Source organism: Chiloscyllium plagiosum, unplaced genomic scaffold (genome assembly GCF_037043375.1).
Source record: "Chiloscyllium plagiosum isolate Xiang-an unplaced genomic scaffold, Cpla_swu_hap1 HiC_scaffold_9, whole genome shotgun sequence".
Taxonomy (NCBI): Eukaryota; Metazoa; Chordata; class Chondrichthyes; order Orectolobiformes; family Hemiscylliidae; genus Chiloscyllium; species Chiloscyllium plagiosum.
Window position 1 is genome coordinate 75,462,742 of NW_028270147.1, and position 72,089 is coordinate 75,534,830.

The 72,089-nt window shown below is 47.7% G+C and overlaps 1 long non-coding RNA gene across 1 annotated transcript; it reads right to left on the bottom strand.

Moving 5' to 3' along the window:
* Positions 1–33,140: 33,140 nt before the first annotated feature.
* LOC148149167 (uncharacterized) lies at positions 33,141–37,467 on the bottom strand. The gene is made up of 2 exons (XR_015758051.1): positions 37,340–37,467; positions 33,141–33,324 (listed from the first exon to the last, which is right to left on the bottom strand). It is a non-coding gene; the product is annotated as an uncharacterized LOC148149167 (long non-coding RNA).
* Between the last annotated feature and the right edge of the window lie 34,622 nt (positions 37,468–72,089).

The following is a 72,089-nucleotide window of genomic DNA, read 5'->3' on the forward strand; positions in this document are numbered from 1 at the left end:
GGGATATATTTCCCTCCCCTCCCCCATCAGCGTTCCGAAAAGACCACTCCCTCCGTGACTCCCTCGTCAGGTCCACACCCCCCACCAACCCAACCTCCACTCCCGGCACCTTCCCCTCCAACCGCAAGAAATGCAAAACTTGCGCCCACACCTCCCCCCTTACTTCCCTCCAAGGCCCCAAGGGATCCTTCCATATCTGCCACAAATTCACCTGCACCTCCACACACATCATTTACTGCATCTGCTGCATCTGATGTGGCCTCCTCTATATTGGGAAGACAGGCCGCCTACTTGTGGAACGTTTCAGAGAACACCTCTGGGACACCCGGACCAACCAACCCAACCACCCCATGGCTCAACACTTCAACTCCCCCTCCCACTCCACCAAGGACATGCAGGTCCTTGGACTCCTCCATTGCCAGACCATAGCAACACGATGGTTGGAGGAAGAGCGCCTCATCTTCCGCCTAGGAACCCTCCAACCACAAGGGATGAACTCGGATTTCACCAGTTTCCTCATTTCCCCTCCCCCCACCTTGTCTCAGTCAAATCCCTCGAACTCAGCACCGCCTTCCTAACCTGCAATCTTCTTCCTGACCTCTCCGCCCCCACCCCCACTCCGGCCCATCACCCTCACCTTGACCTCCTTCCACCTATCGCATTTCCAACGCCCCTCCCCCAAGTCCCTCCTCCCTACCTTTTATCTTAGCCTGCTGGACACACTTTCCTCATTCCTGAAGAAGGGCTCATGCCCAAAACGTCGATTCTCCTGCTCCTTGAATGCTGCCTGACCTGCTGCGCTTTTCCAGCAACACATTTTCAGCTCTGATCTCCAGCATCTGCAGTCCTCACTTTCCCCTCTTCAGCTTAGACCAGTACGTTTTCCAAAACACCTACTGCTGGGAACTTCACACCTTCATTTGTGCCATTGCATTGGGGTTTTCAGCTTTATGTTTCCCATAACATGCAGTTCATTCTCTCACGTTGCCTCAGTCTCAGTCTCAAGGGCTTTATATTCATCATGTTGTGCTACTCCTCACAAGTCTGCAAAAATCATGATGTTGCAGAAAACACTGCTGTCCTTCCACAGTCATTGCAATGTCAGTCTCAAATTATTTATCACCTATTCAAGTTGATGATGCCCAACCTGTTGCATAGTATGAAGTGATTTAGCAGATTCACTGACCAACATCTCACCAGCATCCATCTTTTTCAGATTGTTTCACTACTGTCTAGCTAAAAACTTATCTACAAGGTGACTCAGATTTGAAAAGTTATAGCACTGTTTCCCCAGTACTGGACTTGCTTTCTTTTAGTGTGTGATGTTTTAATGTCGCTAACAGCTGTAATATGGAAAAAAATAGCAGGCGGTATGCACACAGGAAATAAATAAAGGCCAAGTTAATTCTAATATAATTCTTACGTTACATTTAATGGAGGGATATTATCCAGGACAACTGTACTTTTAAACAGTACCATGGAAACCTTTGCTTGAATGTGTGAGTTTAATCAGGGCCCTGGTTGAATGCTTCATAAGAAAGTTGTAATCAACTAGGAGAAAGTGAGGGCTGCAGATGCTGGAGATCAGAGTCGAGAGTGTGGTGCTGGAAAAGCACAGCAGGCCAGGCAGCATTCAACTCATTCCTGATGAACAGCTTTTGCCCGAAACATCGATTCTCCTGCTCGTTGGATGCTGCCTGACCTGCTGTGCTTTACCAGCACCACACTCTCGACTCATAAGAAAGTCGTACGTCATACAATACAACACCTTCTCAATACTACATTAGCTCATCAGCTTGGATTTTGTATTCATATTTCAGATTCTTAAGCTGCTGCCTCAGTGGTGAGAGTGCTAAAACTGAATGATGATTGACTCAGTATGAGTGTGCTTCTAGCACCATCTGAACATACTTTCAAAACTCCAAGTGCATCATCATATCCAATGGCAGAGCAGAACAAGATCATTATTCATTCACATAACAAAGGACTCTCATCCACAGTAGCAATGCCTTGCTTTCAGCAGGCAGATGAAATGGTGCAAAATCCCCTTGGCAAAACAATGTCAAGTTTCGGAAAACAGAAACATCATCAGACATTGCTCTGATGGAGTCTCACATCAAAAATAAACAAGATAAGAAAATTGCAAAACCACACAACGACGCTATGACAACCATAACAGACTAATTCAGATAGGACTATTTCATTTTGAACAGTGCAGTGAAGACATTTCTTCTTACATCTTGTGGGTTCATCATTCCAGTGAGAGACATGAGACACTTGCAATCTATAATCCAACCATATATTTTTATGATTTCCATATCCATGTAATTTCTAATGAAACACTCCATTCTTTAATTCTATGTTTGGAGCTTCAACTGTTTAGTTGGTGATTCATAATGAGCTTAACTTTGATAATTGGAGTGTTTGTTTAGGATTACCAGAAAAGTTGCCTGTACGAAAATTACAATGGAACAATGCAAAGTGACTGATGTTGGTTGCAATTTGGGATTGCGCAGCAGGTCAGGCAGCATCCAAGGAACAGGACAATCGACGTTTCGGGCATAAGCCCTTCTTCAGGAATGAGGAAAGTGTGTCCAGCAGGCTAAGATAAAAGGTAGGGAGGAGGGACTTGGGGGGGGGGGGGGGGGGGGGGGGGTTGGGCGTTGGAAATGCGATAGGTGGAAGGAGGTCAAGGTGAGAGTGATAGGCCGGAGTGGGGTGGGGGCGGAGAGGTCAGGAAGAAGATTGCAGGTTAGGAAGGTGGTGCTGAGTTCAAGGGATTTGACTGAGACAAGATGGGGGGAGGGGAAATGAGGAAACTGGAGAAATCTGAGTTCATCCCTTGTGGTTGGAGGGTTCCTAGGCGGAAGATGAGGCGCTCTTCCTCCAACTGTCGTGTTGCTATGGTCTGGCAATGGAGGATTCCAAGGACCTGCATGTCCTTGGTGGAGTGGGAGGGGGAGTTGAAGTATTGAGCCATGGGGTGGTTGGGTTGGTTAGTCCGGGTGTCCCTGGAGGAGTCCAAGGACCTGCATGTCCTTGGTGGAGTGGGAGGGTGGAGGAGTCCAAGGATCTGCATGTCCAACCCAACCACCCCATGGCTCAACACTTCAACTCCCCCTCCCACTCCCTATTAAATGCATCGAACAGCCCCTTTGAGCTATTCAGCCACACAGTCTCTCCCAAGGTTCCACTGAGGTCCTGCACACGCCAATCAGCGTGCTGACTTGTGGACTTCTGATTTCAGACTTTGGAGGTCCTTGCAATGAGAAAATGAAATTTGAGGGAGAATGGTGAGGAGGGAGTGTGAGAATATGGCATTGAGATAGAGGACCAGCCATGATCATATTGAATGGTGAAGCAGGCTCTCAGGGCTGAATTGTCTACTTCTGCTCTTAGCTTTCACCTTTCTAAGTTTCCAATGTTATTATGTTACTAAACCTCATACATAAGGGAAATATTTACATCTTGTTTGGTCAACCTGATGTTTACGATACTTCTCAATTTCAAAAAACTTAATTCACAGGCTGAAGACGCCACCGGCCAGGAAGCATTTATTGGCCATCCCTAAATGACCAGAGGGCAGTTAAGAGTCAACCCCATTGCTTTGAGTCTGGAGTCACATGTAGACCAGATCAGCTAAGAATTGTAGCTTCCTTCCCTAAAGAACATTAGTGAACCAGATGCTTTTTTCCAACAATCCACAGTGGATTTGTGGCTATCATTAGACTCTTAATTCCAGATTTTTAAATTAAATTCAAATTCCACCATCTGCCGTGGTGGGATTTGAACCCAGGTCCCTGGAACATTACCTGGTCTCTGGGTTGACCAGGCCATTGCCTCCCATTTAACATCTCTTCGTGCTGTCCTGCTGTATTACCAGCCAGTCACTGATCTGGAATGTCACACACGGGCCCAGATTGCTTGAAAAATGGGGCTTTCTAACATAGTATTAGAAATGGAAGATCAAACAATCAGATCAAACTGAAGCCATTTTCCTTCACAATCAATGCTATGGGTGGGGTTTTCATGCTTCAAGTCAGAACTTACGTTTGGTGCCTGGGATCAATTTGTGACAATGCAAACTTGTAAGTCTCAAAAGAGGTCCAATATACACTCACTGCTGCTGCTGCACTTTGACAACAAAACTGCCAAATAAAGTGGAATAATTTGAACCAGTGAAACAGTTTCCTTTGGAAGAATTGTTAAAACACACTAAGAATACATGGAAGAGTTGATCATTGACCACATCGTGGTGCTCCCAGTTACCATGCAGAATGTATCCTGCGGTGAAAGAAAGGTCTGAACTCAGAGGATTTGAGGGACGATCAAGGAAAGATCTTCAGTTATCTTCACTTCCCATACTTATCCATCCACCTTGCCCAGCCCATACTGTGGGAACCATTGTTTATTATGGAATATATAATTTTGGACAAACAGCATGGTTTTGTGTGGAGGATATCTTCCCTCACTAACTTGATTGTGTTTTTTGAGGAGGTGACAAAGGTGATTGATGAGGAAAAAACAGTTGACATTGTCTACATGGACTTCAGTAATGACTTTGACAAGGTTCCTCATGGCAGACTGGTACAAAAGGCGAAGTCACATGGTATTGGGTGGGGGAGGTGCTGGCAAGATGGATGCAGAACTAGCATAGTCATAGGAGATAGAGCGTAGTAATGGAAGGATGCTCTTTGAAATGAAGGGCTGCCACAGATATCAGTGCTGGGACCTCTGCTGTTCGTGATCTACATAAATTATTTGGAGGAAAACATAGCTGGTCTAACTAGTAAGTTTGCAGACTATACAAAGATTGATGGAGTTGCGGATAGTGAGGAGGATCATCAAAGGATACAGCAGGAAGCAGTTGGAAGCAGTTGGAAAAATGCAGATAGAGTGGACAAATGTGAGGTGATGCATTTTTGCAGGTTAAATGCAGGTGGTAATTACACAGTGAATGGCATTACCTTTAGGAGTCTTGATATGTAGAGGGATCTGGGCGTGTAGGTCCATAGGTCACTGAAGGTGGCAGTCCAGGTAGATAAGGTAATAAAAAAAGGTCTATGGTATGCTTGCCTTCATTGGAAGGGGCATTGTGTATAAGGATAGACAAGTTATGCTGCAGCTTTATAGAACTTCAGTTAGACCACACTTGGAATATTGCGTATAGTTCTGATCACCATATTAGTAGAAGGAAGTGAATGCTTTGGCGAGAGTACCGAAAAGGTTTACCAGCATGTTGCCTAGTATGGGGGATTTTAGCTATAAGGAAAGTTTGGATAGATAGGATTTGTTTTCATTGGAATGCAGGAGGTTGAGGGGCGATCTGATAGAAGCTTCTAAGATTGTGAATGGCATGAATAGAGAGTAAAGTATGAAGCTTTTTCTCAGGGTGGAGAGTCAATTAATAGGGGGGTCAAGAAGTGTGGTGCTGGAAAAGCACAGCAGGTCAGGCAGCATCCAAGGAGCAGGAGAATTGACGTTTCTGGGGGGTTGATTCTTCTGCTATCGGATAGAGTCATATAAATATACACTACGGAAACAGACCCTTCGGTCCAACTCGTCCATGTCGACCAGATATCTCAACCCAATCTAGTCCTACCTGCCAGCACCCAGCCCATATCCCTCCAAACCCTTCCTATTCATATACCCATCTAAATGTCTTTTAAATGTTGCAATTTTACCAGCCTCCACCACTTCCTCTGGCAGCTCATTCCATACATGTACCACCCTTTGAGTGAAAAACTTGCCCCTTAGGTCTCTTTTATATCTTTCCCCTCTCACCCTAACCTATGCCCTTTAGTTCTGGACTCCCCACCCCAGGGAAAATACTTTGTCTATTTATCCTATCCATGTCCCTCATGATTTCATAAACCTCTATAAGGTCACCCCTCAGCCTCCGATGCTCCAGGGAAAACAGCCTCAGCCTATTCAACCTCTCCCTATAGCTCAAATCCTCCAATCCTGGCAACATCCTTGTAAATCTTTTCTGAACTCTTTCAGGTTTCACAACATCTTTCCGAGAGGAAGGAGACCAGAATTGCACGCAATATTCCAACAGTGGCCTAACTAATGTCCTGTACAGCCACAACATGACCTCCCAACTCCTGTACTCAATACTCTGACCAATAAAGGAAAGCATACCAAACACCTTCTTCACTATCCTATCTACCTGCGTCTTCACTTTCAAGGAACTATGAACCTGCACTCCACGGTCTCCTTGTTCACCCATACTCTCTAGGACTTTACCATTAAGTGTATAAGTCCTGCTAAGATTTGCTTTCCCAAAATGCAGCACCTCGCATTTATCTAAATTAAACTCCATCTGTCACTTCTCAGCCCATTGGCCCGTCTGATCATGATCCTGTTGTAATCTGAAGTAACCTTCTTTGCTGTCCACAATGCCACCAATTTTGGTGTCATCTGCAAACTTACTAACCATACCTCTGATGCTTGCATCCAAATCATTTATATAAATGAAGAAAAATAGTGGACCCAGCACCGATCCTTGTGGCACTCCACTGGTCACAGCCCTCCAGTCTGAAAAACAACCCTCCACCATCTTCTATCTTTGAGCCAGTTCTGTATCCAAATGGCGAGTTCTCCCTGTATTCCATGAGGTCTAACCTTGCTAATCAGTATCCCATGGGGAACCTTGTCGAACGACTTACTGAAGTCCATATAGATCACGTCTACCGATCTGCCCTCATCAATCCTCTTTGTTACTTCTTCAAAAAACTCAATCAAGTTTGTGAGACATGATTTCCCATGCACAAAGCCATGTTGACTATCCATAATCAGTCGTTGCCTTTCCAAATACATGTATATCCTAACCCTCAGGATTCCCTCCAACAACATGCCCACCACCAACATCAGGCTCACTGGTCTATAGTTCCCTAGCTTGTCCTTACCACCCTTCTTAAACAGTAGCACCATTTTAGCCAACCTCTAGTCTTCTGTCACCTCACCTGTGACTATCGATGACACAAATATCTCAGCAAGAGGCTCAACAATCACTTCCCTAGCTTCCCACAGTGTTCTAGGGTACACCTGATCAGGTCCTGGGGATTTATCCACTTTTATGTGTTTCAATGCATCCAGCACTTCCTCCTCTGTAGTAAGGACATTTTTCAAGATGTCACTATCTATTTCTCTACATTCTATATCTTCCATGTCCTTTTCCACAGTAAATACTGATGCAAAATACTCATTCAGTATCTGCCCCATCTCCTGCAGCTCCACACAAATCCACAGATGTTGCCTGACCTGCTTTGTTTTTCCAGTACTAAACGTGTTGACTCTGATCTCCAGCATCTGCAGTCCTCACTTTCTCCCAATTACTTGGAGATATGGGTTCAAGGTATAGTGGGGTGGGGGGAGGAGCAGGTTTCAAAGAGATGAGCGAGGCAGGTTTTTCACACAAAGGATGATGAGAGCCTGGAACGCGCTGCCAGAGGAGGTGTTGGAAGTGAACACGAAGGCATCATTCAAGATGCACCTGGACAAATACATGAACAGGAAGGGAATCTAGGGATATGGATCCTTTGAGTGAAGACAGTTTTACCCTGGAAGGACAAAATGTGTCAGTGCAGACCTGGAGGGCTGAAGGGCCTGTTCCTGTGCTTCATTGTTCTTTGTTCTCTGTTGGACAATGATGATGGTTAATGATTTACAAGGATCCAACGGTACCATGGCCAACTCATGGCGCTGGAGGGTAAAGGACAGTAATAGTGATGGGATTCCATAACCCGACGATCACAACAGAGGTATCTGCAACAATAAATGTGATTCCAGGATGACATGCTGTCTCCCAGTGCCATGGACCAACTGCTGGGCACTTTTCTGGGGAGGTTATGATCCACAGTGGTACCAATGATCAATGGTAGGAAGAGGGATATTACTCTGAAAACAAGTTTTTGGAAATTCGGAAGGAATTTGAAAAGTAGGACATCTGAAGAAGCACTCTCAGAATTGGACCCAATGCTGGTAAATTGGTCAATGGAACTCAAAGCTTTAGGAGTAGTGGAAGAGACGGTATCAGATTTCAGAAGCATTGAGACCAGTTCGGGGACAAGTGGGACCTGTCCAAGGTGGTTGGATTAAATTTTAATAGGACCAGGACATGGAGATTTGCTCAGGTTTTGGGGAGAGTTTAAACTAGCTTCTCAGGGGGATGGGAAGCTGAAGTGTCTTTCAAATTACAAAACAATAAAGCCAGTCACAGGAACAATGAAATCAAAAGGATGGTGAATCAAAGGTGAACATAAGCTAAACTTAGAGAGTGTGAAATAATACCAATAAGGTAAAGTTAAGGACATATGCATGTACTATCCACAACATAGCTGGTCATTTAAATACAAATCAAAGGAAATGGGTGTGATTTAATTGTCATTGTGGAAACTGGGCTGCAGGGTAACTGAGAAGTGGACCTGGATATTCAAGAACATTTAACATTGAGGAAGGAAACACAAAAATGAAAAGATGATAATAAGGCATGGGATAAATACATTGATCAGAAATACAAAATGTGAACTCTGTTTGAGTGGAACAAATGTCAAGATGACAGATCAGTACCCCCAAAATACTATGGGCATTCTTAACTTATAATTCCAAAATGAATACTTTTAAAATAAGGATGGCTACAGACAAAAATACTGGAGATGTAAATTTACTGACTGTCTGGCAATGTCCTGCATGGGACCCAATGGAAGGTTGTACCAAGAAAGGAAACTTTAATCAGAGAGAGCGAGAGAGAGAGAGAGAGAAGCAACAGGAAGAGATAATGAGGCGACAGGCTATCTTACTTCTCTCAGCAGAAAGGCCCACCTCTTACAGACATGTTTTGTATTTTGCTCATCCAGGAATATGTACAAACCAGATCCTGGTCTGTGTGCGCTAACCGAAGAATGTGTGCTGGTGGCAGAAAGAATCTGAAGCAGAGTCATATCAGACTTGAAACATTATGATTAGATTCCCTACAGTGTGGAAACAAGTCCTTCAGCCCAACAAGCCCACACCGACCTTCGAAGTGTAACCCACCCCAATTCTGACTAATGCACCTAACAACTATGGACAATTTAGCATAGCCAATTCACCTGACCTGCACATCTTTGAACTGTGGGAGGAAACCAGAGCACCCAGAGGAACCCATGCAGACACAAGGAGAACATGCAAACTCCATACGGACAGTTGCCCAAGGCTGGAATCAAACCTGGGACCCTGGCGCTGTGAGGCAGCAGTGCTAACCACTGAGCCACTGTGCCACTCTCTGTATGTCTTTCCACAACTGCTCCCAGAACTGCTAGGTTCCTCTAGCACTTTTGATTTTATTTCAGACTTGCAATTTATGCTTTTATTAAGGGAGTGACTGGGTTCAGGTAGGCAGCCACACTGATGAACACGAGGTTATTCACAAACCATTGTCACAAAAGAATGAAAATATGTTCCTGGGCTTTATTAAGAATACAAAAGGGTTTGTGCTGTGGGAGCTTAATAGCAGCGCCTCTTAAGCGTGTGGGGCAGGTAGTCGAACAGTTGACAATAGACTTCTTTTTTCTTATTGTCTTCAAATGACTTAATGTAAAATTTGTTTAACTAAGTCTTTATACATTAAACAATCAAAGACATCTACCAATTCCCCAAGATGAAGAAAAATGAATGTTCACTAGAAATAAAAATAATAGCCTCAATTAGCATGCTTTTAAAAAAAAAGAAAGAAAAGACAGCTGGTGTCTTTTCTCCTTTGGGAACATGCAGACACAAAGAAAGAACACCTCTTTGCTGTTTCTCCTTGGTGTTACCTGGGAAAGTGCGCTGACACTCAAACACCACTATTTCCCAGAGACATTCTCTGAAGCGCTCTGCGAGTAGGTGTCCGTTTTCCCAATGTAGAGGAGACCGCATCGGGATCAACGGATGCAGTAAACAATGTGTGGAAGCGTAGGTTAAACTTTGATGGATATGGAAGGATCTTTTGGGGCCTTGGATGGAGGTGAGGGTGGGGGGGTGGGCACAGGTTTTGAAATGTCTGCAGTGGCAGGGGAAGGTGCAGGGAGGGGAGGGTGGGTTGTTGGGGGAGGCGTGGACCTGACGAGGTAACCACAGAGGGAATGATCTTTACAGAAAGCGGATAAGGGTGGGGAGGGAAATATATCTCAGGTGGTGGCGTCCGTTTGTCGGTGGCGGAAATAGCAGAGGATGATGCGATATATACAGAGGTTAGTGGGGTGGAAGGTGAGAACCAGGGGAGTTCTGTCCTTGAGAGGGTGGGGTTCAAGGGCGGAGGTGGAGGAAGTGGATGAGATGCACTGGAGAGCATCATCAACTACGTGGGAGGGGAAATTGGGGTCTTTAAAAAAGGAGACCATCTGGTTTCCCTTATACCCAATTCCTCCGCCTCCACTGCATCTACTCCCAGGAGAACCAGTTCCACCACAGAACACACCAGATGGCCTCCTTCTTCAAAGACTGCAATTTCCCCTCCCACATGGCTGATGATGCCTTCCAGCACATCTCATCCATATCCACCACCTCCGCCTTCAAATCCCACCCCTCCAACAGCAACAAGGACAGAACAACCACCCCCAGTCCTCACCTTCCACCCCACCAACCTCCGAATATTTCGCATCATCCTCCGCCATTTCCACCTCCTACAAACAGACCCCACCACCAGAGATAAATTTTCCTCCCTACCCCCACCAGCTTTCCATACAGACTGTTCCCTCTGCAACTACCTTGTCAGCTCCATGCCCCCCAACAACCCACCCTCTCTACATTGGGGAGATAGGATACTTACTCGCAGAGGGTTTCAGAGAACATCTCCGGGACACCCAGATTAACCAACCCCTCTGCCCTGTGGTTGAACACTTCAACTCAACCTCCCACTCCGCTGAGGACATACAGATCCTGGGCCTCCTCCATCGCCATCCCTTATCACCCGACACCTGGAGGAAGAACGCTTCACCTTTCGCCTCAGGACTCTCCAACCCCTTGGCATCAATGTGGATTTCACCAGTTTCCTCATTTCCCTTCCCCCCACCCTTATCCCAGTTCCAACCTTTCAACTTGGCACCACTCTCATGACCTTTCCCACCTGACCATCTTCCTTCCCACCCATCCGCTCCACCCTCTCCTCTGACCTATCACGTTTATCCCCACCTCCATCTCCCTATCGCACTCTCAGCTACCTCTCCCACAGCCCCATCCCCCTTCTATTTATCTCTCCATCCCCGAGGCTCCCAGCCTCATTCCTGATGAAAGGCTTTTGTCCGAAACATTGATTTTCCTGCTCCCCGCATGCTGCCTGACCTGCTGTGCTTTTCCAGCACCACACTCTCAACTCTAATCTCCAGCATCTGCAGTCCTCACTTTCACCTAGCTGTTTCCTACCACTATTTCCTTGTTCATCACAGAATGATTTAATCAAAGTACTTTAAGTCTCCAATATACTGGTTTGATCGATTTAAGTTAACAGAAAACACCAACCAGTTTTCTAGATTTAACAAGGACTATTAGTTAATACAATTTTATTATTTCTAGCCACAGGTAAACAAAGCTATGAACTTTCAACATACAACTCAATTAGTTGAAATTGCAACACCCTTTTAAAACCCCTCTACACATATAAAAGACAGACATTGACAAACAAAAAACATTTGTGTTATGGGTGGAGGCAAAGGAAGTAAGGAAATAAAGTTCAATAGCACCAGTCCATGGGATTTGATTAAATGTTCCTTTTATTTCTCAGGACCTTTTAGAGTCATAGAGCAATAGAGATGTACAGCATGGAAACAGACCCTTTGGTCCAACCTGTCCATGCCGACCACATATCCCAACCCAATCTAGTCCCACCTGCCAGTACCCGGCCCATATCCCTCCAAACCCTTCCTATTCATATACCCATCCAGAAGCCTTTTAAATGTTACAAGTGTACCAGCCTCCACCACATCCTCTGGCAGCTCATTCCATACACATACCACCCTCTGTGTTTTTGTTCTCCAATTTCGAATACTTTGGATTTTTCCACTTGTATGCAGGAGTTAGCGGGTGATTTGTGCACTAATTTTAAAGTTACTGTTAAAGGTAACTGGTAGGAAAAGACAATTAGCTTTTTTTAATCTTCGGGTACAGGTAAAGGCCCAGAACCTGCTTCTTAAGCAATCTGGAAGCTTCTCTGCTACTATAAATCCCAAGCTGTTTACTTGCCTGGAAGCCAATCAGAGTGTTGTTGTCAAGGTGATAAAATCCAGCATCCACAATTGGTCTCATTTGCACAAACCAATCAGCAATCTGTTGCTGGATGAAACTCATTCTACATAGTCTCACACACACACACACACACACATGCGGTGGTATCTTCTCTCCTCTCCCACTGCTGGCAAGGCAGTAGTGTAAGTACAACACACAATGTGTTTCAGTAACTTGATTTTAAAACTGCACCAATTTCTTACATGGTCCCTGGTTTTAAGGTAACCATTTTCTCATTTCAGTTGACAATCAAACACAAAGAAAAATGAAACAATGCGGACTATTGTTACGATGCGGGGGTCGAACCACTCTGCTAATTAAAACTAAAACGCCCAGGGAAGCTCAATTTGCCTCACAATCTGTTAAAAACATGAGTGAGTGAAAGAGAACTCCTGATTTCCACTGTTTAAAGAAAATAAAACTGTTTTTTAACTCTAACAGTGAACACTAAACAAAACTATTAACAAATCTGAGCCACCATTTCTTCTTAGCTAATCACTATCTGACCCCAACGCTATGATGTGTTGGGTATGCTAGAGTTTATTAAGGTGAACAAATCCCCAGGACCGGATGGGATTTATCCCAGGTTGCTGAGGGAGGCGAGAGAGGAAATAGCTGGGGCCCTGACAGATATCTTTGTGGCATCCTTAAATACAGGTGAGGTGCTGGAGGACTGGAATGTTGCTCATGTTGTCCCCCTGTACAAAAAAGGTAGTAGGGATATTCCGGGTAACTACAGACCAGTGAGCCTGACAGCAGTGGTGGGGAAGTTGCTGGAGAGGGTACTGAGAGATGGGATCTATTTATATTTAGAAAGGAATGAGCTTATCAGTGATAGACAACATGGTTTGTACGGGGGAGATCATGCCTTACCAACTTAATAGAGTTCTTCAAGAAAGTGACCAAGTTGTTAGATGAAGGAAGGGCTGTTGATGTCATAAACATGGATTTTAGTAAGGAATTTGATAAGGTTCCCCATTGTAGACTAATGGAGAAAGTGAACTCACATGGTATGCAGGGTTTCTAGCTAGGTGGATAAAGAACTGGTTGAGCAACAGGAAACAGAGAGTGGTAGTTGAAGGGAGTTTCTCGAAATGGAGAAAGGTGACCAGTGGTCCACAGGGGTCAGTATTGGGGCCACTGTTGTTTGTAATATATATAAATGATCTGGAAGAGGGCACTGTTGGTATGATCAGCAAGTTTGCAGATGACACGAAGATTGGTGGAGTAGCAGAAAGCATAAAGGACTGTGAGAGAATACAGGAGGATATAGATAGACTGGAGAGTTGGGCGGAAAAGTGACAGATGTCTTTCAATCCAGACAAATGTGAGGTTATACATTTAGGCAAGCCTAATTCTAGAGTGAATTATACAGTAAACAGAAGAGCCTTGGAAAAAGTTGATGAGCAGAGAGATCTGGGAGTGCAGGTCCATTGTACCCTGAAGGTTGCTGCACAGGTGGATAGAGTGGTCAAGAAGGCATATAGTATGCTTGCCTTCATCGGACGGGGTATTGAGTATAAGAGCTGGCAAGTCATGTTAAAATTGTACAAGACATTGGTTTGGCCGCATTTAGAATATTGTGTACAGTTCTGGTCGCCACATTACCAAAAGGATGTGGATGCTTTGGAGAGGGTGCAGAGAAGGTTTACGAAGATGTTATCTGTATGGAAGGTGCTAGCTATGAAGAGAGGTTGAGCAGGTTAGGTTTGTTTTCATTAGAAAAAAGGAGATTGAGGGGGGACCTGATTGAGGTTTACAAAATCATGAAGGGTATAGACAGGGTGAAGGATAGAGACAAGCTTTTTCCTAGGGTGAAGAATTCAATAGCCAGAGGTCATGCTTTCAAGGTGAGGTGTGGAAAATTTAAGGGGGATACATGTGGCAAGTACTTCACACAGAGGGTGGTGGGCGTTTGGAACACGTTGCCAGCAGAGGTGGTAGAGGCAGGCTCGGTAGATTCATTTAAGATGCATCTCGACAGATGCATGAGTAGTTGGGGAGCAGAGGGATACAAATGCTTAGGAATTGACCGACAAGTTTAGACAGTACATTTGGATCGAATCAGGCTTGGAGGGCCGAAGGGCCTGTTCATGGGCTGTAAATTTTCTTTGTTAAAATCCTGCTCCAATAACACGATCACTCAAAGTCCATGAAGTCTGTTATGCTGTTTTCTTCCGGTCTTCCAAATCTGCTGTGTCCTTCCATCCTTCCAATTCTGCTGTCCTGTCCCTGGGCCGTCATCTATGACGTTTTTTACTGCTAGTATTTTTAGCTATCAAATGTCTTAATACCTTTTAAGTAGTTGGTGCCTTCTTAGAGATTTCTTGTGAGAGCAAGATGTTTATTTCTTTAGATGGCAGTTGGCTCTCTCTTAATTTTCATATATCCTGGGTTTATATACCCCCCTCATGACATATTAAATTTTGGTTGGTTCTTGGGTGTCAAAACAATCCATTTTAAATTCAATTGGTCCTTTGTCTCCTTGCGCCCCTTTCAAATCAATTGGCTGAATTTAAACTGTTGTCTGGGTAAAAATGCTGCTTGGGCCTGCTCAATACAAAATGTCAATTCAAGCATCTGCCTCCCCACAGACATTTATTTTTAAATGTCTAAGCACCAAAAAGAACGCTATCGCTTAAAGGGAACAACAATGCTTTCCCTGCATTTTACAATTTTACAACCTTTACCCACCAACTTCATGACACCATATGTTGGTGAAATGATAAAAAAGGAAACAAGTGATCCTTTGCTTCAAATAGTAAGCTACTTTCCAAGCCAAGAAAGCACTCCTGGTATTTGTTTATTGAATAGGCCGACCGGTTCATTCACTGGAAGTCGAGAGATGAGACGTGTGACTGGATTTTTTGCACATGGTGTGAGCTAATGTTACAGGTCAAAACGGTGCAAAGGTAGTCTAATCTTTTCTGGTAGGAAGCTCACTATTATGCATATGTCAGTTGAAAATCACACAATATCAGGTTATAGTCCAACAGGTTTATTTGAAAGTACCAGCTTTTGGAGCACTGCTCCTTCGTCAGGTAGCTACCTCCACTTCTTGAATATGTAAGGAACTCCAAACCTTGGCCCATGCCCAAAGAACAGGGCGGAGTTACATGACACTGTGCCACCGGAAGGAATGTGCAACCCATCTGATGGAATTGGAACTACTTGTCTGTACTTTTCAGTAGCTACAAAAATGAGGATTTGCATCTTCAAGTTGACCAGGTTGTTGCTCCAATTTCTGCAATGGGTTGTCTATACTGACACAACTACTTAACCCATGTAAACTAACTTATCAGGAGCCTGGGAACCTGGAGTAATTTTCCAGCGGAAACACAAGGTGCACAAAGAATGAGGAGAATGAGGAGAAACATAAGATCTTAGGTGGGGTCAGACTAAGAGGGCATACAACAAGGTCTAAATTGAGCTTATAGTGTGTGTATGTAAGAGATCAGAGCAAATAAGTTTGGAGAGTTTCAGGCAGAGATATGGGATATATTGCTGTGACAATACAGAGGTCTGGCACAAAAAGGAACAAAACTGGGTATTAAACATTTATGGATATAAGGAGGGAGGAGGGGTGGTGGATTTGATTAAGAAAAGTATTGTATTGTCGGAGCGAGAAAGGGGAGATAATGGAGGGCGTCAAGGACAGAGCCTATTTGGTTACAGCTTCAAAATGACAGAAATATCAGAAAACTACTGAATGTATTTTATATGTCACCAATGGGTGGGATAGACACAGAGAACAAATTTGCAAGGAAACTGCAGAAATTATAGACTATTTATAATTGGGAACTTGAACAATCCCAGTTCTAAGAAGAAAGTTGTGAAGTAAGGAACAAAGGCAAGAATTTCTATAAGATGTTCAGTTTAATTTTTTACTTCAATGTTTACCATTCCAAAGAAGAAGGAGGCATTGCTGGATCTGGTACAGGTATAAGTCAAGAGTCAGCCCAGAGCTTTTGGGGGACATTTATCCGAATATCACAAGGGTTTGATTAGAATTTATAGAATCCCTACAGTATGGAAACAGGTCCTTCGGCCCAACAAGTCCACACTGACCCTCCTAAGACTAACCCATCCAGACCCATTCTCCTACCCTATTATCCTACATTGACTATGGGCAATTTAGCATGACCAATTCAACTCACCTGCACATCTTTGGACTGTGGGAGGAAACCAGAGCAAATCCACGTAGACATGGGGAGAATGTGCAAACTCCACACAGACAGTCACCCAAGATTGAACCCAGGTCCCTGGCACTATGAGGCAGCAGTGTTAACCACTGAGTCACCGTGCCACCCATTAGCTAAGGAGCAGCGCAGAGCAAAAATTGGAGAAAGGCTAATTTTGATGGGATGAGACTAGATTTAGCCCATGTAAATTAGAATCAAGTAACGCCATGTAAATTTATAACAGCTAAATAGGCTGCCTTTACAGAGCAGGATACTTGCATGCAGTTGAGATACATTTCCATGTGGTCAAACGGTAAGGCAAACAAAGCCAGGGCTCCCAAAAAGACAAGAGAAACAGAGAGCAAACTGAAACAGAAAATTGGTGGATAAGCCAGATGTTAGGGTGTTAACACAATCAAGAACCTGAGTCTAGATTAGTGTGGTGCTGGAAAAGCACAGCAGGTCAGGCAGCATCCGAGGAGCAGGAAAATCGACGTTTCGGGCAAAAGCCCTTCATCAGGAATGATCTCATTCCTGATGAAGGGCTTTTGCCCGAAACGTCGATTTTCCTGCTCCTCGGATGCTGCCTGACCTGCTGTGCTTTTCCAGCACCACTCTAACCTAGACTCTGATCTCAGCATCTGCAGTCCTCACTTTCACCACAATCGAGAATTAGGCTGAACGTAGAGAATTCGGAAGAAAAGTGATAAAGAAATAAGAGCAGCAAAGAGAGCATGAGAAGAAGAGAGGGTATGAAAAGAGAATGACGGCAAACATAAAAGGGAATCCAGGAATATACCTTAGGTAAAGTAATAGTTAAAGACTGGTAAATGGAAGTATGGGACTGATTAGGGACCAAGAGATGTGCTTATGTATGCAAGCAGTGGGCATGCCTCTGGTATTAAGTGGAGACTTTGCACCTCAAGGGGAACAAGTTTGTCAAAGTCTGGCGTGTAAGAGGAATTAGGTGATAAAAAACAATTGAAAAAAGGTAGCTACTAGAAAGGCTGCCTATATTCAATGTAAGTAGTTTACATGGTCCAGATCAGATGCATCCAAGGATATTGAAGGAAGTAAGGGTCAAACTTATGCAGGCATCTGCCATAATCTCTGATTCCTCTTTAGATACAGCCACAGTGCCAAAGAACTGGAGAATTACAAAAGTTACACTTTTTCAGAAAAGGATGTAAAACTAAGCCCGACAATGGCAGGCCAGTTAGCTTAACCATGTCAATTGGAGAGAAAGCAAAGTTAACTCAAATGCTGTTGTTTATGAAACAAGGAATATAATTCTAAAAGAGGCAGGAACTGAAGAGACTGGCAGTATGAGTCTAACCAGTGAAGAGTTTTCCTCCATTTCCCATTGACTCTAGTTTTGCTAGGGCTCATTGATGCCATATTTATTTAAATATTGTCTTGATGTCAAGTCCTGGTACTCTCACCTCACCTCTGGAGTTCAGCTCGTTTGTTCCTGGTTACACCAAGGCTATATTAAAGTCAACAGCTGAGTGCCCATTGCAAAACTGATGCCAAGTATTAGAGAGTTGGTTATTCCTTTGCAAGCATTACTTCGTAGCACTACTAATGACTCCTTCCATCACTTTGCTAATAATCAAGGTAGACTCACAAAGCAGTAATGAGCTGATTTAGATGTGTCTTGCTTTTTGTGGACAGGTCATACCTGGGCAATTGTCCATGTTGCTGGGTAGATGCCAGTGTAATCCCTCTACTGCAACATCTTAGCTAGGGGGCAGCAGGTCTGGAGCACAAGTCTCCAGTATTGCTGGAATATTGTCCGGAGCTACATCCTTTGCAGCATCCAGTGCCATCAGCCATTCTTTGATATCTTGTGGAACAAATCAAATTAGCTGAACACTGGCTGGGGACATCTGGAGGATGCCATGATGTATCATACACATGCCACTTCCAACTGATGATTTTTGCAGATATGTCAGCCTTATCTTTTGCACAGATGTGCTGGGCTCCCCAATCATTGAGGATAAGGATATTTGCAACCCCTCCTCCTCTAGTGAATTGTCTTAATTGTCCACCACCATTCACGACTGGATGTGGCAGGACTGCAGAGCTCAGTTCTTATCTGATGGTTGTGGGATTGCTTAGCTCGGTCTATGATTTGCTGCCTATTCAGTTTGGCATGCTGCTTAGTAACATGACCAAATCTAATTTTTAGGTATGCTTGTTTCTACTCCTTCATTGCACTCCTGCACTCTTCATTGAACCAGAGTCGATCCCACTAGTTTGATGACAATGGTAGAGTGGGGATCTGCCAGGCAAGAGGTTGCACATTGTGGTGGATTACAATTTTGCTCCTGTTGATAGCCCACTTAGCATAATGATAGTTACATATTCTCAACATGAAGACAGGACTTTGTCTTGGTGTATGGGCATAAGTCACCAAAGGTGTCTAGACACGCTGGGAAAGCAGTTAACAAGGTTCCCAGAATCCTGGACTTTCAGAAGCAAATGCAAGGAATTGAGAAACAAACTTGCAAGCAGATCCCAGCTATCTGTAAGAATAATAGGGTAGTCATGGTAGGGGATTTTAACTTTCCAAACATTGACTGGGACTGCCATAGTGTTAAAGGTTTAGATGGAGAGGAATTTCTTAAGTGTGTACAAGACAATTTTTTGATTCAGTACGTGGATGTACCTACCGGAGAAGTGCAAAACTTGACCTACTCTTGGGAAATAAGGCAGGGCAGATGACTGAGGTGTCAGTGGGGGAGCACTTTGGGGCCAGCGACCATAATTCTATTCGTTTTAAAATGGTGATGGAAAAGGATAGATCAGATCTAAAAGTTGAAGTTCTAAATTGGAGAAAGGCCAATTTTGACAGTATCAGGCAAGAACTTTCGAAAGCTGATTGGAGGCAGATGTTCGCTGGTAAAGGGACAGCTAGAAAATGGGAAGCCTTCAGAAATGAGATAACAAGAATCCAGAGAAAGTATATTCCGGTCAGGGTGAAAGGGAAGGCTGGTAGGTATAGGGAATGCTGGATGACTAAAGAAATTGAGGAGAAAGTGAGGACTGCAGATGCTGGAGATCAGAGCTGAAAATGTGTTGCTGGAAAAGCGCAGCAGGTCAGGCAGCATCCAAGGAACAGGAGAATCGACGTTTCGGATCATTCCTGAAGAAGGGCTTATGCCCGAAACATTGATTCTCCTGTTCCTTGGATGCTGCCTGACCTGCTGCACTTTTCCAGCAACACATTTTCAGCTAAAGAAATTGAGGGTTTGGTTAAGAAAAAGAAGGAAGCATATGTCAGGGAAAGACAAGTCAGATCAAGTGAATCCTTATAAGAGTATAAAGAAAGTAGGAGTATACTTAAAAGGGAAACCAGGAGGGCAAAATGGAGACATGAGATAGCTTTGGCAAATAGAATTAAGGAGAATCCAAAGAGTTTTCACAAATATATTAAGGACAAAAGGGTAACCAGGGAGAGAATAGGGCCCCCCAAAGATCAGCAAGGCGGCCTTTGTGTGGAGCCACAGAAAATGGGGGAGATACTAAATGAATATTTTGCATCAGTATTTACTGTGGAAAAAGATATGGAAGATATCGACTGTAGGGAAATAGATGGTGACATCTTGCAAAATATCCAGATTACAGAGGAGGAAGTGTTGGATGTCTTGAAATGGGTAAAAGTGGATAAATCCCCAGGACCTGATCAGGTGTACCTGAGAACTCTGTGGGAAGTTAGAGAATGAGTGCTGGGCCTCTTGTTGAGATATTTATATCATCGATAGTCACAGGTGAGGTGCTGGAAGACTGGAGGTTGGCAAACGTGGTGCCACTGTTTAAGAAGGGCGGTAAAGACAAGCCAGGGAACTATAGACCGGTGAGCCTGACCTCAGTGGTGGGCAAATTGTTGGAGGGAATCCTGAGGGACAGGATGTACATGTATTTGGAAAGGCAAGGATTGATTCGGGATAGTCAACATGGCTTTGTGCATGGGAAATCATGTCTCACAAACTTGATTGAGTTTTTTGAACAAATAACAAAGAAGATTGATGAGGGCAGAGCAGTAGATGTGATATATATGGACTTCACTAAGGCGTTCGACAAGGTTCCCCATGGGAGACTGATTAGCAAGGTTAATCTCATGGAATACAGGGAGAACTCGCCATTTGGATACAGAACTGGCTCAAAGATAGAAGATGGTGGAGGGTTGTTTTTCAGACTGGAGGCCTGTGACCAGTGGAGTGCCACAAGGATCGGTACTGGGCCGTCTACTTTTTGTCATTTACATAAATGATTTAGATGCGAGCATAAGAGGTACAGTTAGTAAGTTTGCAGATGACACCAAAATATGAGGTGTAGTGGACAGCGAAGAGGGTAACCTCAGATTACAACAGGATCTGGCCCAGATGGGCCAATGGGCTGAGAAGTGGCAGGTGGAGTTTAATTCAGATAAATGCGAGGTGCTGCATTTTGGGAAAGCAAATCTTAGCAGGACTTATACACTTAATGGTAAGGTCCTGGGGAGTGTTGCTGAATAAAGAGACCTTGGAGTACAGGTTCACAGCTCCTTGAAAGTGGAGTCGCAGGTAGATAGGATAGTGAAGAAGATGTTTGGTATGCTTTCCTTTATTGATCAGAGTATTGAGTACAGGAGTTAGGAGGTCATGTTGCGGCTGTACAGGACATTGTTTAGGCCATTGTGGGAATATTTCGTGCAATTCTGGTCTCCTTCCTTTCGGAAAGATGTTGTGAAACTTGAAAGGGTTCAGAAAAGATTTACAAGGATGTTGCCAGGGTTGGAGAATTTGAGCTATAGGGAGAGGTTGAATAGGCTGGGGCTGTTTTCCCTGGACCGTCGGAGGCTGAGGGGTGACCTTATAGAGGTTTACAAAATTATGTGGGGCATGGATAGGATAAATAGACAAAGTCTTTTCTCTGGGGTCAGGGAGTCCAGAACTAGAGGGCATAGGTTTAGGGTGAGAGGGGAAAGATATAAAAGAGACCTAAAGGGCAACGTTTTCATGCAGAGGGTGGTACGTGTATGGAATGAGCTGCCAGAGGATGTGGTGGAGGCTGGTACAATTGCAACATTTAAAAGGCATTTGGATGGGTATATGAATTGGAAGAGTTTGGAGGGATATGGGCCATGTGCTGGCAGGGTGGGACTAGATTGGGTTGGGATATCTGGTCGGCATGGACGGGTTGGACCGAAGGGTCTGTTTCCATGCTGTACATCTCTATGACTCTATGACTCTAAGTTGTGGTGAATTGTCACAAAATATAGTTCCACCGCAATGGGATTATTGAATCCTATTTTGAATGTGAAGCCATTTAAGAAGATGAAGGGCTTATACCTGAAACATTGATTCTCCTGCTCCTCTGATGCTGCCTGACCTGCTGCGCTTTTCCAGCAACACACTCTTGACTCTGATCTCCAGCATCTGCCGTTCTCACTTTCACACATTTAAGAAAATGCACAGATTTACAAGAATGATTCTAGGGATGAAAGACTTTAGGTTTGAGGGTAGTTTGGAGAAGTTTGGTCATGCATCTTGGAGGAGAAAAGGTTGAGAAGGGATTTGAAAGAGGTTTTCAAAGTCCTGAGGTGTTTGGAGAGAGCAGCGGAAATTGCCTCAATTGGTGGAATAGATATTGATTACGTTGAAGAGCAAAATAACTAATGGTGACATGAGGGAAACCCATTTTTATTCAGCAAGTACATATAGGTTTGGAACATAAGGTAAAAACAATGACTGCAGATGCTGGAAACCAGATTCTGGATCAGTGGTGCTGGAAGAGCACAGCAATTCAGGCAGCATCCGAGGACAGGCAAGTTCTTCTTTTGGAGGAAAACTTTTTCAAGGCAGGCATCCTTGCAAGAGGATTCGCAGTAGGGATAAAATCACGAGGTAAAAACAATGACTGCAGATGCTGGAAACCAGATTCTGGATCAGTGGTGCTGGAAGAGCACAGCAATTCAGGCAGCATCCGAGGACAGGCAAATAGGTAGGTTTGGAACATACCTATCTGAGAGCATGGTGGTGGTGAATTCAATCAAAAATTTCAATGAATTGAAGAGAAAAAACATTATGTGGTTGCAACAAAATGCAGGGGGATGGGATTCGAATATTTGCTCTTGCAGTGAGTTCACAGGGACACAATTTGCTGAATGACCTCTTTCTGTTCTGTAATAATTCCTTGCATTTACATTTCAAACAATCTTAACTTTTGGACAAATCCTGCAGCATTCAGTAATGTCTTTTATTTAACTGGGTGCAGTCCACAAGTCCATAATAAATGGAGGATAAATGGGTAATTTGTGCCATTTGAGTCCTCTCTGCCCTCCATGATAAGATAGTGGCTGATGGGATCATCCTCAATCCACTTTCCTGCCTTTCCCTCATAAGCATTGATTCCTCAAATGATTAGAAAACAGTCTATTTCAGGCTTAAATATATTTCATAACCCAAGCTCGACAGCCCTCTGTGGTAATGAATTCCACCATCCAGTCATTTCATTTTAGCATAGATTTCAAGAAGTAATTCCTCACATGCCCTGATTATCTATGGCAAGGGATTTTGGAAATGATAACATTCCAATGAAAGCAAACATAGGATTCAAGCTCAGTATTTTTAGATGATATGGATCCCTCCTTCAGCTGTATCTCAGAATCAGTCAAAATCGATGAAATCAATTGGTTAATTATCACTGATGGTATAGTGCAAAGCTTTTAAAGTCACTTCAGAATTCAAAAGAATCAATCAAAACGGTTTAATTTATATTTTCTATTTCTTGCACCTGGTGTCACGTTATAGGTTTTCCAGTTCAGGTGTATCCTGAATGGGACATAAATGACATATGGGGCTTGTTCCTGTTTCTCTCCATTAATAGGCAAAGATATCCATCATTGTCTGAGGCAACACAAGCCATATTGTCCTGTCAGACACAAGTTACCATGTTAAACTACACAGAAGTGACTCAGCGATCATTTTGGGACTTGGATAAATAAAACACTGGGCACAAGACAAAAGTTAAGTGACAGCATGACAACATGTTTTATTCATGAGTTTGCGCAGTATTACTTTCAGCCAGCTGAAGGCAAAATGCACTGTTAGGTCACTCCATTATCACCTCTCAAGGGATTGATGTTGACACCAAGTCTAGACCATCAGGATATTGCTGAAGTGCCCCAGTGCAAAGAGGCCTGTTTGACTTGAAAGCCCCTCAGCTCCAGGCTCATGACCAATAGAAAATTGTAGTCAGCTTGCTTACTTGGTATTTTCTGTCCTCCAAATCAACCATCCTTGTGCAGTTATCATACTGATACCGGTGACTGATTTTTTATCTATTTGCTACAATTAAAACCTGGGCTGAAACTGCCCAATAATCAAAGAAAAGCCAACAAAAAAACTGCAGGTGCAGCAAATCAGAAACAAAAACAGCAATTGCTGGAAAAACTCAGCAGGTCTGGCAGCATCTCTGGAGAGAAATCACAGTCAACATTTCGAGTCCAGTGACCCTTCCTCAGAACGTTTTCGTAGTTACCATCAGTTGTGAATTAGAGTCACTCGATCTGAAACGTTAACTCTGTTTTCTGTCCAAAGATGCCGACAGACCTGCTGACTTTCTCCAGCAATTTCTATTTTTGTTTCTGTCTCATAATCCAACTTGTTAAGTCTTCCCCAATTCAGTTTTGGTCCGAGATCATCTGCTGTTAAAATTCTTGTTCTTGCCCTTAATACTTGACTATTCCTAGAACTTATCTCCAACCTTCCACACACTAAAATCCACACTTCTAGCTCTGCTTACATGCCTCTGCTCTCTGACCGGCATTGACTCTCGTTTATAAATCACCTTGATTTTTAACATTTTTTACTTGGTTTCAAATTCCTCCACAGAGTTACCTCTCTGCATCACAGTACTTTCCTTCATTTCCACAACTTTCTGACATATCTAGGCTCCTCTAATTTTAGTCTCTTGAATTTCCACCATTTTAATCACTCGAGTACTGGTAGCCATACTACAAACAACAAAGTGCAGGGGCTGGAAATCTGAAACAAAACCAGAACTTGCTGGCGAAATTCAGCATCTATGATAAGAAGCTGGCAGAAGGGCCTGAAGAAGGGTCACTGGACACGAAACCTTAACTCTGCTTTCTCTCCACAGATGCTACCAGACCTGCTGAGTTTCTCCAGGAATTTCCGTTTTCGTATTTGTTGTCATAAGCTCTGAAATTCTTTCCCTAAACCTCTAAACCTCTTACTTTTTTAAGACACAACTTAAAAACTTCCATTTTGATCAGCTGTCCGATATGGCTTAGTGTAAAATTTATTCAACAATGCTCCAGCGAAATGGCTTGGGGAATGTTCACTACTTTAAAGGATCCAAATAAATGCAAGATGCTGTTGTTTTGTTGCTGTCAGGGCTTCAAGCCTCAGCTCAGAAGACAGTTAAATCAGATAGGTTACTGACCTCTATTTTTGAGTTGTTTTTTTATTGTCACATGTATCTTGTTATAAAAATACAGTCAAAACTGCTGTATAGTGACTCGATGTGACTAACCTAATGCCATGATCTGTGTGTGATTATGTATTACAGCGGATCAACAACAATTCTTGTAGAGATTTTTTTAGAATTGATTGAGTTTTTTTTATTTAGAATCTACTGACCCACTTTCTGTACATCTGCCTTAGAGATTAATTTGGCATGGACTTTTAACAGAAATCACTTCTGAGTGGTGAGGGTCTTATATGTTATAAGCTGTGGCAGTAAACCACACAGAATTCTTAACCTTTTCATTCTGGGATAACACTGATAAACAACTGAGTAAAGTTAAACCCTGCAGTACTGATTGGGGGAAATGTCTTTTCACACAGAACCTGCCAATGCATCATCCAAAAGACAATGTTATAATCATCCTGTGCCACGCTTGGCAAAATACAACACATAACAAATTGCCATAATGCATTCACAATAAATGTGGATGCAACAGTGCAGAGTTATTTTTGTCAGAAGTGATTTTTCCATCTGGAGCGTTGATGTTTTTCTGAGTTCTTCTAATAAAACCTACACCACACTCAATCTATTCAACTACAATCAAACTGATGAGCTTCAGACTTTTCAAAACCATTTAGGTTGCAATTGTTAATTCACCCTGTCTGTTACTAGGGGAAACGACAAGTTATTCTGTAATTTTACCCACTCAGGTTGTTTGAAATGTGAGCAATCCCTCAGTTAAGTGAATAATTGGAGACAAATTAACATATTTGTGTTATATTCATAGATTCATGATTTAATATTAACAAGGCACTATGCAAAATTACAAGAAATCTTCTTAAAATTTGTAAAAACATTTTCCTCTTCCAGACTTTGTGCCCTTACCTGCTCATAAACAGCTAATACGCTCCTTCATGTCTTTGATATCTCTCGACATGAATATTCCAATGCACTCTATTATTGGGAAGTATGGATTAGCAAATCTTAACTTGCATTATCTTACTGTTATACTCATGACATTTTGTGGTCTAAAATGGTACTTAAAGATGAAGAACTGTGGAATAAAAATGGTTGCTGTAGCCACCTGACGACAGATTGAGGCTTGCTTTCAGGAGAGCAATGATGAATAAATGGAGATTTTTGCCCTGAAACTGCTACTTTACATTTTTTATCTAAAGACATCAAAACCCATGCAACTAAGACAAAGAAAGAGGATTGATGAGGGCAGAGTGTGATGTGATCTAAATGGACTTCAGTAAGGTGTTCGACAAGGTTCCCCATGGGAGATTGGTTAGCAAGGTTAGATCTGATCAAATATAGGGAGAACTAGCCATTTGGATACAGAACTTTCTCAAGGGAGAGGACAGAGGGTGGTGGTGGAGGGTTGTTTTTCAGACTGGAGGCCTGTGACCAGTGGAGTGCCACAAGGATCAGTGCTGGGTCCACTACTTTTCATCATTTATATAAATGGTTTGGATGTGAGCATAAGAGGTATAGTTAGTAAGTTTGCAGATGACACCAAAATTGGAGGTGTAGTGGACAGCGAAGAAGGTTACCTCAGATTACAACGGGTTCTTGATCAGATGGGCCAATGGGTTAAGAAGTGGCAGATGGAGTTTAATTCAGATAAATGCGAGGTGCTGCATTTGGGGAAAGCAAATTTTCACAGGACTTATACACTTAATGGTAAGGTCCTAGGGAGTGTTGCTGAACAAAGAGACCTTGGAGTGCAGGTTCATAGCTCCTTGAAAGTGGAGTTGCAGGTAGATAGGATAGTGAAGAAGGTGTTTGGTATGCTTTCCTTTATTGGTCAGAGTATTGAGTACAGGAGTTGGGAGGTCATGTTGTGGCTGTACAGGACATTGGTTAGGCCACTTTTGGAATATTTCGTGCAGTTCTGGTCTCCTTCCTATCGGAAAGATGTTGTGAAACTTGAAAGGGTTCAGAAAAGATTTACAAGGATATTGCCAGGGTTGGAGGATTTGAGCTATAGGGAGAGGTTGAATAGGCTAAGGCTGTTTTCCCTGGAGCATCGGAGGCTGAGGGGTGACCTTATAGAGGTTTATGAAATCATGTGGGACATGTATAGGATAAATAGACAAAGTCTTTTCCCTGGGGTGGAGGAGTCCAGAACTAGAGGACATAGGTTTAGGGTGAGAGGGGAAAGATATAATACAGACCAAAGAGGCAACGTTTTCATGCGGAGGGTAGTACGTGTATGGAATGAGCTGCCAGAAGAAATGATGGAGGCTAGTACAAATGCAACATTTAAGAGACATCTGGATGGGTATATGAATAGGAAGGGTTTGGAGGGATATGGGCCAGGTGCTGGCAGGTGGGAGTAGATTAGGTTGGGATATCTGATCGGCATGGACAAGTTGGACCGAAGGGTCTGTTTCCGTGCTGTACATCTCTGTGACTCTATGACTCTCTGACAAGAAAACTGGCAACTGAGTCAGGATCATCTATTTAATACACATATAGAATAATTTCACAGATTGAGAAATGGGAGTGTTGTGAACAGAGGGACTTAGGAGTTGCAGGTTCATAGTTCCTTCAAAGTAGCATTGCAGATAGACAAGATTGTGAAGAAGGTACTTGGCATGGTTTCTTTCATTGGTCAGAGCATTATGTATAGGAGATGGGATATCATGTTGTAACTGTTCAAAACATTGGTAAGGCCACGTGTAGAATATGGTGTCACACTGCTTGAGGAAGGATGTTGTTAAACTAGAATGGATACAGAAAACATTTACAAAACATTGCTGGGACTGGAGGGTTTGAGTGATAAGGAGAGGATGGGGCTTTTTTTGTTGGAGTGTTAGAGGCTGAGGGGTGATCATCGTGAGGGGCATAGATAAGGTGAATAGCCACAGTATCTTTCCAAGGTTTAGGGAGTCCAAAACTTGAAGGCAGAGGTTTAAGGTGAGAGGAGAAAGATTTAAAAGGGAGCTGAGGGATAATTGCTTCACGCAGAGGGCGGTGTGTGTATGGAATCAGATGCCAAAGGAAGTGATAGAGGCAAGTATAATTGCAACATTTAAAAGACATTTGGACAGGTACATGACGAGGAAAGGGTTAGAGGGATACAGGCTAAATGCAGGCAAATGGGACTACTTCAATTTGGGAATCCTGGTCCCTATAATCGAGTTGGAGCTAAGTGTGCTTTGTGACTGTCTGACTATGACATCCTCACTAGCCAGCTTTGAAATACAATGGATCTAGACTCCAGACTACAACAGTGAGATTTGTTTCAACAGCTGCTTTCAAACAGCAAAATATAGAAAAAAAATCGTATTGACAAGAGCTGTAACTATTTCTCTCCTTGCAAATTTCTCTCAACCTCATAGAATAAAGTGCCCTAGCGAAAAAACAAATTATGGAAAAAAATCATTCACCAAGACATATAGATATCTACAAATTCTCTCTGAGTATACATGTCTGAGGATATAACTGAGGTCTCAAGTTAAGGATCTGACACCTCCACAAAGCACTCATCACTGTGTAATCTCTCATTTCTCTGTCTGTATCAAACATCCTCTCTTTTAAACTATATCTTGTGTTTGTGAATGTGTTTGATGTTGTATTTTTATTATTTCTTTCTTCAAGTCAATAGATAACAAAACTCCTTTTCCTTTCACTCAAGAAAGCCTTAGTAAATGAGCTCCTTCATTTTTCACTGGGCTATGTTTTATTTGAAGTGTGGTAGCTGCATATGAAGAAGAATTTTTTTTTAACATAAATCTGTTGCATTGATTGAAAAGGGGTTAAAAGAGGGGAGGTTTTTTTTCCTCCTTACCAATTTGTACCAACTTCTGGGTGGTCTCACTCAGTACCTTCTGGCTCAGTATGGTGTAGTGCAGAATGATGCTGATGGCATGGACTCAATCCCTGTCCTAACTGTGACAGTTAATGAAGGGCTGCTTTCTTGTCTTGCCTCATGCATGATGCTGATTTGTGACCTTCTGTCTATAAATCAACACCAAAAAAGAGAGATGACTATGGTTTCTAGTGGTTTATAGTTAATTATCTTACACTTTGTAAATTTGAAGTCATCCAAAACTATGCTGTCGTTATGTTAGGTTGCACCAAGTTCCAGTTTCTTGTCAGTCCGGTTCCTTGTCAAGCAATGCCTCCATCTTAAAATTTGTTTTAAATTTGTACCATGGCCCTCCATATCTGTGTAATCTACTCCAGCCTCTTAGATATTCATCCCCCCTGTAATTCTGGCTTCTTGAATACCCCTGATTTTAATTGCTCAACATTTGGAAGTTGTATCTTCCATTTGCCTTGACCCCAAGTTCTAGAATATTAAAGTTTTTTGCCTCTCACTTCACTTTCCTTCTTTAAGATGACTAAGCTTTTGGTCTTGTGATGTAAGGTGTGTGACTTATATATGTCTTAATGTCATTTATTTCTTGAATTTGGGTTTTTAATATGTTGGCTTTGGGCTGTGTTTGTGTGAGGAGGCTAATTATTAACTTATATTTCTATAATTTATTTTTAAAAACCAGCATGACGAAATGAGAATGAGTGTGAGAGAGAGAGAGGAGAGAGAAAGAGACACTCTCTGGGTTGATAAAGGTAATGTGTTTGCATTAGCTTGCTTTCTGTTTAGAAGAAACAAGAATCTTTTGGCTTGGCAAGATTTTTTTTGCAGATGCCCTGGTTTAAGTTTGATGTATGAAATGACCTCTCCTTGAGAAAACAGTTAGTTTAGAAATGTTAGAAAATAGATTAGTTTAGTGTAATACATTTCAGTGTGAATGATCCCGATCAGAAATTTTTTGTTAGAATTCTGAAGGGATTATTTGCAGCTGAGAAATTCTAAGCTCAGTCATATGACTAATCTACAAAGAAGCTAACAAACTCTTAAGACCAGCAACTGAAGGAAACTGTTAAGTCAATAATCTAAAGGTGATGGTGATGGGTTAGATTTGATTGTATTTTACCATGTGTTTTAAAATATTTCAGATTGTGTTATCCGTAAAGAGCTTGGTTTGTTATATTTTATCAATTCTTTTGCATAATATTACTAAAACCAAATCTGCAACATTGTGCACTTGTGTTTCAATGAAAGGGCCACCTTGTTAAATAAAAAAGCGAAATATGATCTATCAAGCCCGATATCAGTCTGGGATCTGACTTGTTCAATCATAACATAAGCTAGAATCAAGAAAGTTTAAATAACTCCTGATGTGGCTTGGTATCGTGTTTTATTTTATTAAATACTCATGGGTGTTTTATTACATTAAAGCTGCTATATAAATATAAGCTGTTACTGTTATGGTAACAGATTTAAAAACTTGAATTTGTATATTAAACTATTTATTCTTCAGAAGTGAAAGCAGTTTGTTTTTTGCTGCTCAGATACGTGTTCACTTAAGCTGAAATGAAAATAATATACTCAAGTGACTTACCCCTTTACGCTCGGGACTCAGAACCATATTTCAATAATTTGCAAACTTTCCTTGTCCAGTAAATAAGGACTAATGAGCATTTTAGAGTAATTACTTGCAATATTGAGAGGAAGGTTTTCCAGATGGTTTCAATCTATATGTAGGAACATGGAATAAAATCAGCTACGTTTTCAACCAGTAAGAAAGAGAATTTCAGGGTACCTAATAATTTGCCTCAGTTTCAACTGAGCGCAGTAGTGGGGGACTCCCTTGATTTATCAAAATGTAATATAGCTTAACCCAAGAAGATGTTGGGAAAGTACTTTAAATACTGCTTTCAATTTAATAAGAAATCTGTGCATCAATATTTACCTCAGCAAATGTGAATCAGACCTTTTTCCTCAGAACTCAAGCAAATTTCCTCCACTATAACTTTTTTTTTTCTCTCTTTACTATAAGAATTTCAAAATTCTCATCCCTACTTGAAATCCCTGCATGGCCTTGCCCTTTCTAATACCTGTAACGTTCTCCATTCAAAATCCTCAGCTTTTTGTTCTGAAGATGAGTCAATTTGGATTTGAAACTTTAACACTGTTTTTTCTCTCCACAAATGCTGCTAAGTTTATGCCAGCACTTCCTATTTTTATTTTAGTTCTTCAGTAATCACAGCACTTTACTTTCTTTCTAGTGCTTAATTCACTGCTACGTTTCCTCCAGGAACATGTACCTTGAAGAAATTCTGCTCTTCTCTCTGATGGGATTTCTGTTTGCATCTTTCAGCTTGATCACCTTTGTTATGTTCGATTTCCTTCCCAGTGTTTGACAAAGTGTTTACCAAAATGCATTTTCACAGCCACATCTCCTTCCTCAGTGACTGTCTCAGGCTCCAAATTGCCCATATGGAATTCTTATGAAGAGTCATGTTGGATTTGAAATATAAACTCTGTTTCTCTCTCCACAGGTACTGCTAGACCTGCTGTGTTTCTCCAATCATTCCCGATTGTAGCTCAGATTTTCAGGGTCCACAGTATGTTGATTTTGCCTCTGGTATTTGTGCTTCTCCAGTCCATTTTTTGTTTAAATTCAAATGTGTGGTATGGTATTACCAGCATCTACTGCCCATCCTTAGTTGCCCTTAAGAAAGTGGTGGTGAGCTAAAGATTGAGTGAATGATTAAGGATTGGTGAGATAATTCTGTGAAGGAGTGTTCCTCCTTTAAGATTCTTCCTAACATCTACCACTTTGACCACGTTTTTGATCGCCTCACCTAATGTCTCCTTGTGTGGTCTGCATCAAATTTTATTTTATGGTACACTTTATCACTTTAAAATGATTGTATGAATACACATTACTTTTGTTATTATTGTTGAATGCATTTACTCATTGAAAGCACATAGCTCCATGGACATTTCTGTCTTTCTGGCTGCTCATTGGAGAGGATTTTATTCTACAAATGTAGTGTCACTACAGTCCAGCATGGACCTGTCTTAACTTGACATGCACATCAAGAAAAGGAACTCTGCTGACTTTCCCTTGCTTCACTCACAGGTCAAGAATGATGCCCTTAACCAGGCAGGGAGCAGTTAACTCAGCTCAGGCTGTGGGGATCATACTAGGCCTTCCTGGTTGGTGTGGCCTTGTACTACAGACACTACTGATTTTTCAGATAGATTTACTAGTGATATCTTGATACCTCGAGCTCGGGTGGAACTTTGCATAATTCCTCATTATTTCAGAAGCAATATTCTTAATATTCTTTCAGAATAAATGGGCCACATCACCTCCTTCTCGCTTCAGTCTTGGCTGCATGAAGAATGCATCACTCTCTCATTAATTATGGCATTCCAAAAGTAAAGGGTATATCACGTTCCAGATACTATGTGTGTGAGGAGCGTATCTACATCATACACTTTGTGGGATTTGTGTGTGAGAAATGTAATTTGTTGTAGTATACCATGAGTCAGTGATAAGTTGTAATGAAAGCAAAGTTCCATCTAACGTAAATTACAAACTTGAGTTATCCTTACTGGATAAATTCACATTGACAAGGCTTGGTATTGAAAATTCCTTTCAGGACCAACTTCCACACATAATTCACAACTTGCGCCAGGAGGTTCCAAAAATACCCTTTTTAAAAATAAAATTGAATGCTGAACTCTTCCATAGAAAGATTTATGTACTTTAGCGCTCCAAAGCAAATAAATCCACTGGCTGCTGTGTACTCAGTGATGATTTGCGCAGCCTCAAATAAAAGTTACCTGAATTGTTCTTTTCAAACTGAAGAAAAACACGACAGAAAATAATGTTCACAAAAGCCGATGGCAGCCAGGAAGTTAGTGGAGCACAGTGATGCAGTGAGGTCAGTTGGAAGCTAGACTGTACTCACATTGCCTATGTGGGAGCTACTAATCACAGCTAGATACTTCCTCTCAGGAAAAGAGGAAGGTGGGAGGGCAAGTAATCAGCGACAAAGTCATTGTGGGTCATGTTGGCATGTCTCCCAGTTACTGGGGTACAAAGCAGCACTGGCAGAGGACAGGGATGAGCCAAAGCCCTGCCTAGCCAGTTAGCGATCACATGGGGGATACATTTTAAATTTTAAAAGGAGAGAAGAAAATGATAACTTGGCTTACATTCTCATTCTGTACAATGTATCACATTTCTACATGAAATTAATTAACAGATAGCACCGAACATCAAATAAATTATCAGATGAATGTTCATTAAATGCATCATTATCTGCATTAATAAATAATTCAGCATGAGTCACAGACCAAACAGGAAAAAATGGAACGCAAAAACAAGCCATTGTTCAAGAGAAACTTCAGAGATAGAATCCAATTGTATTCATTTTATTAAAATTATAACTTTCTGAAAATGTGCAATTAGGTCTTTGGTCAGGCTATTGCCAAATTTTCCTTCACTTTAGACAGTCAGTTTTTCCATTTCTGCTGTTTAATGGCATCTTGAGAGTATAAGATTATTAGGCTGGTGATTTCCTATCTCGGCAGGGGGATCTTCTGCAAAGAAAATAAGACGACACACAGTGAGCATGGCTCTCTATATAAAATTGGTAAAGTCTGTACTCTTTTCAGGGTTAAGGAACTTCAGTTTTATGAATAGAATGGAGAAGCTGAAGTTGTTCATCTTAGCAGTGAGAAATTAAGAGGCCATTTGACCAAAATATTCAAAGTCATTCAAAGGTGTCTCGATAGAGTAGATAGGGAGAAACTTGGCCAATTGGTAGAAGGGTAAAGAGCTGAAGGACACCAATTTAAAGTGATTGGCAAAAGAAGCAAAGCCCACTTGAGAAAAAGCCTATCCATGCAGTGAGAGATTAGGTCTGCGAGTGTGGTTTAATTGAGGCTTCAATTAAAAGAGAACTGAACTGTTATCTGATGCTTTGCCGGGCTAAGGGGAAAAGGCGAGCAATTGCTTTTATAGAGGTAAGGTATAAATAAAATCAGTTAAATGGTCATAATCTGTGCTTCAACCATCTATAATTCTAAGAATGCCTTGAGAGTGTTCATTTTCATATTGATTATACTGTGTTTGCTTACGTTACCTTATTTCGGACAAGGTTTCAAAAAAGAATTTCAAACAGGTAAAAACAAAAAGAAAATCCCCACAGTGAAATAACAAGTGATTTTTATATTAAAATTGTGCTTTGTTGTGTTTGTGTGGATGCAAACGTTTTGGGCTGTGTGGTTTGCTGTCAAATACTCTCAGCACAAACAGAACACAGCCAGATGAAAAATACAACCGCTTCCAATTCGTTAGCCTTGGCCTCAAAGGTCATCCTCTGTTCAAGGAGTGTCACCATTTGTATTTCTGACACTTGTCACCCTATGGTTCTGATGGCATTTGCCAGTTTAGCACTGGGAACTGCAACAACAGCATGCAATTACCTCACAAGGACCATGGCTTCATAATTTCCAGGCTGGATCCATAGTGGCTTCAATCTAGGGTCATGCATTTCAACTGCAGAAGATTAAAAAGAGGTACTCTGCAAATTTACAATATATTTTTATCCAGTCATAGAGTCATTTGGTATAGAAACAGAGCCTTCAGTCCAAACAGTCCACGCTGAACATAATCCCAAATTAAACTAGTCCCACCTGCCTGCTCCTGGTTCATTTCCCTCCAAACCTTTCCCATTCATGTATCTATCCAAATCTCTTTTAAACATTGTAATTGTACCCACATCCACCACTTCCTCAGGAAGCTCATTCCACACACAAACCACCCTCTGTGTAAAACATTTGCCTCTCACAGAGTCATAGAGATGTACAGCATGGATACAGACCCTTAGGTCCAACTTGTCCATGCTGACCAGAGATCCTAAACAATCCCATTTACCAGCACTTGGCCCATATCCATCTAAACCCTCCCTATTCATATACCATTCAGATGCCTTCTAAATGTTGTAATTGTAACTGCCTCCACCACTTCTTCTGGCAGCTCATTCCATACACATACCACCCTCTGTGAAAAAGTTGCCCCTTAGGTCTCTTTTATATCTTTCCCCTCTCACCCTAAACCTACATCCTCTAGTTCTGGATTCCCCCATTCCAGGGAAAATACTTTGTCTATTTATCATATCCATGCCCCTCATGATTTTATAAACCTCTATAAGGTCACCCCTCAGCCTCCGACGCTCCAGCAAAAACAGCTCCAACCTATTCAGCCTCTCCCTGTAGCTCAAATCCTCCAACCCTGACAACATCCTTATAAATCCTGTCTGAACCTCTTCAAGTTTCACAACATCCTTCCGATAGGAAGGAGACCAGAATTGCACGCAATATTCCAAAAGTGGCCAAACCAACATCCTGTACAGCTCCCAACTCCTATATTAAGCACTCTGATCAATAAAGAAAAGCATACCAAACACCTTCTTCACTACCCTATCTACCTGAGACTTTACTTTCAAGGAACTATGAACCTACACTTCAAGGTCTCTTTGTTCAACAGGACTCCCCAAGGACCTTACCATTAAGTGTATAAATCCTGCTCTGATTTGCTCTCATGCCTTTTTTAAATCTCTCTCCTCTCACCTTAAAAATATGCGCACTAGTCTTGAAATCCGCCATGCTAGGAAAAAAGACAACTACCATTCACTCTATTTATAAGTTAGCCAACATTTCTTTTCATCCATCCCATCCCTTACCCGTGTGTTCGCAAGAACATTTGTTGTTGTCCAAGGATGGAAAATGAACGATGATTTCTAGCTAACTCTTTCCTCAATCATTATTTCTGAGTAGTGAGAGGTTTCAGTGCTCATTGTTTTCTGGAATTCCAATATGCTTTGATTTGTGAAAAGGTGCCTTGAAAAGATCATGGAAGGACATCACGTTCAAATACTGCTGAATGAAAATTTGATCATTCCCTCTTCTAACAACCAGACCCCATGAAGTCAGATGTGCTTCAGACCACCTCTAGCATCACTCTTAGGTCTGCAGTTTAAGGACCATGCAATTGCAATCCATGACAAAACAGACACAATTTTCATTCCCCATCCTCCCTTACAGAAATTGGCAACTCTGCCTGGTAGAAGACAGCTCTTTTTTTTCCCCTGACTCTGTTCACTTGCTTGTCAAACATACACTGCTTAGTTACTTCCAGTTTCACAAGCACCAGTTATCAGGAAGCAAACAGATTCCCTCCTCTATAGAATCAACACTTATTAATTCATTCATTTGTTGCCCAGTTAGGTTCAAACAAATTGATTTCTTTTCAGTGTGTACCAACGACATGATCGGAAAACTGGGCTAATTTTGTTCTATGGACAGCACACGGAAGTGGGTATTTGACACCATCGGAAAATGGAGACGTTGACAATGCCAGCTGCCTCCCCATCCTCTGCAGTGCCCCTGTTCACTGAGAGAAACAGAACTCTGGGACCTAGTTGCTGTGTGCACTGCATAGTTTGGCCCTGCATGGATGCTTTTAAAGAAACTATTGGATGGATCTCAACTACGTACGATTAGTGAGAGACTGTCGGACACTTTACGTTGAAGTCAACAAAAATTAAGTAAAGGGACATGGAAACCGGGCCCCTGACTGGCAATCACCCATTTCACAGTCATCAGAGAAAAACAAGATGTATTGCAATATGTTTAAATCGTATATATAGTCGAGATTTTTACATGTACACAAACGGCCATCATGTAACACACAATGGCATATACAGTATCAAACTAGCAGTTAAAAAAAATGATTTTAGCCCAGCGGCTAAAAATTACAGCAATTATATAATCACAAAATTTTCCATTACAGTCAAATTGACCTCATTCAATTATTTCAGGTATCAGTAGTTGTTGCAATTCACTAAAATGCAGGGAGACAAAGGGACACATTACATCATACAAGGGGGCAATGTAAATTGATGTTTTTGAAAGTGTAAACCTCAATTTGAAGAACGGCTTTGATTGCCTTTTAACTGTAATCTTGATTTTCCTGCCAGATTGTAGCTGAGCTCTGTGAAAACATTCCACAGCCTCGGCAATTAACATTTTACTGTACATTACTGTGTTAACTTCACAGTGCTGTAAGTAAAAGCAGATTGAATCTGCAGATGTGCAACAAGGTCATTGCCGAAGTAAGCTGCCCCGGCTGCAGGCCTGTTGTCACAAAATGATTAATCAGAGCGAGCCTTTATGCAGGACTCTTTGCCGCCCTGAAAATGGTCAGGTTCAAGTTCACTTACTGTCCAATTCCTCATTAACTTTGCCCAAATGGTGCTGTTCCCCATCCCTGCCCAGTTAAAAAATCGAGCTAGTTTCTCCCCCTTCCCGTCCCCCCACCCCCTACAAAGGGCAGGTTCCTTTGAGTGAAAAGAAGTTCCTTTTTGAACATATGATTCAAACGTAGTATGTTGCAAGCAATGAAATGATCACAGAACCCTAGGGTTTGTGAGTAATACAAAAGCTGAGCGTGTACTGGCAAAGTTAGAAGAGATTCAAAGAGCAGCTAGAGCGTCACATCTCTGACATGCATGTGTATTCTCTATATCGCAGTTTCAGATCGTTTGTTCACCTTTTACCTGACATTCTGTCCCCTAACAGTTTCATAATAGAAAGTCAAACGTCTCCCGCAACCATCTTGTAACTGTGTAGCAGTGTGCTTGGAATAAAAACTAGACTAGCAGTAACCCACTAAGAAATCTGTGGCTCAAAGCTTGTACTGTGCTAGTTGCTCTTCCGGCCCAGCTGAGAAACGCTTTGAAGATTATAGCTGTTTCCTGTGTGAGGTACTGTTCCCCACCCGCCCCCTAACGACCATTTCCCATTGATACCCACAGAAGCCTACCTTCTTAACCACTGTTTTAACGGTTTCTCACCACTTCCACTCTTGCACTATCTGCAGACACTGAGGTGTTTATTTTGGTGGGTGCTTCTGATGATGGCCAGGTGACACGCTGGGGCTAGAGAAGATTGGTAAGGACGAGGGAAAGAAAGAAATGGGAGCTGTGCGTGATGAATCTTTTCTGGCTGTGTCTCACCTAAAGTAACATCAAGCAGGTTAAATGAAAAAAAAAGTTAATCATTCCATCTTGAGGGGCTGACAGAATTTTCATGCTTTTTTTCTACACTTCTATTTTGTGAGTGAGGATGAGAGGGAGTTTTGTTACTTGATCTCCTTTTCAACAATAAAGACTTCAGGTTCAGTGTTAAATCACCGATTTTCTTATGTCTGTGGCACTTATAAATAAGTTTTGCCTATGTTGTTAGATGTACATTATTCGACCAATTCCCATCCAATTTCAAGCCTCGATATTCAATCTTACTTTCCCTCAGTAGAGAAAGTTTCATTACCTTCTGGCTGCAAGGTGAGTTCAGCCTCTTAGCAGAACAGAACACTTAATGTGAGGGACTGGGAGGAACAGAGTAAAAGAGGGGAAAAACAAAATATGCAAGGAACAGTTACCACACCCACCTGCAACTCAACAAACCCATATTCCCGTGACCAATTACACTGTTATAGAGACATCTGCACCCCAGATGTCCCTTCCAGCTAGTGCAGAAAGCAAGGGCACCCCAAGGTAGTTCAAGAAGTAGGGAAAAGAAGACAATCAATGGGAGGTGGTATAGTACTGCATTTTTTTTTTGCATGCATTTGATGCTCAGAATGCAAGTAAACAGCAACATAAAAAAAATTGTAAAAGAGTGTAAGCCCAGATGAACCTGTTTATTTGTGCATCTTTGTAAAAAGGTTAACACCACAATATTTAGAAGCCAGTGTTGCTCATGGTATTGCTACAGAGTAAATCGTTAAATGGAAACATTTTTCGTCATCATTCTTATTGTTTTAAAGGTAATCTTATTTTTATAATAGTCACTTCCAAATTCTTCAATCTTCTGATATTTTCCGATAATTATACAATTGTACAAATGCATCAATGTGAGTCATTGTATGATGCATTGTTCAAATTTTTTTCGATATAAAATATATTTGAACTGGCAAATACTCAGAATGTGGTTCCACAGGATGCACTGGAAATGCAAACACCACTCGTTTTCGAAACCATTAAAATACTTCTGAATTTTGTTTCAAGTATCTCATTCATCAACATTTCATTCTATTTATATTTCAGATTACTGCATTGCAATGTTGATTTAAAAAAATATATCAGGAACTTGTTGCACATTTTAAGAGTAAATTGTTAGAGGCACTTTCTTCTCATCAACTAGTACTGATTAAGTAGTTCCTATACAATTGTATGATTTTGAACAGTATTCAAAGAGCAGGCATTTTCTTTAAAAAAAAAGTTCAGAAACTGTCGGGAATAACATCATTTTGTTTTTTTTTAAACAATTCCTCCAGAAGAAAATAGAATCATTCTTGTTTGAACGATGAATGCTGATGACACTGTTGGCGGGAACAGGCATGGAGGAGTTAATCATGCCTGACAGGATGAGTGAGCAGAATTAGTACGCTTCAGTGATCACGTCATTTCAACAGTGTACAATAATTCAGCTCCATTGCTCGGTCCAGTGGCCCCAAGGCTGCTCTCCTGTCGTCATAGTCATTCAGTCTTAAAACAGAAATATTTTATGCCCAAAAACACAAGGAGGTCAATGAAAATGGGATACATTTAAGTGGGGTGTGTGTGTGTGGGGGGGGGGGGGGGGGAGCGGGGGCATTGCTTTTCATAACAGTGGTATTGGCTAGCTTTTGAACAACTGCTAAATGAAACCTCTGAATATTGACCCCATAACCAAGGCGCATAACTATGCTGGAATCCCGGAATATCTGTTCAGTTAGACCATGGAATTCTTGGCCACAGAAAGCAGTTGAAGCGAAAACATTTAATGGTTTCAAGAAGGAGATAGATATAATTCTTAGGGCTAATGGGATCAATGAGTATGGGGAGAAATTAGGAAAGGGGACTGAACTGGATGATCAGCCATGATCATACTAATAAGCAGAGCAGCTCAAGGGAAGAATGGCATATTCTCTATTCTGCCTCTATTTTCAATGTTTCTATGATTCAATAACAAAAAGAACACCAGTTTATTAAAAATATAAGCTGACATAGAGACATTGTTTTCAGCTTCACAGCTCGGACACTTTCTTTTCAAAACTGGAAATGCTGGTGTTTGAGGAGATATAGTCCTCACCAGCAACCTGACAGAAAACTTGCTTGAGTCATAGAATCACACAGCATGGAAACAGACTCTTCAGTCTAACTCGTCCATACTGACCAGGTTTCCTAAACTGACTAGTTTTGTTTGCCTGTGTTCGGCCATATCCCCCTAAACCTGTCCTATTTGTGTATCTGTATCCAAATGTCTTTTAAATGTTGTAATTGTACCTGCCTCTACCACTTCCTCTGGCAGTTCATTCCATACACGCACCACCCTCTATGTGAAAAATGCCCATCCAGTCCATTTTAAATCTTTCTCCTCTCAGGTTAAACCTCTGCCCTCTAGTTTTGAATTTCCCTACCCTTGAGAAATAAAAAAATTTTAAAAACCCTCATGATTTTATAAATCCCTTTAAGGTCACCCCTCAGCCTCCGATGCCCCAGGCAAAATAGTCCCAGCCTACTCAGCCTCTCCTTATAAGTCAAATCTTCCAGCCCCCATCTCTGGAGTTGCCCAGGTCTACATGATGACTATGTATGTGTGGCAATAGCACTGCATCTTGGGAGCTTGTATTTTGTGAGTTGTGGGATTTAAAGGGATAGCACTCTAAACGGGTCCAGCCGCCCTGAAAGGTCTTCCAAGGAAGGATGACTGAAGGGTTTTCATGAGGGACCATTTGGTTTTCCAACGACAAGACTGTGGGAAGGTGTAGCGGTGAATTTAGGCAGTGGGATGTCAGGTGGGGGCATTATTTGTAATTCTAGCAAAGCGATCAGTGAAGCATACAGTGGTAAGTGGCTTATAACACAGTCAGTGCCAACTCAATGAGCCTGTATATGGCAATTAAATATCACAGTGGTTTCAATGGCCTTAACCAATTGGCAAGTTAGGAAGAGCCTGCCATGTCATCTGCAAATACACAGTATGTCTGCAACTTACAAGTACCTTTCCTCTCACCATTTTAAATTGCTTCAAGAGCTTAGCATCAAGTTCTGTGCAGATATGTGAGTCCCTTAATGCTGCTTGGTTTGCTCCTGTAAGGATTGCTTCATTCATCAAGTCAACTTGCTTCTCTTTCAACCCATCATCCCATTCTGCATTACTTGCCAGTTTGCCAGCTAACTAGGTCACAAAACCTAGATTACAAAATCTTCATGTCTCTCCTCCAGAAAGTGACATCTGATCTCTGCTGTGCAGCAACCCATTCAAAACCTCTTCCTTTTTCCTGCCTGAGGTGTCCCTGTGGAAGAGACAGTAGCTGGCCCCTCTGCATCCACTCCTTGTCAGCACGTTGAATCAAAGCTGTCACTCACTCTCTTCAGCTCAGTCATTGGTCCAGAGACATCTACCCAATCAGAACAAGAGACAGACCGTGAGGGAATTGAACAGGGTAGAATGCAAAACATCGACGCAAATGTAAGAAGGAAGCTGACTGAAAGGATGGAAAACACTTCCCCTGACTGAAGCGGGGGAGTGGGGGGGAGGTGGGGGGTGAAGAGCGGGAGGTTGGTATCTCCTGGATCCAGTGCCTGCAAATAACACCATTGAAGAAATTTCACTTAAGAGGCTTCCACCTTTCAGGCAAGGACTATGCATGCCTACCATCCATCACTTCTACAGACGAGTGCCCTTGGCAGAATGCCAGGCTGAATTTGGAGCAAAAGAGAGAGGAGGTGGAAATTTCCCATGTTCCACAGAATGTTTGTCGATGGAGATTCATAGATCCGGTCCACCATGGCTCATACAGTCTTTTATCTGCTGTTCACCTGACTAATTACATTGCCAAGTGGGTAGGCATTTTCTCAAGGCAGCACGTGGCTAGAGAACTAGAAGCATGTGGCACTGCTCAGACCTTGCGGTGCTCAGGAAGGGCTTATGCCCGAAACGTCGATTCTCCTGTTCCCTGGATGCTGCCTGACCTGCTGCGCTTTTCCAGCAACACATTTTCAGTATTGTATTAAAAGCCCAGCAGTCCACACAGCCACAGGAGGCCACTCCATCAGCCTGGACTCGGTTAGCAACCCGGGAGCAGTGCTGTGTCGGATTGAAGCCAGCTCTCCAGAGTGTGAAAAGAAGGTCAGTCATCCTCTGCCTTCCAGAACACTGAATATTTCATCACATTGTAGGAAACATTGGCACATAATGAGGCCAAGAAGTGGGCATCAGATTTCTCAAATTGAGAAGAAATTTCTAGATTTGGCCAGGGGAGAGCACAACTGCTCATGTGGGGATGAGAAGACTTCAATGAGTAACAAATCCAATACGCTTCATTATATTTGACTGCACTGCTCTCCCATCACCGCCAGTGCTGACTGATTCATAGTCTGCACAAGCCTTCATCCATATCTTATCTAATGGAGGCACTAGTGGCATGCAGTCACCTCCACAAATAGACCAACACTGTTGAGCCTCATTTTCTCCTCCACCTCTGAGGAGGAAGCCACTGAACCCTCAGGGGATACATTGACAAGATGCTCCCCTGCACCTTTCCTCCAATTCAGAGACTTCCACACTGGGGACACTCTTTCTAGATTAGACAGTAAGACCTGATTGTCGTATGCAGCAATATATTGACCTAACTTTGGAATTTAAATTGGCTGGAAAATGCTGTTTGTTTATTTTCCAGGATCTACTACTTCACTGCCTCTGAAGAAATCTTTAACAAATATTTTCCAAATTATTTCCCTGGGTTTCAGCAATGCTCATCCGTTTCCATGCTTCCTTCTCTCCCTGCAAAGTCTAATCATTTGCTGAGTGATGAATGTCAACGGAGATCAACTGTTAAATATTTTTACACAATATAAATCATGTAATTGTAAAATGACAAAGAACCAACAACTAAGTCATTATGAACACAATCATAATTTAAGTGAAAGTGGGTCTATGATTTGCTTGCAGTTCATTTTTGTGCCTGCTTAATTAAAGCATGCACAGATGGATGGGGGTGGCTCAGTAGTTATCACTGCTACCTCACAGCACCAGGGACCGAGGTTCGATTCCAGCCTCGGGTGACTTTCTGTGTGGAGTTTGCACATTCTCCCTGTTTCTGTGGGGGTTTCCTCCCACAATCAAAAGATATACAGGTTAGCTGGATTGGCTATGCTAAATTGCATGTAGTATCTAGGTGGATTATCCATGGGAAATGCAGGATGGGACGCTCTTCAGTGGGTTGATGTGGATTTGATGGGCTGAATGGCCTGCTTCCACACTGTATGGGTTCTATAAAATAATCCATATTGTTTTGTCACAACCCCCCCCCCCCCCCCACCAACATTTATAACTATATTAACGAAACAAATCAGAGAAATCTGCTAATCTTTGACATCGAAGGAAGTTTAACATTTTGATTTGTGCCAGGATCTCATAGCACGGTGATGATGTGTGCCTGGAGGCCTGGGTTCAAGACCCAGCTGCCTCAGAGGTGTATCATAACATGCCTGGACAGACTGGTTAAAATAACCATCATTTGATTTGTGAAGCCAATGAGATTAGGCATTGCTCTTGGAAATCAAGCCAATCATGGCAAGAGGCAACTAATAGTCACCTTTACAAGTTATTATGCCCCACCCAGACTCAAAGACTCACATGCACGCAAACACACACACGCGAACAATTCCCCTTGCGACACTCCTTTCCTAAACTATTTTTTTTTGTCTGCACTTTGTTTGCAAGCTCCAGTTTTACAAGAAAAACATGGTTAAGTGAGGGCTTTCTGCTTTTGATTTTTGGTGTGGTTTCCTCCATAATAAGTCTGAGCCCACATAAAAACCCATGTTTAAACTCAGTCAATTTGAACATTCATGTAAAGCTGAGCAACCTCCCAAATCCTCAGACTGTCTAGTGGTTTCTCTCTCTCTGTACATACAGAGGTTTCACTCTCTGAATAGATACAGCTCATTTCTGGAGACCTTTTTCAACTGTTAGGAGCCAGCCTCACTGCTCAGTCTGTGCCCTGATGAAGTCAGTCTTCCATTTCCTGCCACAGGATATTGTGCATTAAATCCCAGTTATAAATCAGCCAGTCAGTCACTAGTTATATAAAAGAACTTCAGATCCCAATGTGACGTAGAGAGTCATGTCATGTCAGGCTTTTTGGATTTTCTTCCACTGCACCATTAGTAAGATATGGAAAGATTCCTAAATGCTCTGGTGACAGCTAAGGAGAGAAATCAATTGAATAACACCTTGCTGTCCAAACAAATCAGCCAGGATGCAATTCAAAAGACTCAATGATCCATAAGGAATCAATCTCGGAGCACTCAGCTGATCAAGTAGCCCAGATTTCCGCAGTGCTGATACATTGTACAATACTTTCCAGTGTTCTCTGCCTTTCAGCCCAACAGCATCTCACAGATCAATAGAAACGAAATAGATTTGCAATGTATTTTCTTGCTTGGCCCTGCACCTTAAGTGTTCTGTAACCATATGTTACAGATTAAACGCAGAGACGTCATCACCCTGAGATTGCTTTGCTCTGCTCACTAAGTTTACTTGCGGGTTTAACTTCCAATATAGCAAATAGAATTTTCGATGACAGTTGAAACGCTCAAATTACTTTCTCTTCAGCTTTTCCATACGAGTTATTTTCTTATCAAATATTCTTAATGCTTTAATAAATAAAATTGTGTGCTTTCCCTCCCCCACACTTGTCCATGCACACACCCCCAACCCAAATATTAGGAAACAAAGGAACTTTATATTCTAATCCAAGAATCCTTCGATAACACTTACATCTCCTGACAGCATTTTACCATCACAGACACAGAGATTTAAAAGCTTGTTGCAAATTGTCAGAAACTTTGACTGCTTGAAGTAAGGAGAAATTGAACTAAGGTAGCACACAGGAAACCAACCAGTGTCGCTGATTATATTTGTATGAGCATGCTCCTCTGCTCTCATTTGTATTTGCAGTGAGTTAAAATATTATAGTTTTGCACCAACATGCTGCTCTTATGAATGGGAATCGCATAAAACAGATGGAATCTAGTGGGGATTGGAGCAGGGTTGTAAAAACGATCATCAGCAATTAAAACACAAAAGGACCATTCAGAAACAATTTCACAGCCACCAGAACCTCATGCTGTACTGGAACCTCAGCGTCACTGCAATGAGCTAGTGGAAGGGTCAGACACTTATAGCAGCTGTCTTGTAATATTATCGCAAATTGCTCAGGACGTAAGGTAAAAGAGGACCAGTCCGAAATCTAAAGTCAGGCGGCCTGGCAATTTTATTCTTAAATGAGGTCTAAACTGGGTTGAGTGGGTGACAGAGGGGATTGAACCCCTGCAATAGCGAAAATAATTTGTCTTCACTCAGTCATGATGAACTTTGCCACATGTAGGTTGCCTGACACAGGAAGTTAACTCAGTCAATGCACCCTGCCATTATATGCCACTTAGCACATGCCAGGCCCATTCTGCAAATATGGTCATGGCATATCTCACATTGTCCCCAAGGAGAAAATAAGGTGGGAGCTATACTAAACAGGACTTCCAGTCACTGAACAAGTTAAATTATTTGTGAGAGGCACCTACACTGTAAAAACATCGGCCAAATTCTGCTAGACGGTCCAACCGAAAATGAAAACATACATCTTATTTACCATAGAAAATGATAACGAAATTAAAACGAGAAAGAAATGCATGTTTGGAATCAAGCTGCCAAAAGATATTGAAAATGATTTAGCTCTCCAGATTTCCAGGGCTGTACTATTGACATAAACAAATTTTAAAGATATCAAGCTCTGCAGATCTGAAGAGACTAGGCAGTACAATCCTTATATAAGACAAACTCAAACGTGGCAAGAGTGGTTTATTGAAGCAATTTGGGATTGGCTCACAGGTCAAAAAGCCGAATCCTTTCCGAAGAGAGTCAGGAGGATGGCGAGGAAGTGAGAGAAGATTTGGTCCATCTCCCTTCATCAAGCGGTGATTCCATCTCCCTGCTCCAACACTCCCTGCCCAGCACAAAACGTTCACATTTTCAGGACAGATCCAGCAGACAGCAAGACATTTATAGTGAGGCTCTTCTACAGATCCTTTTGAAGTGGGTTTTTGCCACCCAATTGAGAGAATTTTGACTCCACCTCTACACAGTGTGTACATGCAGGGAGCCAACTGCAGACTTTACAGAAGTACTGTCTTGAGGGTGTTTGACCAGGAATATCTCCAGGAATCTCAATGCTACAAACATTAATAGCTCCCCCAACCCCAAACACATAAAGTAATCCAAAAAGATTAATGAAATTTATCATACAGTATACTGTTCTCAGTGGAACTGATACCACCATATTAAAATTTTTGATCTGATCGTAATGAAAACAGTAAAATCTCTTAAATCTTCGAGAACAGCATTAGTGAAAACTTAAAGATTCATGCACTACAGACGGTCATCTAGGGTTTTGTGAAAAGCACAAATACAATAAAAAGGCAGACTTGCATTTACATTGCACCTTTTACAGGGCTCAGAGTGCGCTGAATTTCTTTTCCAATGAGAGGAAATTCAACAACCGATCAGCACACAGCAACTCCCACAAGCAATGATGAGATGAACAAAAACTGCATCTGCTTTTATTCAAGTTCGTTGAGAAATAAATATTGGAGTGGACGCTAGGGAGAACAATATACTCAAAGTGACATGGTGGAAGCTTTCATATTCATCTCCGAGGGCAGACATGGTCTTGAGTTGACATAACTGGAAACATGTCAACTTCTTGTTGTGCACTGGATGGATCAATAGCTGCAATGAAAATTCAATCCTTGATCTATTGCTGCACACAAAAATGTGACCATTGATTGACATTCAGTTTTGTAGGTAACAGTTTAAGATAAGCTGTCAACTAATTGACCTGAGTATGAAACAGCTCGAGGAGAAAGTGAGGACTGCAGATGCTGGAGATCAGAGATGAAAATGTGTTGCTGGAACAGTGCAGCCTTCCTGAAGAAGGGCTTATACACATTGAGAAATGTTGATTCTCCTGTTCCTTGGATGCTGCCTGACCTGCTGCGCTTTTCCAGCATCACATTTTCAGCTATGAAACAGCTCCCCAGGTACAAGGTCCCGTATTCAGTTGTTCTCTTGATACAGGGTACAAAATAGAGCAGCTCTCCACATGATGGGGAAGAGTATGGAGCAATGCTCCAGAATATGGGAATAATATGGAGCTGAACGTCAGGTATAAGAATATGGTCATGAATTGCCATCAAGGTGTAGAGCTCCATTATGGAAGAGAACACCAAAGGTAGGGCTCTGTATGAAGCAACTCCCCAGCATGGAGGAGTTCCCCAGTGAAAAGGGGCTGTGTATGGAGCAGCTTCCCAGTGTAGGGGCTGTGTATGGAGCAGCTACCCTGTGTAGGGGCTCTGTATGGAACAGCTCCCCAGTGTAGGGAATGTGTATGGAGCAGCTCCCCAGTTTGGGGGCTGTGTTTGGAGCAGCCTCTCAGCGTAGGGACTCTGTATGGCAGCTCCCCAGTGTACGGACTATGTATGGAGCAGCTCCCCAGTGCAGGGACTCTGTATGGAGCAGCTCCCCAGTGTAGAGGCTCTGTATGGAGCAGCTCACCAGTATAGGGACTGTGTATGGAGCAGCTCCCTAGTGTAGGGGCTGTGTATGGAGCCGCTCCCCAGTGCAGAGGCTCTGTATGGAGCAGCTATCCAGTAGAGGGGCTCTGAATGGACCAACTCCCCAGGGTAGGGGCTCTGTTTGGAGCAACTCCCCAGCATGGAGACACTGTATGGAGGAGTTCCCTAGTCAAAAGGGGCTGTGTATGGAGCAGCCCCCACAGTGTAGGGACTCTGTATGGCAGCTCCCCAGTATAGGGGCTGTGTATGGAGCAGCTCCCCAGTGTAGGGATGTGTATGAAGCAGCTCCCCAGTGTAGGGAATGTGTATGAAGCAGCTCTCCAGTGTAGGGACTCTGTATGGGGCAGCTCCCCATTGTAGGGGCTGTGTATGGAGCCGCTCCCCAGAGCAGAGGCTCTGTATGGAGCAGCTCCCCAGTGTAGGGGCTCTGCTTGGAGCAACTCCCCAGCTTGGAGGCACTGTATGGAGGAGTTCCCCAGTGAAGGGGCTGTGCATGGAGCAGCTCCCCACTGTAGGGGCTGTGTGTGGAGCAGCTCCCCAGTGTGGGACTCAGTATGCCGGCTCCCCAGTGAAGGGACTCTGTATGGCACCTCCCCAGTGTAGGCACTGTGTATGGAGCAGCTCCCCAGTGAGGGGCTCTATATGGAGCAAATCCCCAGCATGGAGGCATTGTATGGAGGTGTTACCCAGGGAAAGGGGGCTGTGTATGGAGCCGCCCCCCAGTGTAGGCACTGTGTATGGAGCAGCTCCCCAGTGCAGGGACTCTGTATGGCACCTCCCCAGTCTTGGCGCTTTGTATGGAGCAGCTCCCCAGTGAGGGGCTCTATATGGAGCAACTCCCCAGCATGGAGGCACTGTATGGAGGTGTTACCCAGGGAAAGGGGGCTGTGTATGGAGCCGCCCCCCAGTGTAGGGGCTGTGTATGGAGCAGCTCCCCAGTGTAGCGGCTGTGTATGGAGCAGCCCCCCAATGCAGGGACTCTGTATGGCACATCCCCAGTCTAGGCGCTTTGTATGGAGCAGCTCCCTAGTTTGGGACTGTGTGTTGAGCAGCTCTCCAGTGTTCGGGCTGTGTATGGAGCAGCTCCCCACTGTAGGGACTCTGTATGCCAGCTCCCCAGTGAAGGGACACTGTATGGCACCTCCCCAGTGTAGGCACTGTGTATGGAGCAGCTCCCCAGTGTAGGGGCTCTATATGGAGCAACACCCCAGCATGGAGGCACTGTATGGAGGAGTTCCCCAGTGAAAAGGGGCTGTGTATGGAGCTGCCCCCAAGTGTAGGGGCTCTGTATGGTGCAGTCCCCCAGTGTAGGGACTCTGTATGGAGTTGCTCCCCAGTGCAGGGCCTCTCTATGGAGCAACTCCCCAGCAGGGAGGCAGCTCCCCAGTGTCGGGGGGGTATTTAGCAGCTCGCCACTGTATGGACTCTGTATGCCAGCTCTGCAGTGTATGGAGCAGGACCCCAGTGTAGGGACTCTGTATGCCAGCTCCCCAGTGTACGGGCTGCGTATGGAGCAGCTCCCCAGTGTAGAGGCTCTGTATGGAGCCGCTCCCCAGTGTAGGGGCTCTGTATGGAGCAGCCCCCAGTGTAGGGACTCTGTATGGAGCTGCTCCCCAGTGCAGGGGCTCTCTATGGAGCAACTCCCCAGCATGGAGGCACTCTATGGAGGTGTTACCCAGGGAAAGGGGGCTGTGTATGGAGCCGCCCCCCAGTCTAGGGGCTGTGTTTGGAGCAGCTCCCCAGTGTAGGGGCTGTGTATGGAGCAGCTCCCCAGTGTAGCGGCTGTGTATGGAGCAGCCCCCAGTGAAGGGACTCTGTATGGCACCTCCCCAGTCTAGGCACTTTGTATGGAGCAACTCCCCAGCATGGAGGCACTGTATGGAGGAGTTACCCAGGGAAAGGGGGCTGTGTATGGAGCCGCCCCCCAGTGTAGGGGATGTGTATGGAGCAGCTCCCCAGTGTAGTGGCTGTGTATGGAGCAGCCCCCCAGTGTAGGGGCTCTGTAAGGAGCAGCTCCCCAGTGTAGCGGCTGTGTATGGAGCAGCCCCCCAGTGCAGGGACTCTGTATGGCACATCCCCAGTCTAGGCGCTTTGTATGGAGCAGCTCCCCAGTTTGGGACTGAGTGTTGAGCAGCTCTCCAGTGTCAGGGCTGTGTATGGACAAGCTCCCCACTGTAGGGACTCTGTATGCCAGCTCCCCAGTGAAGGGACTCTGTATGGCACCTCCCCAGTGTAGGCACTGTGTATGGAGCAGCTCCCCAGTGTAGGGGCTCTATATGGAGCAACTCCCCAGCATGGAGGCACTGTATGGAGGAGTTCCCCAGTGAAAATGGGCTGTGTATGGAGCCGCCCCCCAGTGTAGGGGCTCTGTATGGTGCAGTCCCCCAGTCCAGGGCCTCTCTATGGAGCAACTCCCCAGCATGGAGGCAGCTCCCCAGTGTCGGGGGTGTATATAGCAGCTCGCCACAGTATTGACTCTGTACGCCAGCTCCGCAGTGTCGGGACTCCGTATGGAGCAGCTCCCCAGTGTAGGGGCTCTGTATGGAGCAGCTCCCCAGCATGGAGGCACTGTATGGAGTAGTTCCCCAGTGAAAAGGGTCTGTGTATGGAGCAGCCCCCCAGTGCAGGGACTCTGTATGGCACATCCCCAGTCTAGGCGCTTTGTATGGAGCAGCTCCCCAGTTTGGGACTGTGTGTTGAGCAGCTCTCCAGTGTCAGGGCTGTGTATGGACAAGCTCCCCACTGTAGGGACTCTGTATGCCAGCTCCCCAGTGAAGGGACTCTGTATGGCACCTCCCCAGTGTAGGCACTGTGTATGGAGCAGCTCCCCAGTGTAGGGGCTCTATATGGAGCAACTCCCCAGCATGGAGGCACTGTATGGAGGAGTTCCCCAGTGAAAATGGGCTGTGTACGGAGCCGCCCCACAGTGTAGGGGCTCTGTATGGTGCAGTCCCCCAGTGCAGGGCCTCTCTATGGAGCAACTCCCCAGCATGGAGGCAGCTCCCCAGTGTCGGGGGTGTATATAGCAGCTCGCCACTGTATTGACTCTGTATGCCAGCTCCGCAGTGTTGGGACTCTGTATGGAGCAGCTCCCCAGTGTAGGGGCTCTGTATGGAGCAGCTCCCCAGCATGGAGGCACTGTATGGAGGAGTTCCCCAGTGAAAAGGGTCTGTGTATGGAGCAGGAGCCCAGTGCAGGGACTCTGTACGGAGCAGCTCCCCAGTGAAGGGGCTGTGCATGGAGCACCTCCCCAGTGTAGGGGATGTGAATGCAGCAGCTCCCCAGTGTAGCGGCTGTGTATGGAGCAGCCCCCCAGTGCGGGGACTCTGTATGGCACCTCCCCAGTGTTGGCGCTGTGTATGGAGCAGCTCCCCAGTGTACGGGCTCTGTATGGTGCAGCTCCCCAGCATGGAGGCACTGTATGGAGAAGTTACCCAGAGAAAGTGGGCTGTGTATGGAGCCGCTCCCCAGTGTAGGGGCTCTGTATGGAGCAGCACCCCAGTGCAAGGGCTCTCTATGGAGCAACTCCCCAGCATGGAGGCACTGTATGGAGGAGTTACCCAGGGAAAGGGGGCTGTGTATGGAGCCGCCCCCCAGTGTAGGGGCTGTGTATGGAGCAGCTCCCCAGTGTAGCGGCTGTGTATGGAGCAGCCCCCCAGTGCAGGGACTCTGTATGGCACCTCCCCAGTGTAGGCGCTGTGTATGGGGCAGCTCCCCAGTTTGGGACTGTGTGTTGAGCAGCTCCCCAGTGTCGGGGCTGTGTATGGAGCAGCTCCCCACTGTAGGGACTCTGTATGGAGCAACTCCCCAGTGTAGGGGCTCTGTATGGAGCAGCTCCCCAGTGTAGGGGCTCTGTTTGGAGCAACTCCCCAGCATGGAGACACTGTATGGAGGAGTTCCCTCGTCAAAAGAGGCTGTGTATGGAGCAGCCCCCACAGTGTAAGGACTCTGTATGGCAGCTCCCCAGTATAGGGGCTGTGTATGGAGCAGCTCCCCAGTGTAGGGACTGTGTATGAAGCAGCTCCCCAGTGTAGGGACTGTGTATGAAGCAGCTCCCCAGAGCAGAGGCTCTGTATGTAGCAGCTCCCCAGTGTAGGGGCTCTGCTTGGAGCAACTCCCCAGCTTGGAGGCACAGTATGGAGGAGGTCCCCAGTGAAGGCGCTGTGCATGGAGCAGCTCCCCACTGTAGGGGCTGTGTGTGGAGCAGCTCCCCAGTGTGGGACTCTGTATGCCGGCTCCACAGTGAAGGGACTCTGTGTGGCATCTCCCCAGTGTAGGCACTGTGTATGGAGCAGCTCCCCAGTGAGGGGCTCTATATGGAGCAACTCCCCAGCATGGAGGCACTGTATGGTGGTGTTACCCAGGGAAAGGGGGCTGTGTATGGAGCCGCCCCCCCCAGTGTAGGCACTGTGTATGGAGCAGCTCCCCAGTGCAGGGACTCTGTATGGCACCTCCCCAGTCTAGACGCTTTGTATGGAGCAGCTCCCCAGTGTGGGACTGTGTGTTGAGCAGCTCTCCAGTGTCGGGGCTGTGTATGGAGCAGCTCCCCACTGTAGGGACTCTGTATGCCAGCTCCCCAGTGAAGGGACTCTGTATGGCACCTCCCCAGTGTAGGCACTGTGTATGGAGCAGCTCCCCAGTGTCGGGGCTCTATATGGAGCAACTCCCCAGCATGGAGGCACTGTATGGAGGTGTTACCCAGGGAAAGGGGGCTGTGTATGGAGCTGCCCCCCCCCCCCTCCCTCCCAGTGTAGGGGCTCTGTATGGTGCAGTCCCCCAGTGGAGGGACTCTGTATGGAGCTGCTCCCCAGTGCAGGGGCTCTCTATGGAGCAACTCCCCAGCATGGAGGCACTGTATGGAGGAGTTACCCAGGGAAAGGGGGCTGTGTATGGAGCAGCTGCCCAGTGTAGGGGCTGTGTATGGGGCAGCTCCCCAGTGTAGCGGCGGTGTATGGAGCAGCTCCCCAGTGTAGCGGCTGTGTATGGAGCAGCCCCCCAGTACAGGGACTCTGTATGGCACCTCCCCAGTCTAGGTGCTTTGTATGGAGCAACTCCCCAGCATGGAGGCACTGTATGGAGGTGTTACCCAGGGAAAGGTGGCTGTGTATGGAGCCGCCCCTCAGTGTAGGGGCTGTGTATGGAGCAGCTCCCCAGTGTAGCGGCTGTGTATGGAGTAGCCCCCAGTGCAGGGACTCTGTATGCCAGATCCCCAGTCTAGGCGCTTTGTATGGAGCCGCTCCCCAGTTTGGAACTGTGTGTTGAGCAGCTCTCCAGTGTCAGGGCTGTGTATGGAGCAGCTCCCCACTGTAGGGACTCTGTATGCCAGATTCCCAGTGAAGGGACTCTGTATGGCACCTCCCCAGTGTAGGCACTGTGTATGGAGCAGCTCCCCAGTGTAGGGGCTCTATATGGAGCAACACCCCAGCATGGAGGCACTGTATGGAGGAGTTCCCCAGTGAAAAGGGGCTGTGTATGGAGCTGCCCCCAAGTGTAGGGGCTCTGTATGGTGCAGTACCCCAGTCCAGGGCCTCTCTATGGAGCAACTCCCCAGCATGGAGGCAGCTCCCCATTGTCGGGGGTGTATTTAGCAGCTCGCCACTGTATGGACTCTGTATGCCAGCTCAGCAGTGGAGGGACTCTGTATGGAGCAGCTCCCCAGTGTAGGGGCTCTGTATGGAGCAGCTCCCCAGCATGGAGGCACAGTATGGAGGAGTTCCCCAGTGAAAAGGGGCTGTGTATGGAGCAGGACCCCAGTGTAGGGACTCTGTATGGCAGCTCCCCAGTGAAGGGGCTGTGCATGGAGCACCTCTCCAGTGTAGAGGATGTGTATGGAGCAGCTCCCCAGTGTCGCCGCTGCGTATGGAGCAGCTCCCCAGTGCAGGGACTCTGTATGGCACCTCCCCAGTGTAGGCGCTGTGTATGGAGCAGCTCCCCAGTGTCGGGGCTGTGTATGGAGCAGCTCCCCACTGTAGGGACTCTGTATGCCAGCTCCCCAGTGTACGGGCTGCGTATGGAGCAGCTCCCCACTGTAAGGACTCTGTACGGAGCAGCTCCCCAGTGTAGGGGCTCTGTATGAAGTAGCTCCCCAGTGTAGAGGCTCTGTATGGAGCATCTCCCCAGTGTAGGGGCTCTCTATGGAGCAACTCCCCAGCATGGAGGCACTGTATGGAGGAGTTACCCAGGGAAAGAGGGCTGTGTATGGAGCCGCCCCCCAGTGTAGGGGCTGTGTATGGAGCAGCTCCCCAGTGTAGCGGCTGTGTATGGAGCAGCCCCCCAGTGCAGGGACTCTGTATGGCACCTCCCCAGTCAAGGCACTTTGTATGGAGCAACTCCCCAGCATGGAGGCACTGTATGGAGGTTTTACCCAGGGAAAGGGGGCTGTGTATGGAGCCGACCCCCAGTGTAGGGGCAGTGAATGGAGCAGCTCCCCAGTGTAGCGGCTGTGTATGGAGCAACCCCCCAGTGTAGGGGCTCTGTATGGAGCAGTTCCCCAGTGTAGGGGCTGTGTATGGAGCAGCCCCCCAGTGCAGGGACTCTGTATGGCACCTCCCCAGTCTAGGCGCTTTGTATGGAGCAGCTCCCCAGTTTGGGACTGTGTGTTGAGCAGCTCTCCAGTGTCGGGGCTGTGTATGGAGCAGCTCCCCACTGTAGGGACTCTGTATGCCAGCTCCCCAGTGAAGGGACTCTGTATGGCACCTCCCCAGTGTAGGCACTGTGTATGGAGCAGCTCCCCAGTGTAGGGGCTCTATATGGAGCAACTCCCCAGCATGGAGGCACTGTATGGAGGAGTTCCCCAGTGAAAAGGGGCTGTGTATGGAGCTGCCCCCAAGTGTAGGGGCTCAGTATGGTGCAGTCCCCCAGTGTAGGGACTCTGTGTGGAGCAACTCCCCAGTGCAGGGCCTATGGAGCAACTCCACAGCATGGAGGCAGCTCCCCAGTGTGGGGAGGGTATTTAGCAGCTCGCCACTGTATGGACTCTGTATGCCAGCTCCGCAGTGTAGGGACTCTGTATGGAGCAGCTCCCCAGTGTCGGGACTCTGTGTGAAGCAGCTCCCCAGCGTGGAGGCACTGCATGGAGGAGTTCCCCATTGAAAAGGGGCTGTGTATGGAGCAGGACCCCAGTGAAGGGACTCTGTATGGCAGCTCCCCAGTGAAGGGGCTGTGCATGGAGCACCTCTCCAGTGTAGAGGATTTGTATGGAGCAGCTCCCCAGTGCAGGGACTCTGTATGGCAACTCCCCAGTGTAGGCGCTGTGTATGGAGCAGCTCCCCAGTGTCGGGGCTGTGTATGGAGCAGCTCCCCACTGTAGGGACTCTGTATGCCAGCTCCCCAGTGTATGGGCTGCGTATGGAGCAGCTCCCCACTGTAGGGTCTCTGTACGGAGCAGCTCCCGAGTGTAGGGGCTCTGTATGAAGCAGCTCCCCAGTGTAGAGGCTCTGTATGGAGCAGCTCCCCAGTGTAGGGGCTCTATATGAAGCAACTCCCCAGCATGGAGGCACCGTATGGAGAACTTACACAGAGAAAGGGGGCTGTGTATGGAGCCGCTCCCCAGTGTAGGGGCTCTGTATGGAGCAGCCCCCAGTGTCGGGACTCTGTATGGAGCTGCTCCCCAGTGCAGGGGCTCTCTATGGAGCAACTCCCCAGCATGGAGGGACTGTATGGACGTGTTACCCAGGGAAAGGGGGCTGTGTATGGAGCCGCCCCCCAGTCTAGGGGCTGTGTATGGAGCAGCCCCCGAGTGTAGCGGCTGTGTATGGAGCAGCCCCCCAGTGCAGGGACTCTGTATGGCACCTCCCCAGTCAAGGCACTTTGTATGGAGCAACTCCCCAGCATGGAGGCACTGTATGGAGGTGTTACCCAGGGAAAGGGGGCTGTGTATGGAGCCGCCCCCCAGTGTAGGGGCTCTGTATGGAGCAGCTCCCCAGCATGGAGGCACTGTGTGGAGCAGCCCCCCAGTATAGGGACTCTGTATGGCACCTCCCCAGTCTAGGCGCTTTGTATGGAGCAGCTCCCCAGTTTGGGACTGTGTGTTGAGCAGCTCTCCAGTGTCAGGGCTGTGTATGGAGCAGCTCCCCACTGTAGGGACTCTGTATGGCAGCTCCCCAGTGAAGGGACTCTGTATGGCACTTCCCCAGTGTAGGCACTGTGTATGGAGCAGCTCCCCAGTGTAGGGGCTCTATATGGAGCAACTCCCCAGCATGGAGGCACTGTATGGAGGAGTTCCCCAGTGAAAATGGGCTGTGTATGGAGCCGCCCCCCAGTGTAGGGGCTCTGTATGGTGCAGTCCCCCAGTCCAGGGCCTCTCTATAGAGCAACTCCCCAGCATGGAGGCAGCTCCCCAGTGTCGGGGGTGTATATAGCAGCTCGCCACTGTATTGCCAGCTCCGCAGTGTAGGGACTCTGTATGGAGCAGCTCCCCAGTGTAGGGGCTCTCTATGGAGCAACTCCCCAGCATGGAGGCACTGTATGGAGGAGTTACCCAGGTAAAGGGGGCTGTGTATGGAGCAGCCCCCCAGTGCAGGGACTCTGTATGGCACCTCCCCAGTGTCGGGGCTGTGTATGGAGCAACTCCCCACTGTAGGGACTCTGTATGGAGCAACTCCCCAGTGTAGGGGCTCTGTATGGAGCAGCTCCCCAGTGTAGGGACTCTGTAAGGAGCAGCTCCCCATTGTAGGTGCTCTGTATGGAGCAGCTCCCAGCATGGAGGCACTATATGGAGGAGTTCCCCAGTGAAAAGTGGCTGTGTATGGAGCCGCACCCCAGTGTAGGGGCTCTGTATGGAACAGCTCCCCATTGTAGGTGCTCTGTATGGAGCAACTCCCCAGCATGGAGGCACTGTATGAGGGAGTTCCCCAGTGAAAAGGGGCTGTGTATGGAGCAGCTCCCCACTGTAGGGACTCTGTATGCCAGCTCCCCAGTGTAGGGGCTGCGTATCGAGCAACCCCCCAGTGTAGGGACTCTGTATGGAGCAGCTCCCCAGTGTAGGGGCTCTGTATGGAGCAGCTCCCCAGTGTAGGGGCTCTGTATGGAGCAGCTCCCCACTGTAGGGGCTCTGTATAAAGCAGCTCTGCATGGTAGGGGCTCTGTATGGGGCAGCTCCCCAGTGTAGGGGCTGTGTATGGACCAGTTCCCCAGTGTTGGGACTGTATATGGAGCAATCCCCAGTGTAGGGGCTGTGTATGGAGCAGCTCCCCTGTGTAGGGCCTCTGTATCGCAGCTCCGCAGTGTTGGGGCTGTGTATGGAGCAGCCCCCCAGTGTGTAGGGAGTCAGTATGGCAGCTTCCCAGTGAAAGGGCTGTGCATGGAGCAGCTCCCCACTGTAGGGTCTCTGTATGCAAGCTCCCCAGTGTAGGGGTTGCGTATGGAGCAGTCCCCCATTGTAGGGACTCTGTATGGAGCAGCACCCCACTGTTGGGGCTTTGTATGGAGCAGCTCCCCAGTGTAGAGGCTCTGTATGGAGCAACTCCCCAGTGTAGGGGCAGTGTATGGAGCAGCCCCACCAGTGTACGGACTCTGTATGTCACCTCCCCAGTGTAGTCGCTGTGTATGGAGCAGCTCCCCAGTGTAGAGACTGTGTATGGAACAGCTCCCCAGTGTAGGGGCTGTGTATGGAGCAGTCCCCCAGTGTAGGGGCTCTGTATGGAGCAGCTCCCCACTGTAGGGGCTCTGTATAAAGCAGCTCTGCATGGTAGGGGCTCTGTATGGGGCAGCTCCCCAGTGTAGGGGCTGTGTATGGACCAGTTCCCCAGTGTTGGGACTGTATATGGAGCAATCCCCAGTGTAGGGGCTGTGTATGGAGCAGCTCCCCTGTGTAGGGCCTCTGTATCGCAGCTCCGCAGTGTTGGGGCTGTGTATGGAGCAGCCCCCCAGTGTGTAGGGAGTCAGTATGGCAGCTTCCCAGTGAAAGGGCTGTGCATGGAGCAGCTCCCCACTGTAGGGTCTCTGTATGCAAGCTCCCCAGTGTAGGGGTTGCGTATGGAGCAGTCCCCCATTGTAGGGACTCTGTATGGAGCAGCACCCCACTGTTGGGGCTTTGTATGGAGCAGCTCCCCAGTGTAGAGGCTCTGTATGGAGCAACTCCCCAGTGTAGGGGCAGTGTATGGAGCAGCCCCACCAGTGTACGGACTCTGTATGTCACCTCCCCAGTGTAGTCGCTGTGTATGGAGCAGCTCCCCAGTGTCGAGACTGTGTATGGAACAGCTCCCCAGTGTAGGGGCTGTGTATGGAGCAGCTCCCCAGCGTAGGGGCTGTGTATGGAGCAGCACCCCAGTGTAGGAACTGTGTATGGAGCAGCTACCCAGTGTCAGGACTATGTCTGGAGCAGCTCCCCACTGTAGGGACAGTGTATGGAGCAGCTCCCAATGTAAGGACTCTGTATGGAGCAGCTCCCCACTGTAGGGACTGTGTATGGAGCAGCCTCCCAGTTTAGGAACACAGTATGGACCAGCACCCCAGTGGAGGGACTCTGTATGGAGCAGCCTTCCAGTGTAGGAACACAGTACGGACCGGCACACCAGTGTAGGGACTCTGCATGGAGCATCCCCCCAGTGTAGGAACACAGTTTAGAGCAGCTCCCCAGTGTATGGTCTCTGTATGGAGCAGCTCCCCAGTGTTGAGGCTCTGTATGGAGCAGCTCCCCAATGTAGTGGCTCTGCATGGTGCCGCTCCACAGTGAAGGGACTGTGTATGGAGCAGCTCCCCCCTGTAGCTACTCTGTATGGAGCTGCTCCCCAGCGTAGGGACTGTCTATGGAGCACTCCCCACTGTAGGGGCTGTGTGTGGAGCAGCCCCCCATTGCAGGGACTCTGTATGGCATCTCCCCAAAGTAGGCATTGTGTATGGAGCAGCTCCCCAGTGTAGCGGCTGTGTATGGAGCAGCTCCCCAGTGTAGCGGCTGTGTATGGAGCAGCCCCCCAGTACAGGGACTCTGTATGGCACCTCCCCAGTCTAGGTGCTTTGTATGGAGCAACTCCCCAGCATGGAGGCACTGTATGGAGGTGTTACCCAGGGAAAGGTGGCTGTGTATGGAGCCGCCCCTCAGTGTAGGGGCTGTGTATGGAGCAGCTCCCCAGTGTAGCGGCTGTGTATGGAGTAGCCCCCAGTGCAGGGACTCTGTATGCCAGATCCCCAGTCTAGGCGCTTTGTATGGAGCCGCTCCCCAGTTTGGAACTGTGTGTTGAGCAGCTCTCCAGTGTCAGGGCTGTGTATGGAGCAGCTCCCCACTGTAGGGACTCTGTATGCCAGATTCCCAGTGAAGGGACTCTGTATGGCACCTCCCCAGTGTAGGCACTGTGTATGGAGCAGCTCCCCAGTGTAGGGGCTCTATATGGAGCAACACCCCAGCATGGAGGCACTGTATGGAGGAGTTCCCCAGTGAAAAGGGGCTGTGTATGGAGCTGCCCCCAAGTGTAGGGGCTCTGTATGGTGCAGTACCCCAGTCCAGGGCCTCTCTATGGAGCAACTCCCCAGCATGGAGGCAGCTCCCCATTGTCGGGGGTGTATTTAGCAGCTCGCCACTGTATGGACTCTGTATGCCAGCTCAGCAGTGGAGGGACTCTGTATGGAGCAGCTCCCCAGTGTAGGGGCTCTGTATGGAGCAGCTCCCCAGCATGGAGGCACAGTATGGAGGAGTTCCCCAGTGAAAAGGGGCTGTGTATGGAGCAGGACCCCAGTGTAGGGACTCTGTATGGCAGCTCCCCAGTGAAGGGGCTGTGCATGGAGCACCTCTCCAGTGTAGAGGATGTGTATGGAGCAGCTCCCCAGTGTCGCCGCTGCGTATGGAGCAGCTCCCCAGTGCAGGGACTCTGTATGGCACCTCCCCAGTGTAGGCGCTGTGTATGGAGCAGCTCCCCAGTGTCGGGGCTGTGTATGGAGCAGTTCCCCACTGTAGGGACTCTGTATGCCAGCTCCCCAGTGTACGGGCTGCGTATGGAGCAGCTCCCCACTGTAAGGACTCTGTACGGAGCAGCTCCCCAGTGTAGGGGCTCTGTATGAAGTAGCTCCCCAGTGTAGAGGCTCTGTATGGAGCATCTCCCCAGTGTAGGGGCTCTCTATGGAGCAACTCCCCAGCATGGAGGCACTGTATGGAGGAGTTACCCAGGGAAAGAGGGCTGTGTATGGAGCCGCCCCCCAGTGTAGGGGCTGTGTATGGAGCAGCTCCCCAGTGTAGCGGCTGTGTATGGAGCAGCCCCCCAGTGCAGGGACTCTGTATGGCACCTCCCCAGTCAAGGCACTTTGTATGGAGCAACTCCCCAGCATGGAGGCACTGTATGGAGGTTTTACCCAGGGAAAGGGGGCTGTGTATGGAGCCGACCCCCAGTGTAGGGGCAGTGAATGGAGCAGCTCCCCAGTGTAGGGGCTCTGTATGGAGCAGTTCCCCAGTGTAGGGGCTGTGTATGGAGCAGCCCCCCAGTGCAGGGACTCTGTATGGCACCTCCCCAGTCTAGGCGCTTTGTATGGAGCAGCTCCCCAGTTTGGGACTGTGTGTTGAGCAGCTCTCCAGTGTCGGGGCTGTGTATGGAGCAGCTCCCCACTGTAGGGACTCTGTATGCCAGCTCCCCAGTGAAGGGACTCTGTATGGCACCTCCCCAGTGTAGGCACTGTGTATGGAGCAGCTCCCCACTGTAGGGACTCTGTATGCCAGCTCCCCAGTGAAGGGACTCTGTATGGCACCTCCCCAGTGTAGGCACTGTGTATGGAGCAGCTCCCCAGTGTAGGGGCTCTATGTGGAGCAACACCCCAGCATGGAGGCACTGTATGGAGGAGTTCCCCAGTGAAAAGGGGCTGTGTATGGAGCTGCCCCCAAGTGTAGGGGCTCAGTATGGTGCAGTCCCCCAGTGTAGGGACTCTGTGTGGAGCAACTCCCCAGTGCAGGGCCTCTCTATGGAGCAACTCCACAGCATGGAGGCAGCTCCCCAGTGTGGGGAGGGTATTTAGCAGCTCGCCACTGTATGGACTCTGTATGCCAGCTCCGCAGTGTAGGGACTCTGTATGGAGCAGCTCCCCAGTGTCGGGACTCTGTGTGAAGCAGCTCCCCAGCGTGGAGGCACTGCATGGAGGAGTTCCCCATTGAAAAGGGGCTGTGTATGGAGCAGGACCCCAGTGAAGGGACTCTGTATGGCAGCTCCCCAGTGAAGGGGCTGTGCATGGAGCACCTCTCCAGTGTAGAGGATTTGTATGGAGCAGCTCCCCAGTGCAGGGACTCTGTATGGCAACTCCCCAGTGTAGGCGCTGTGTATGGAGCAGCTCCCCAGTGTCGGGGCTGTGTATGGAGCAGCTCCCCACTGTAGGGACTCTGTATGCCAGCTCCCCAGTGTATGGGCTGCGTATGGAGCAGCTCCCCACTGTAGGGTCTCTGTACGGAGCAGCTCCCGAGTGTAGGGGCTCTGTATGAAGCAGCTCCCCAGTGTAGAGGCTCTGTATGGAGCAGCTCCCCAGTGTAGGGGCTCTATATGAAGCAACTCCCCAGCATGGAGGCACCGTATGGAGAACTTACACAGAGAAAGGGGGCTGTGTATGGAGCCGCTCCCCAGTGTAGGGGCTCTGTATGGAGCAGCCCCCAGTGTCGGGACTCTGTATGGAGCTGCTCCCCAGTGCAGGGGCTCTCTATGGAGCAACTCCCCAGCATGGAGGGACTGTATGGACGTGTTACCCAGGGAAAGGGGGCTGTGTATGGAGCCGCCCCCCAGTCTAGGGGCTGTGTATGGAGCAGCCCCCGAGTGTAGCGGCTGTGTATGGAGCAGCCCCCCAGTGCAGGGACTCTGTATGGCACCTCCCCAGTCAAGGCACTTTGTATGGAGCAACTCCCCAGCATGGAGGCACTGTATGGAGGTGTTACCCAGGGAAAGGGGGCTGTGTATGGAGCCGCCCCCCAGTGTAGGGGCTCTGTATGGAGCAGCTCCCCAGCATGGAGGCACTGTGTGGAGCAGCCCCCCAGTATAGGGGCTGTGTATGGAGCAGCCCCCCAGTGCAGGGACTCTGTATGGCACCTCCCCAGTCTAGGCGCTTTGTATGGAGCAGCTCCCCAGTTTGGGACTGTGTGTTGAGCAGCTCTCCAGTGTCAGGGCTGTGTATGGAGCAGCTCCCCACTGTAGGGACTCTGTATGGCAGCTCCCCAGTGAAGGGACTCTGTATGGCACTTCCCCAGTGTAGGCACTGTGTATGGAGCAGCTCCCCAGTGTAGGGGCTCTATATGGAGCAACTCCCCAGCATGGAGGCACTGTATGGAGGAGTTCCCCAGTGAAAATGGGCTGTGTATGGAGCCGCCCCCCAGTGTAGGGGCTCTGTATGGTGCAGTCCCCCAGTCCAGGGCCTCTCTATAGAGCAACTCCCCAGCATGGAGGCAGCTCCCCAGTGTCGGGGGTGTATATAGCAGCTCGCCACTGTATTGCCAGCTCCGCAGTGTAGGGACTCTGTATGGAGCAGCTCCCCAGTGTAGGGGCTCTCTATGGAGCAACTCCCCAGCATGGAGGCACTGTATGGAGGAGTTACCCAGGTAAAGGGGGCTGTGTATGGAGCAGCCCCCCAGTGCAGGGACTCTGTATGGCACCTCCCCAGTGTCGGGGCTGTGTATGGAGCAACTCCCCACTGTAGGGACTCTGTATGGAGCAACTCCCCAGTGTAGGGGCTCTGTATGGAGCAGCTCCCCAGTGTAGGGACTCTGTAAGGAGCAGCTCCCCATTGTAGGTGCTCTGTATGGAGCAGCTCCCAGCATGGAGGCACTATATGGAGGAGTTCCCCAGTGAAAAGTGGCTGTGTATGGAGCCGCCCCCCAGTGTAGGGGCTCTGTATGGTGCAGTCCCCCAGTCCAGGGCCTCTCTATAGAGCAACTCCCCAGCATGGAGGCAGCTCCCCAGTGTCGGGGGTGTATATAGCAGCTCGCCACTGTATTGCCAGCTCCGCAGTGTAGGGACTCTGTATGGAGCAGCTCCCCAGTGTAGGGGCTCTCTATGGAGCAACTCCCCAGCATGGAGGCACTGTATGGAGGAGTTACCCAGGTAAAGGGGGCTGTGTATGGAGCCGCCCCCCAGTGTAGCGGCTGTGTATGGAGCAGCCCCCCAGTGCAGGGACTCTGTATGGAGCAACTCCCCAGTGTAGGGGCTCTGTATGGAGCAGCTCCCCATTGTAGGTGCTCTGTATGGAGCAGCTCCCAGCATGGAGGCACTATATGGAGGAGTTCCCCAGTGAAAAGTGGCTGTGTATGGAGCCGCACCCCAGTGTAGGGGCTCTGTATGGAACAGCTCCCCATTGTAGGTGCTCTGTATGGAGCAACTCCCCAGCATGGAGGCACTGTATGAGGGAGTTCCCCAGTGAAAAGGGGCTGTGTATGGAGCAGCTCCCCACTGTAGGGACTCTGTATGCCAGCTCCCCAGTGTAGGGGCTGCGTATCGAGCAACCCCCCAGTGTAGGGACTCTGTATGGAGCAGCTCCCCAGTGTAGGGGCTCTGTATGGAGCAGCTCCCCAGTGTAGGGGCTCTGTATGGAGCAGCTCCCCACTGTAGGGGCTCTGTATAAAGCAGCTCTGCATGGTAGGGGCTCTGTATGGGGCAGCTCCCCAGTGTAGGGGCTGTGTATGGACCAGTTCCCCAGTGTTGGGACTGTATATGGAGCAATCCCCAGTGTAGGGGCTGTGTATGGAGCAGCTCCCCTGTGTAGGGCCTCTGTATCGCAGCTCCGCAGTGTTGGGGCTGTGTATGGAGCAGCCCCCCAGTGTGTAGGGAGTCAGTATGGCAGCTTCCCAGTGAAAGGGCTGTGCATGGAGCAGCTCCCCACTGTAGGGTCTCTGTATGCAAGCTCCCCAGTGTAGGGGTTGCGTATGGAGCAGTCCCCCATTGTAGGGACTCTGTATGGAGCAGCACCCCACTGTTGGGGCTTTGTATGGAGCAGCTCCCCAGTGTAGAGGCTCTGTATGGAGCAACTCCCCAGTGTAGGGGCAGTGTATGGAGCAGCCCCACCAGTGTACGGACTCTGTATGTCACCTCCCCAGTGTAGTCGCTGTGTATGGAGCAGCTCCCCAGTGTAGAGACTGTGTATGGAACAGCTCCCCAGTGTAGGGGCTGTGTATGGAGCAGCTCCCCAGCGTAGGGGCTGTGTATGGAGCAGCACCCCAGTGTAGGAACTGTGTATGGAGCAGCTACCCAGTGTCAGGACTATGTCTGGAGCAGCTCCCCACTGTAGGGACAGTGTATGGAGCAGCTCCCAATGTAAGGACTCTGTATGGAGCAGCTCCCCACTGTAGGGACTGTGTATGGAGTAGCGCCCCAGTTTAGGAACACAGTATGGACCAGCACCCCAGTGGAGGGACTCTGTATGGAGCAGCCTTCCAGTGTAGGAACACAGTACGGACCGGCACACCAGTGTAGGGACTCTGCATGGAGCATCCCCTCAGTGTAGGAACACAGTTTAGAGCAGCTCCCCAGTGTATGGTCTCTGTATGGAGCAGCTCCCCAGTGTTGAGGCTCTGTATGGAGCAGCTCCCCAATGTAGTGGCTCTGCATGGTGCCGCTCCACAGTGAAGGGACTGTGTATGGAGCAGCTCCCCCCTGTAGCTACTCTGTATGGAGCAGCTCCCCAGCGTAGGGACTGTCTATGGAGCACTCCCCACTGTAGGGGCTGTGTGTGGAGCAGCCCCCCATTGCAGGGACTCTGTATGGCATCTCCCCAAAGTAGGCATTGTGTATGGAGCAGCTCCCCAGTGTAGGTGCTGTGTATTGAGCAGCTCCCCAGTATAGAGACTCTGTATGCCTGCTCCCCAATATAGGGGCTGCATATGGAGGAGTTCCCCACTGTAGGGGTTCTATATGGAGCAGCTCCTCATTGTAGGGGCTCGGTATGGAGCAGCAGCTCCCCAGTGTAGGGACTGTGTATGGAGCAGCTCCCCAGTGTAGGGGCTGCGTATGGAGGAGCTCCCCACCATAGGGGTTCTATATGGAGCAGCTCCTCAGTATAGGGGCTCGGTATGGAGCAGCTCCCCACTGTAGGGGCTCTGTATGGAGCAGCTCCCCAGCGTAGAGGCTGTGCATGGTGCCACTCTCTAGTGTATGGACTCTGTATGGAGCAGCTCCCCAGTGTAGAGACTATGTATGGAGCAGCTCCCCACTGTATGGGCACTGTATGGATCAGCTCGGCAGTGCAGGGGCTCTGTATGGGGCAGCTCCCCAGTGTTGGCGCTGTGTATGGAGCAGCTCCTCAGTGTAGAAGCTCTGTATGGAGCTGCTCCCCACTCTAGGGGTTCTATATGGATGAGCTCCCCACTAGAGGGGCTCTGTATGGAGCAGCTCCCCACTGTAGGGAGTCTGTATGGGGCAGCTCCCCAGTGTATGGTCTGTTTATGGAGCAGCTCCCCAGTGTAGGGACTCTTTATGGAGCAGCTCCCCAGTGTATGGTCTGTTTATGGAGCAGCTCCCCACTGTAGGGACTTTGTATGGAGCAGCTCCCCTGTGTAGGGACTCTGTATGCCAGCTCCCCAGTGTAGGGGCTGTGTATGGAGCTGCTCCCCAGTGTGGGGGCTGTGTGTGGAGCAGTTCCCCAGTATAGGGACTGTGTATGCTAGCTCCCCACTGTACGGGCTCTGTATGGAGCAGCTCCCCAGTGTACGGGCTCTGTATGCCATATCCCCAGTGTAGGGCCAGCGTATGGAGGAGCTCCCCACTGTAGGGGTTCTATGTGGAGCAGCTCCCCAGTGTAGGGGCTCTGTATGGAGCAGCTCCCCACTGTAGGGGGTTCTTATGGGGAGGCTCCCCAGTGTAGGAAGTGTATATGGAGCTGCTCCGCAGTGTAGGGACTCTGTATGGAGCAGCTCCCCACTGTAGGGGCTGTGTATGGGTCAGCTCCCCAGTGTTGGGACACTGTATGCCAGCTCCCCAGTGTAGGACTGTTTATTGAGCAGACCCCAGTGTCGGGGCTCTGAATGGAGCAGCTCCCCACTGTAGGGGCTGTGTATGGGGCAGCTCCCCAGTGTTGGGACTCTGTATGCCAGCTCCCCAGTGTAGGACTGTTTATTGAGCAGACCCCAGTGTAAGGGCTCTGTATGGAGCAGCTCCCCAGTGAAGGGACTGTGTATGGAGCAGCTCCCAACTGTAGGGGCACAGAATGGAGCAGCTCTCCAGTGTAGTGACTCTGTATGCCAGCTCCCCAGTGTAGGGACTCTGTATGGCAGCTCCCCAGTGTAGGGGCACTGTGTATGGAGCAGCTCCCCAGTGTAGGCACTGTGTATGGAGCAGCTCCCCAGTGTCGGGACTGTTTCTGGATTAGCTCCCCAGTGTAGGGGCTCTGTATGGAACAGCTCCCCAGTGTAGGGGCTCTGTATGGAGCAGCTCCCCAGTGTAAGGACTATGTATGGAGCAGCTCCCCAGTGTAGGGTCTTTGTATGGAACAGCTCCTCACTGTAGTGGCTCTGTATGGAGCAGCTCCCAAGTGTAGTGCCTGTGTTAGGAGCCGCTCCCCAGTGTAGGGACTATGTATGGAGCAGCTCCCCACTGTAGCTGCCCTGTATGGAGCAGCACCCCAGTGTAGGGGCTCTGTATGGAGCAGCTCCCCAGTGTAGGGGCTCTGTATGGAGTAGCTCCCCACTGTAGCTGCTCTGTATGGAGCAGCTCCCCAGTGTAGGGGCTCTGTGTGGAGCAGCTCCCCAGTGTAGGGGCTCGGTATGGAGCAACTCCCCAGCATCGAGGCACTGTATGGAGGAGCTCCCCAGTGAAAAGTGGCCGTGAATGGAACAGCACATCTGTTTAGGGAGTCTGTACGGCAGCTCCCCAGTGAAAGGGTTGTGCATGGAGCAGCTACCTTGCATAGGGAATGTGTATGGAGCAGCTCCCCACTATAGGGAATCTGTATGGAACAGTTCCCCAATATAAGGACTCTGTATGCCTGCTCCCCAGTGTAGGGGCTGCGTATGGAGGACCTCCCCACTATAGAGGTTCTATATGGAGCAGCTCCTCAGTGTAGGGTCTCGGTATGGGGCAGCAGCTCCCCAGTGTATGGACTGTGTATGGAGCTGCTCCCCAGTGTGGGGGCTTTGTATGGAGCAGTTCCCCAGTATAGGGACTGTGTATGCTAGCTCCCCACTGTAGGGACTCTGTATGGAGCAGATCCCCAAATGTAGGGTCTCTGTATTCAGCAGCACCCCCCAGTATAGGGACTCTGTATGTCACCACCCCAGTGTAGTGCCTGTGTATGGAGCCGCTCCCCAGTGTAAGGGCTCTGTATGGAGCAGCTCCCCAGAGAAGGGACTATGTATGGAGTAGCTCCCCAGTATAGAGACTCTATATGCCAGCTCCAGAATGTGGGGGCTGCGTATGGAGGAGCTCCCCACTGTAGGGATTCTATATGGAGCAGCGCCTCAGTGTAGGGGCTGTGTATGTTGCCGCTCCCCAGTGTAGGGACTCTGTATGGAGCAGCTCCCCAGTATAGGGACTGTGTATGGTGCCGCTCCCCAGTGTAGGGACTCTGTATGGAGCAGCCCCCCATTGTAGGGACTGTGTATGGAGCAGCTCCCCACTGTAGGGGGTTAATATGGAGAAGCTCCCCAGTGTAGTGACTGTGTATGGAGCTGCTCCGCAGTGTAGGGACTCTGTATGGAGCAGCTCCCCAATGAAGGGACTCTGTGTGGAGCAGCTCCCCACTGTAGCTGCTCTGAATTGAGCAGCTCCCCAGTGTAGTCACTGTCTATAGAGCAGCTCGCCAGTGTAGGAACTGTGTATGGAGCAGCCCCCCATTGTAGGGACTCTGTATGGCACCTCCCCAAAGTAGGCACTGTGTATGGAGCAGCTCCCCAATGTAGGGACTGTGTATGGAGCATCGCCCCAGTGTAGGGGCTCTGTATGCCAGCACCTCAGAGTAGGGGCAGACTATGGAGGAGCTCCCCAGTATAGAGGCTCTGTATGGAGCAGCTCCCCACTGTAGGGAGTTATAGTGGAGAAGCTCCCCAGTATAGGGGCTCTGTACGGAGCAGCTCCCCAGTGTGGGGACTGTGTTTGGAGCAGCTCCCCAGTTTGGGGCTGTGTATGGAGCCACCCCCCAGTGTATGGACTCAGTATGTCACCTCCCCAGTGTCGGCGCTGTGTATGGAGCAGCTCCCCAGTGTAGGGACTGTTTATGGAGCAGCTCCCCAGTGTACGGGCTCTGTATGCCATATCCCCAGTGTAGGGTCAGCGTATGGAGGAGCTCCCCACTGTAGGGGTTTTATGTGGAGCTGCTCCGCAGTGTAGGGACTCTGTATGAAGCAGCTCCCTACTGTAGGGGCTGTGTATGGGTCAGCTCCCCAGTGTTGGGACTCTGTATGCCAGCTCCCCAGTGTAGGACTGTTTATTGAGCAGACCCCAGTGTCGGGGCTCTGAATGGAGCAGCTCCCCACTGTAGGGGCTGTGTATGGGGCAGCTCCTCAGTGTTGGGACTCTGTATGCCAGCTCCCCAGTGTAGGACTGTTTATTGAGCAGACCCCAGTGTAGGGGCTCTGTATGGAGCAGCTCCCCAGTGAAGGGACTGTGTATGGGGCAGCTCCCAACTGTAGGGGCACAGTATGGAGCAGCTCTCCAGTGTAGGGACTCTGTATGGCAGCTCCCCAGTGTAGGGACTCTGTATGGCAGCTCCCCAGTGTAGGGGCGCTGTGTACGGAGCAGCTCCCCAGTGTCGGGACAGTTTCTGGATCAGCTCCCCAGTGAAGGGGCTCTGTATGGAGCTGCTCCCCAGTGTAGGGGCTCTGTATGGAGCAGCTCTCCAGTGTAGGGACTCTGTATGGCAGCTCCCCAGTGTAGGGACTCTGTATGGCAGCTCCCCAGTGTAGGGGCGCTGTGTACGGAGCAGCTCCCCAGTGTCGGGACAGTTTCTGGATCAGCTCCCCAGTGAAGGGGCTCTGTATGGAGCTGCTCCCCAGTGTAGGGGCTCTGTATGGAGCAGCTCCCCAGTGTAGGGACTGTGTATGGAGCAGCTCCCCAGTGTCAGGACTATGTATGGAGCAGCTGCCTAGTGTAGGGACTCTGTATTGAGCAGCCCTCAGGTGTAGGAACACAGTGTGGAGCAGCTCCCCAGTGTAGGGTCTCTGTATGGAGCAGCTCCCCAGTGTATGGTCTTTGTATGGAACAGCTCCCCACTGTCGTGGCTCTGTATGGAGCAGCTCCCAAGTGTAGTGCCTGTGTTAGGAGCTGCTCCCCAGTGTAGGGACTATGTATGGAGCAGCTCCCCACTGTAGCTGCCCTGTATGGATCAGCACCCCAGTGTAGAGGCTCTGTATGGAGCAGCTCCCCAGTGTAGGGGCTCTGTATGGAGTAGCTCCCCACTGTAGCTGCTCTGTATGGAGCAGTACCTCAGTGTAGGGGCTCTGTATGGAGCAGCTCCCCAGTTTAGGGGCTCGGTATGGAGCAACTCCCCAGCATGGAGGCACTGTATGGAGGAGCTCCCCAGTGAAAAGTGGCCGTGAATGGAACAGCACATCTGTTTAGGGAGTCTGTATGGCAGCTCCCCAGTGAAAGGGTTGTGCATGGAGCAGCTCCCTCGCATAGGGACTGTGCATGGAGCAGCTCCCCACTGTAGGGACTGTGTATGGAGCAGCTCCCCACTGTAGGGACTCTCTATGCAAGCTCCCCAGTGTAGGGGCTGCATATGGAGCAGCCCCCCATTGTAGGGACTCTGTATGGAGCAGCTCACCACTGTAGGGGCTCTGTATAGAGCAGCTCCCCAGTGTAGAGGCTCTGTATGGAGCAACTCCCCAGTGTAGGAACTGTGTATGGAGCAGCTCCCCAGTGTAGAGGCAGTGTATGGAGCAGCCCCACCAGTGTACGGACTCTGTATGTCACCTCCCCAGTGTAGTCGCTGTGTATGGAGCAGCTCCCCAGTGTAAGGACTATGTATGGAGCAGGTCCCCACTGTATGGACTGTGTATGGAGCAGCTTCCCAGTGTAAGGACTATGTATGGAGCAGCTCCCCAATGTAGAAGCAGTGCATGGCGCAGCTCCCTCGCATAGGGACTGTGTATGGAGCAGCTCCCCACTGTAGGGACTCTCTATGCAAGCTCCCCAGTGTAGGGGCTTTGTATGGAGCAGCCCCCCAGTGTCGGGACTCTGTATGGAGCAGCTCCCCACTGTAGGGGCTCTGTATAGAGCAGCTCCCCAGTGTAGAGGCTCTGTATGGAGCAACTCCCCAGTGTAGGAACTGTGTATGGAGCAGCACCCCAATGTAGAAGCCGTGTATGGAGCAGCCCCACCAGTGTACGGACTCTGTATGTCACCTCCCCAGTGTAGTCGCTGTGTATGGAGCAGCTCCCCAGTGTTGGGACTGTGTATGGAGCAGCTCCCCAGTGTAGGGGCTGTGTATGGAGCAGCACCCCACTGTAAGGAACTGTGTATGGAGCAGCTTCCCTGTGTCAGGACTATGTCTGGAGCAGCTCCCCGCTGTAGGGACAGTGTATGGAGCAGCTCCCAATGAAAGGACTCTGTATGGAGCAGCTCCCCAGTGTAGGGACTGCGTATGGAGCAGCTCCCCAGTGTAAGGACTATGTATGGAGCAGCTCCCCACTGTATGGACTGTGTATGGAGCAGCTCCCCAGTGTAGGGTCTCTGTATGGAGCAGCACCCTAGTGTAGGGGCTCTGTATGGAGCAGCTCCCCACTGTCGCTGCTCTGTATGGAGCAGCACCCCAGTGTCGGGGCTCTGTATGGAGCAGCACCCCAGTGTAGGGGCTCTGTATGGAGCAGCTCCCCACTGTAGCTGCTCTGTATGGAGCAGCTCCCCAGTGTAGGGGCTCTGTTTGGAGCAGCTCCCCAGTGTAGGGGTTCGTTATGGAGCAATTCCCCAGCATGGAGGCACTGTATGGAGGAGCTCCCCAGTGAAAAGTGGCCGTGAATGGAACAGCACATCTGTTTAGGGAGTCTGTATGGCAGCTCCCCAGTGAAAGGGTTGTGCATGGAGCAGCTCCCTCGCGTAGGGAATGTGTATGGAGCAGCTCCCCACTGTTAGGACTCTCTATGCAAGCTCCCCAGTGTAGGGGCTCTGTATGGAGCAGCTCCCCAGGGTAGAGGCTCAGTATGGAGCAACTCCCCAGTGTAGAAACTGTGTATAGAGCAGCTCCCCAGTGTAGAGGCAGTGTATGGAGCAGCCCCACCAGTGTACGGACTCTGTATGTCACCTCCCCAGTGTAGTCGCTGTGTATGGAGCAGCTCCCCAGTTTTGGGACTGTGTAAGGAGCAGCTGCCCAGTGTACGGGCTGTGTATGGAGCAGCACCCCAGTGTGGAAACGGTGTATGGAGCAGCTGCCCTGTGTCAGGACTATGTCTGGAGTAGCTCCCCACTGTCGGGACAGTGTATGGAGCAGCTCCCAATGTAAGGACTCTGTATGGAGCAGCTCCCCACTGTAGGGACTGTGTATGGAGCAGCCTCCCAGTGTAGGAACACAGTATGGACCAGCACCACAGTGTAGGGACTCTATATGGAGCAGCCTTCCAGTGTAGGAACACAGTACGGACCGGCACACCAGTGTAGGGACTCTGCATGGAGCATCCCCCAGTGTAGGAACACAGTTTGGAGCAGCTCCCCACTGTAGGGGCTCTGTATGGAGCAGCTCCCCACTGTCGGGGCTCTGTATGGAGCAGCCCCCCAGTGTAGTGTCTGTGTATGGAGCAGCTCCCCAGTGAAGGGGCTCTGTAGGGAGCAGCTCCCCACTGTAGGGACTGTGTATGGAGCAGCTCCCCAGTTTGGGGCTGTGTATGGAGCAGTTCCCCAGTGTAGGGACTCTATATGTCAGCTCCCCAGTGTAGGGTCTGTGAATGGAGCAGCTCCCCAGTGTAGGGACTCTGTATGGAGCAGCTCCCCGTGTAGGGGCTACGTGTGCCAGCTCCCCAGTGTAGGGGCTGCGTATAGAGGAGCTCCACACTGTAGGGACTGTGTATGGATCAGTTCCCCAGTGTAGGGGCTCTGTATGGAGCAGCACCCCAGTGTAATGGCTCTCTATGGAGCAGCTCTCCAGTGTAGGGCCTCGGTATGGAGCAACTCCCCAGCATGGAGGCACTGTATGGAGGAGCTCCCCAGTGAAAGGTGGCCGTGAATGGAACAGCACACCTGTGTAGGGAGTGTGTATGGCAGCTCCCCAGTGAAAGGGCTGTGCATGGAGCAGCTCCCTAGCATAGGGACTGTTTATGGAGCAGCTCCCCACTGTAGGGACTATGAATGCAAGCTCCCCAGTGTAGAGGCTGCGTATGGAGCAGCCCCCCATTGTAGGGACTCTATTTGGAGCAGATCCCCACTGTAGGGGCAGTGTATGGAGCAGCCCCACCAGTGTACGGACTCTGTATGTCACCTCCCCAGTGTAGTCGCTGTGTATGGAGCAGCTCCTCAGTGTAGGGACTGTGTATGGAACAGCTCCCCAGTGTAGGGGCTGTGTATGGAGCAGCCCCCCATTGTAGGGACTCTGTATGGCACCTCCCCAAATTAGGCACTGTGTATGGAGCAGCTCCCCGGTGTAGGGGCTGCGTATGGAGGAGCTCCCCACTATAGGGGTTCTTCAGCTATGACAAGGGGGCATAGCTTTAAATTAAGGGGGGGTAGGTAAAGGACAGATGTTAGGGGTAGGAGCTTTACTCAGCGAGTCGTGAGTTCATGGAATGCCCTGCCAGTAGCAGTGGTGGAC